The 64,853-nt window shown below is 44.6% G+C and overlaps 1 protein-coding gene across 1 annotated transcript; it reads left to right on the plus strand.

Moving 5' to 3' along the window:
* Positions 1-39,163: 39,163 nt before the first annotated feature.
* LOC135918824 (uncharacterized) lies at positions 39,164-60,327 on the plus strand. The gene is made up of 2 exons (XM_065452516.2): positions 39,164-40,204; positions 60,174-60,327. Exons 1-2 carry the CDS (start codon positions 39,400-39,402, stop codon positions 60,320-60,322), a joined length of 954 nt encoding a protein of 317 aa, XP_065308588.1. The 5' UTR covers positions 39,164-39,399; the 3' UTR covers positions 60,323-60,327.
* Positions 60,328-64,853: the final 4,526 nt, after the last annotated feature.

Consider the following 64,853-nt stretch of genomic DNA (forward strand, 5'->3'; position numbering starts at 1 on the left):
TCTCATTCGTCAGCCTAACGTTCTGTCGCCTCCTGCTACGCTTCCATTCTCTTGGAATCCAGTCCGTAACCCTTAATGACCACTGGTTATCTTCCCTCCTCATTACATGCCCTGCCCATGCCCATGTGTTTTTCTTGATTTCAACTAAGATGTCAATAACTCGTGTTTGTTCCCTCACCCAATCTGCACTCTTCTTATCCCTTAACGTTACACCCATCATTCTTCTTTCCATAGCGTCTTGGGTCGTCTTCAATTTAAGTACAAGCCTTATTGTAAGCCTCCAGGCTTCTGCCACGTAGGTGAGTGCTGGTAGGACACAGCTGTTATACTCTTTTCTCTTGAAGGGTAATAGCAACCTGCAGTTCATGATCTCAGTATGCCTGCCAAACGCACCCCAGCCCATTCTTATTCTTCTGATTATTTCAGTCTCATGATCTGGATCCGCGGTCACTACCTACACTTCGGGAGGGGAGAAAAGGAAAAACAGATAAGGAGAGAAAGAAACATTATGGTTAGTCATTCACTGTCAGTCGCAGAGGAATTTCCACTGTCAAAAGCGTTCAATCCAGCCCCCTTCAAGAAACGTGGAAGGGTTTTTGCGGCCTTTTGAATCAAGAATGCATAAACCACGGTCCAAGGATCTTTTGTACTGAGCGCGGTCTATTGCAGGTAGGGGAGAAGGTTGAAGCTGTCCCCGCGCGTTGAGGCGGTGAGTCTTCACGGCCTCAATGGCCAGGCGGATTGCTCGACGCTGGTCCTCTTCTGCCTCGCTGTGGAGCAAGGCCTCCCAGGCTTCTCTACTGTCAATATTTTCCTTGGCCCCTGGGTAGCCAGTGCATTACCAGATTACATCATCTAGCGTACCTTTCTCCTTACAAATTTTACAGAGGCCTCGTTATAGTCCCTCGTCTGAGTTAAGTAGATCCAATACCATGATTTATAATTGTTTCCCTGGAGGCGCCGCCAAATGCGAGCGTCCTCCACAGAGAGATGCCGATGCGGACGCGGAAATAGCCTTCTTTCGGCTTTGTAATGATTTAAAATTTCCCGGTACGTGATGATGTTATCTTTGATCCCTGGAACTGGCTGCTGTCGAGTTGCCCGCTGGTAGAGTGCTCGGGCGAGCTCGTGAGCCGCTTCACTACCTGGGGCTTCTTCATGTGCCGAAACCAAAATAAAAGTTGTATCTCTCCTAGGAGGATTTTTCAGTAGAATTTGGAGGGCCTCTTCCGAGATTCTCTCTTAGTTAAAATTTCGGATAGTTAATTGGCTATCGCATAATATGATTTCCGCTTTGTACCGCACAAGCGAGCGCTACTGCAACCTCCTCGGCTGTACAGGCGTCCCTCATGCAGGTGGAGCAAGCTACCTTAACGCACCCGTCGCCATCAACCACCTTCGATACCGCAGCTCCGTGTCTGCCGCAAGCGGCGTCCACGTATCCACGTATGCTATTTTATGCACCGGTGTGTTTTTTAATTTATTTACTAGAGCCTTAGCCCTTTGAGCTCTCCTCTCCATGTTGTGGATAGGATACATATTTTTTGGTAGGGGGGCAATTACTAAGCGTTTACGCACGTCTAACGGAATGTCCTTCTTGCTAGTCGGGGCACTTTTCTCGCATTGGGTACGTACCTATTCCATGATTTTTCTCAATGTTTTGGAATGGTTTATTCTTTCCAAATGAGACACCCGCACTGCCTCAGTGAGCTGAACTAGCGTGTTGTGAACCCCAATTTCGAGAAGGTCGGTCGAGGTCGAGTCTGAGAGCCCTAGGGCTCTCTTGACGCTCTTCCTAATGATCGTGTCTATTTTTTTCTTTTTCTTCTTGTTTAAACACAAGATACGGTGTGGCACACGCTATATGTTCCGCCGGGAGACCGCTCATCGCTATATTGAATAGGAACAGTCATTGCACCGAAGCTTTCGCGGTCCCCTTGTTCCCAAGTGTGATGGGAGGGGACTTTGCATCCAGAAATTTTATATTCGCCTCCCTATGTGACAGAAAATATCTGACGCATGCATATGCCATATTACCCACACCTACCACTTCGAAGCCTGCCAAGATAGCCTTGTGACTAACGTTGTCAAAGGCCTTGGAGACGTCGAGGCCTAGGATCGCCCGGGTGTCAGTTGAATCGTATATCGACCGCCTAAAGGAAATAGTTTTGGCTTTCTAAATTTCTTAGATAATTTACTGGAATATGTTTCTGCTAACGAATTTGGAGTTGTCTGCGGAGGAGTCTCTAACATAAATTTTATTGAAAATACTGCTGCCACACTGGATTTTACTAATAGACTAAGCTGTGCGGGATTTGTATACCTATTAGCACACCAACTCGTGTTACATTGTCTTCGTCTACATGTCTTGACATTTTCATCGCGAATATTGACACTGTCGTAGGGCATACTGAAACACTAACATTGGGCGTCAGTGATCATTGTCCTGTGTTTATGACAGATCGTGTCAATGTGAGAAAAAGTTGTTCAGAGTCAAATGTGTTTCCTATAAAAGATGTAACTGATAGAAATATGGATATGGATTTTATGATTATGAGGCACGCCGTAATGGAGGACTCCGGAAATTTCGACCACCTAGGATTCTTTAACGTGCACCTAAATCTAAGCACACGAGTGTTTTAGCATTTCACCCTCATCAAAATGCGGCCGCCGTGGCCAAGATTCGATCCCGCGACCTCGTGCTCAGCAGCCCAACACCATAGCCACTGAGAAACCATGGCGGGTATATGGGTATTTTTAAATGCACAGTTTGCAATTATGACTGGTCGTTCCTATTCGAAATAAGTGATGCTAATGTCGCGTATTCCAAGTTTGTTTCAGCGTTTATACAAATCTACAACACACATTTTCCTTTCAAAAAGAATAATAAAATATTAGGCAGTCCAAAAAGTTAAGAAAACCCTGGATTACATAGGAACATTTTAAAATGATAAAACACAAAGATAAACTGTAGCATAGATTTCTTACAACACGCTCGCCTGAAACGCTGACACAGTTTAAAAAGCAGAGAAGTGCACTAAATACGGAACTTATACGCGCTAAGAATGCTTATCATGAGCATATGTTTGCAAACGCCACTGGTAAACCTTATGAAACCTTGTGGAGCATTATCAATAAGGTTCTTGGCCGCGAAAAGCATTCTACCTCACCAGACAAAATCACATAGAATAGCAATGAAGTTTCAGGTTTAGCGCTGGCAAATCATTTCAATAAGTACTTTGCAAGTACAACCGTGCCACAGCAAACTCCGCCTGATACGGCATCGTTTCTCTCCGTTTCGAACAGCCTTTTTTTAAATCCTACTAGTGAATCTGAGGTATTTAACACTATCCTGAACCTTAAGAGTAGTAATACTCTTGACATTGATGATATCCAAATAAAACCTATAAATTATGTTTTAGAATACATCACTCCCGCTTTAACGTATATTTTAATCTAGCTCTACAGTCTGGGGTGTTTCCAGAATATATGAAAATGAGTAGGGCAACTGTAGTTTTTAAAGGAGGCAACAGAAACGACGTGTGAAATTACAGACCCATCTCAATCATTCTAGTATTTTCCAAATGATTAGAAAAGATTATTTTTTCTCGCTTATCAAACTTTTTCGACAAACAAAACATTCGATCTAGCGCTCTGTTCATCTTTCGTAAAGACAGGTCAACAGAAACTGCTTTGCTCAGACTCAAGGAACATGTACTAAACACATAGAAAGAAATCCCTTCATATTGGCACTATTCTTTGATTTCAGTAAGGCATTCGATTGCATAAATTATAAAATTTTGCTATGGAAATTATCACAGAATGACATTGGTGGTACTCCTTTAGCATTATTTGAGTCTTACTTAACTAATCGAAAGCAATCAATACGTATAAAGCACGAGAAGCCGAGTTTTGTCTCTTTACTAAATGGCGTGCAACAAGGGAGAGTACTAGGTTCTCTGCTTTTTAACTCTACATTAACGACATTACAAATGTTGATACAACTGTAAAATGTATCGTATATGCCGATGACACTAATCTTCTCATTTCTGGTCTGAATTCACAAGAATTATTGGAAAAATGTAACAACCTACTCACTAAGCTATCTAACTGGTCAGTCGCCAATTGCCTAGAAGTAAACCCTAAGAAAACTAAAGTAATGCTTTTTCGCGCAAAAAATAAAGTTATTACTAGCAATCAAACTTTAGTGCGTGCTTAACTGTTAAAGAACTGCAAATTGTGGATGAACATAAAATATTAGGCGTCACTTTTTCTTCGCACCTTACTTGGGATAAACATATTGAAAATACCTGCAGAAAAATGTCTGCTATCACAGGTGTTCTGTCTCGATGTTGGCGTCTTCTTCCAACCAAAGCAAAACTGAACAATTATTATGCCTTATTTTCTTCCCATATAAATTACTGTAGCTTTGTGTGGGAGACTACAGGAAACACAAATATTACGAAAATCCTTTCTTTACAAATGAAAATGATTCGGCACATTGACAACGTGGGTTATCTGGAGACAACGCGGCCAGCGTTCTTAAAGCATAAGATTATAAAAATAGTATATTTCTACACTTTTCATCTTCTAAATTCATTTTATTTCTCAAATACTGCCTCCAAAAATTTCCTAGTGTCTAGTGCATCTTTGGCACCAAAATTCAATCCTTCCAATACACGAAATAGTGATACGTGGCATGTTCCGTGGTTTCGTAGTAAATATAGCCTACGATCATTAAAACATAATCTACCACATATTTTAAATAAATATAAAGGTACATATACTTCTTCATCCAAGCAATTGCGAATGCATTTTGTAAACCTCTAATCAGTGATTGTTTGTCGTTCTTCAGAGACAACTGCATGTGTTACTGATTTTGTAACACATACACATGTATTTCTATCTTCTGGTGCATCGAATGTTTCTTCTTTTTTTAAGTCTCTTTTACCTAGTCTCTGTATCAGAGCGAATTGTGTTAGCTTTGTTAGTATCCCTCACACACATACTTCGATTTTTCTGATGTATCAAATGCTTTTTCTCGTAGTCTCTATGTTATTTTCGGTCTTGTTATTGTGAATTTAAGTAACTAACTTATTCTGAGTGTCTAGCAAAGGTAGCGATTTTGATGCAACCACCATGTATGCCTTGTAACGGACCATCGGCCTAGTCAAGCTGTTTTTCCAACAGCTTTTAGCCTTTGGTATACACCAGAACACTTATAATTCAGCTGGTAATAAAGGCTTGAATGAGTTTGAAGAGGCTGTCCTCTTTGAGGCCGATGCCTTTAAGCGCAAGTCTCCTAAATATCCCCGTGACCTGCGCCATGTGTCCTTCTAACTTCTTGATTTTCGGGAGCTTGTATCCATTTCTCTGGGTATACGTGCCAAGAATTCTGATTTCCTCCACCTTGGGAACCTCATTTTTGTTTACGAAAACATTGATGGGCCTGCTGCTCCCAGCGTGTCCCCTCTGATGTGTTGGCTCAATGATTCATAGCTCTGATTTCTATGGCGAGCACGCCAAGCCTCTGCTGGCAGCATACTCTTCAACCATATTCGCCACTATGTGTAGTTTAAGTTCGATGGCTGGGTGACTCCCACTATTAACCCAGATGCTGATATCATCCGCGGACATGATAAGTTTTATCGATTTAATTTTATGGAGTTCCGCCGGAAGAGCCCTCATCGCTATGTTTAATAGGAAGGGTGATAGTACCGACCCTATTGGGGTTCCCTGTTTCCTAAGTGTGATGGGAGGGGACTTTGCATCCAGAAATGTTTTATTCGCCTCCCTATGTGACAGAAAACCTTTGACGCATGCACATTCCATATGCCCAACACCTACCACTTCGACGCCTGCCAGGATAGCCTTGTGGCTAACGTTGTCAAAGGCCTTGTAGAGGTCGAGGCCTCGGATCGCCCTGGTGTCAGTTGAGTCGTATCTGTATAAGATATCATGCTTAAGTATGAGCATGACAGCTTGTGTACTGAGTCCTGGCCTGAATCGAACCATTTCATGTGGCCAGAGATTGTTTTCCTCCGTGTACGTGGTCAGTCTCCTGGTGAGGGAGGTCGGTCGCATGTTGTTTAAGCCGGGTACTTTGCCTGGCTTTGGAATGAAGACAACGCCCGCCTGTTTCCATGGCTTTTGAAGTTGTCCTTTCTCCCATACCTTGTTCATATATTTCGTTAGTGCGATGATCGACTCATTGTCCAGATTCCTGAGAGCTGTCTGTTATCCCGTCCGGACTTGGGGCCGATACCTTTTTGAGGTTATTAAGCTTTGCTCTAACCTCTGTCACGGTGATGGGGGCATGGAGATATGGTTGAGAGGTCCCTCGTATTCCTTAAACACCTCGCGCTCTCCTTTTCCAAGATGTGTCTCTTGGAGCTCCCTAATGAGCTCGTCATCTGCGACAACGAAGGCATGCCTCGCTCTCACCTGGTTTGTGCTAGCTTGCATTTTTGATTTGCTAGAGTCGATGAGATGTCTGAGTAGGCTCCAGGTTTTTGAGAGATTCATACAGGCTTCCATCTCATCGTACTCGCTGAACTAATTCTGCTCATTGAGCTTAATCGCATATTTTTCGATTTCTTTGTTGAGTCTGGCTAGTTCGCGCCTGATATTCCTGTTCCAGCTTTGTGCCTTGAGGCTTTTTTTCAGGTTACTCTTTCTGCTCCGCATGTTCAGTAGTTTGCTGTCTAGCGCTTGGGTGCATCCTCATCATCTACAGCTGTAGTCGGCTGCCCTATGTGCGTTTTATGGAGGTGTGTCCACTCGTCGATATTGTAGATATCGTCCGGCAGTGAGGCTTCCTTTCCTATCTCTCTGCATTTATCCCACTACATTAATTTCCACTGTTCGATGAGGCAAGTCTTTCCGCCTTTTCCTAGCGTGAGCGAAATAACAGAGTGGTCGCTGCATAGATTTTGTCCTGTGCTTCTCCACGTTACTGTTCCGGCCATATGGCTCATCGTGAGATAGGGTGCAGTGTCCTTGGTTATACAGTTACCTGTGCGCGTAGGGACGCATGGATCAGTATGTAGAGGAAGCCCTAGTGTGTGTATATCCCCCCAGATTCTTCTACCTTTGGGGCATCTGTATGTATATCCCCATTCCTCGTGAGCCGCATTGAAGTCTCCCATAGTGATGAGAGCTCTCCAATCTGCGGCTTTGAGTCCTTTGCGCAGTAAAGTAATGCATTTGATTTTAATCTGCCTGGGTTTGCTGTACACACTCAGCAGGAATATTCTATCTCTATTTTTCTTTCCTGTGATAACCTTAACGAGAACAGCCTCTGCCTCGCACGGGAAGACATCATGGACTGTGGTTGCAACGTTTCGTTTTACGAAGGTGGCGACTCGGCATTTATCCCCCTTGCCACTGTCAAAGCTTTGGTAACCCGATAATCTAACAGGGTCCTTATACATTTCATCCATGACTATGGATATGGGTGCTTCCTGTTGTAGCTCCAGGTATCGCTGCAGCAACGCTGTTTTCCTCTGGTACCCCCTACATTTTCCACTGCCAGAGTGTGGAGGCAATTTTCTTACGCGAACGTTTATCAAGTTGAATCGCTTCTATTGCCCCAATTTTCTCGCACAGTCTAGCTAATGTAGTGCCTAAGGTATCAATTGACGCGCTTAGGAGGTCTATCTCGCACGACTGTTGGTTCACTTGTGCCTGTAATAGTGCAAGTGCTCCTTCATTCTGTAGCTGTCCTGCTTTCATGGTTTCGTTCTTCTTGTCCGTTTTCATCAGTCACGTTTCAATTTTCTTTAGCCAGCTCGCTAGCGGGTCGGTCTCCCCCGCCTTGTGTTTGGAAGGGGGTTGTCTCGTAAAATCAACACTCCTATCCTCTTCCTCTTGTCCAGATGTAGCTGGCACAGGAGCAGGAGGAGTGGCTTGGGGATTGCATTTTTTGGGAGCCTCTGCGGGGACCTTCTCTGTTTTTAGTGCAATAAGCTGATTTTCGGTTTCCTTCAGCAATTGTTCTAATCTCATGTTCGCTTTCTTCTGCTCCTCTATTTCTTTCTTAAGTAAGGTAATCTCATCTTTCTGAGCCTGGGAGCCGTTGCTACCCAAGCTTACGAAGTTGGTATTTTCTTCTTTCGTTTGCCCCCCCCCGGAACCTTGGGGTTTCTGGGTGGCAGGCCGGGTCCCCGGCCCTGGTTAGCAGGTGCTCGGCCATGGTCAACAGGCCCCTTGGCTGGAGTTTGCTGGCGGCCCCCTCCGGACCAAGAACTGCAGGTCCTTCCGGATCTCGAACTAGATCTCGCTCTCGATTGCTGCCCCGCCTGGTCTCAGGTAGCATTCCCTTGCTCTGCCTCGGTGCTCCTCTCTAGGTGCCGAAGTGGTGGCCTGGGGCTTGCCTTGAGTCGGGCATTATGCCTGGAGCTTCTCTTGTTTCATCTTCTTCTCCCATACTTTTTTTTCTTGAAGAGGTACGGCATGCAATATAGCTCCTGGCACTTGTTGTCGCCTAGGAGGTGGGCTTTCTTGTATAGCAAGCATAGAGGCTCGCAGCTGAGATTTGGTTCCGGATTTGAAGCTACGCACCACTGACAGCTGACGTCGACGGGGTTCAGGCAAACGTGCGGTCGAGGTCCAAGTTTTCCGCATGTGACGCGCATTTCATATTTTTTGCTTTTATAGGTATCAGCGTGTGGGGAAGCATCGCAGGTAAACTTCCATCGGCACTTTCCAGTCTTCAAACAGGATAAATACAGGTTTGTATTTCGCCCCAAGTCTTCCGATTCCAATGATCGACGAGTTTTTCTTATGCCTTCTAAGTGCATCGAGGATTTCCTCGTGAGTTGCATCCAGCGGGACGTCATGGATCACTAATTCCCTTCCGTTTACCGACATGGCGATTTACTCCTTCCTCTCCAACCATCGATCCACCGACCTGAAGTGGCGTGATCGCAGCGTACTTGCTTGCTCGTGCCGCGTCTAGCGTAGCTATCACGATCGACTGTTGCATCAGGTTTGGTGATGCTACGTCTTCGTACGCAGCCTCCATGTCGACCCCGGCTGCCTGGGCCAGGTAGACGTGAAGGTGTAGTCTTCCGACTTCCTCCAGGATGCGATTAATACCTCCTTTCGGGCGAGTATTAATTTTCTCAGCACTTCCCAGAACTTCCGCGTGCTGCTTCTCGACCAATCTTGCAGCCAGCTTCTTCCCCAGCCGGGGGCTAGGCCACGTATCACTCCCCGTCGGCTCGCGCACGGCAGATGCGTCGCCGTGCTAGGGGGTGAAACGGCCTTTTCTGCGAATAAACCACGTTCTCCCGCTTGAGAGCTCGTCTCCCGCTTGAGAGATCACTGGGTTAATCCCCGTCGGGATTAACCGAGTGATAAGCACAGGGGCCACACGTTCTAGCTTCGCAGGTTAACCATCTGTACGAAGTGCTTGGACGGTGAACTTTATGAACACATCGTTTATGGTGGGCCGGTGGTGCCATCATCTTCTAGTACGGTCAATGCTCATAAAAAGGAGTACATAAATAATAAGTGCATAAAATACGCGTCGGCTTACAACTATATCTTTTTATTAAAAGCCATCCATAAATACAGGGCGTAATCATGTTTAAGTGTTGCGGATACTTTTTTTTTCAATATTACCTGTCGCACACAGCATATTTTCTTGTTCTTAGGTTCAATAAATTCACAAAGATGGACATTACTAGCATAGGAAATCGAAACACAAATTTAACTAATTTGTAGAAACTCGCCAAGATTTTAATTATTACTTAACGGCACACATTGCAATTTACGATTTGTAGCCACTGAGTTTAAGTGACACCCACTCATATGATTGTCCAAAAGCACACCAGATTCGATATATTGTTTAACAAAGTTTGGACAAAATACATAGCCGCTCCAGCAACTTCCGTGCTGCAATGCGAAAAAATAGCGCTTTGGTAAGTATTTAGGTGTTACATGAATTTTTACGGCGAGCTTGACAGAACATATCTCCTAACTTGTGTAATTCTATAAAGTCATTCCCACTAGGCACACCTTGCAGCCTCACCGGCTACCATTCGCAAATTACTATATGTCCAGTAAAGTAATTAATTGGCAAACAAATTAGTCAATATTTGGTAACGATTTATATACAGTATTTCTATTTATCTTGCAGGTAATGTCCGCTTCTTTGAATAATTCATCTCATGGAATAGAATTACGCTGTCTTGAACGGGCAATTTTTTAAATATTTTCGAAAACCCAAAATATGATGGCCCCTTTATTCCTACAAAAACATTCACAGAAACAAGGAAGATCTGAGTAAAATAGCGTGCGTGTATGAAAGACATGCGCATCACATGATAATTTTTGCACATCCTAGCTAGGCACATTACCTCTATGTCACTCAGGGCCACAGAAGGCCGGCAGACACAACCATCTCCTTTCAGTCTGTTCCCCTACTTTCCGGTCGTTTAAACAAGGAACTAGGCGTAATGCTATATACACTATGAAATAAAAAAAAATGAAGGGCACTGTCATACCTGTACAGTATATTCATTCACTGGAGCAATATTGCACCAGCGGCATCCGGAGTTTTTGACAGTGCAATCAAACTACGGCATCTGAATTATCACCGTGCGCTGTAATGGGACAACTAAATGTCACTGGGAGAGGACTTCGTACAGCACTCAACTAGAACTGGCGCATTCCAAGCGAATGATTTAACAACACAGACACCCTTATTTGGGAGAGAATAATTTACGTGTAGGCGGCGTTGCGGTGCGCAGCAATGACCAGGCTCGCAATGCCTTTGCAGTGGACTAAAGCTGGTAAATCTTTTTTTAGCTCTGCCAAGAACGCGCTTACTACCGCTACTTTACTGGCACTCCCGCAACCAGACACCTCAATGTCCGTCATGGTAGGCGCCTCTGACATAGCTGTTGGCTCTGTGTTTCAACAGTTGGTTGACAAGTGATGACAGCTTATGCCTTTCTTTTCAACGAAGCTGACACCGCAAGAAACCCGCTATAGCACTTTCGGTCGCGAATTACTAGCACTCTACCTCGCAGTCCGCCATTTCCGTCACAATCTCGAAGGGCGTCAGTTCTCTATTCTCATCGACCATAAACCGCTCAATGGCAGTGCCTTCATAGTTGGGGAAGGGGGAACCATGTAGTAGACAGTACTCATAGAGCCCCGCGGTGGAAGAAGGAGAGACTGGACTAGAGCCATCCGGCTTATAGGCTCGACATGAACGCAGTCATCTGTTAATTAAAAGGCAAATCATTGTGGGCCTTCCATTCCTACACCTGCAATATAGGCAGTAGAAATAATGCGACACAACACTTTACCACCGTCGAAACAAGTTATGCATGAGGCGTGTACTGAAGTGGGACTCGTCTTTCGAGCTTCCTCAGAAAGACAGGCTGTCATTTATTCATTTATTTATGGCACCCTCAAAGCCCCAAGGCATTACAGAGGGGAGTGGGAAAACGGGAAGCACAACAATGAAATACGGAAAATAAACAATGTTGCGTGTTAGTAATTCCTCGTTATATAATACTATGCAATATCTTGCCTAAGGTAAGTACGACAGAAAATGGGAACAAAATAGTATCTTAATAATTCCTGTTAGCAAAATGTTCACCAGTGCCATCTTTAGTCGCTTGCAAGTACGGCAAGTAAATGAAGTAACTAGTTAATAATTCCTAATTATACAATGTTAGCTAATGCCTAACAATAGAGTTTGTTGCCGACAATAGATACAATTTCTCAGGGAAGGTGGTTCCACTGCCATGATGATCTGGGAAAAAAGATTGAATGAAAGTTTTAGTGTTGCCTGTTTGAAGTCCGTCCTTATGGCGATGATCGATGCGGCTCGACAGGTAATGAGGTTGAGAAATGAAGTTACTGTGAAGGGAGGAATGGTAACGAAATTTGCGAAACAGTGTCAAACTTGCTATTGTTCTACGAGATGCAAGTGATGGAAGAGATAGATTGCCCTTCATAAGATAGATTGACGCGTAGCATAATTTAACAAACCTAGAATCAATTAGATGTTCACTTTACCATTACGCAATGTACTTTTCGATTACCGAGTTACTAAATTTTGCCTTAATTGATACTTCTCCTCGTTCTTAGCATTACGTGCCATTTATCCTCGTTTGAATTGTTGCATGTTATTTTTAAGATTTCTTCAATTATTTTTCTTCTTTTTAACTCTGTGAATATACTTGTGATATTGTTACCAGATTTTTTTCTCTCTCTTATTGTTTATTTCCGATGTAGAAGTTGTATAATATATGACATGACTCACTGTTTGCCACGATCCTACTATCCCCTTTTCATGTTTTGTTAGGAGGTCCCCCCGACAGTTGTTACTTCGAGACCTCCGAATGTGTACTTATACCCATCTTGTATTTGATTTTGTCAAAAATAATTGTTGATTGATTGATTGATGTTACGCTAGCGGTACGGTTATCATTTATTTTTATCATGTATCATTTATCATTAATTATTTTGGATAAGCTCGAGTGAAGAAATAAGACCTTTATGGTATGGGTCCCACACAGCTGCAGCGTATTCTAATTTAGGACGCATTAATGACTGGTAAAGTAATAATTTTTAATTGCGCTACATCACAACAGCATTTCCTGTAAAAAAAAACGTGATACTCACAAGGTGTGCAACGAATTTGTTCACATAAGAGATTCTATCAGAGGACTTTTGATCTATTAGTTATTTTTTTTATTTGTGATCGTGCAGGACACAGAAACTTCAAAGGCTCTCATTTCAGAGGACCATTGGTCAACGTGGCCTCTCGGCATTTGTGAGAGTCCGTGACGGCAAGCTCAACAAGAACCTTAGACTCATGTCAGACCGCAAGTCGGGAGATCATTTATGTGTTGCATAAAGACCATTTGATTGCTTACTTCACAACACATATCGATGCAGAATACTTGAAACATACAAAAAAGAAATGTTGCGTTGGAAATCATCTCAAGATGACTGTCGACGGTAATACCTTTGGCACTGAAACAATATAGAGACAGAACATATTGCCACCGCCGAAGCAAGCTATGTACGAGGCATGAACTGTGTTGGGACTCGCTCGTCTTTCGAGCTTCCTTCAGAACAATGGCTTTCATCTAGCGCCCAAGCCACAAAGCCTACGCGTGGCCTCTGAAACACATAGGCCACCCTTGGATTTAATATCAAAGCAGTACCGGAACAAAGGCATGAACCAAGGAAAGATGTCAAGAAACATTAAAATTATGTGGTATTACGTGCCCAAACCACTTTCTCATTATGATGCACGCCGTAGTGGAGGGCTCCCGAAATTTCGACCACCTGTGGTTCTTTACTTTGCACCTAAATCTAAGTACACAGGTTTTTGCGCATTTCGCCCCCATCGAAATGCGGCTGCCGTGGCCAGGATTCGATCCCGCGTCTTCGTGCTCAGCAGCCCAACACCATAGCCACGGAGCAACCACGGCGGGTGCCAAGAAACACCGTCACACCGTCGTCACCATGCCTCTGTCATCGTTCCAACATGGTTATTTTATTTCCTCCCTTCTGTGTGCGTCTTGCGACATTGCCGCACCGTCGTGGTCGCACTGTCGTCCTCTTTGTCGTAGTCATACCCCCAATGCGGCCAGTGTCCTGACGTTGTCGTCACACACACGCGCACCACACACAAACGAAACCTCAGCTTCTTTACTCCACGAATCTACGGCTTGACTGAAAGAATCATCCCCGACGGCTTCTGCCAAAGTTCTAGCTGGAGCGGAGAATGATCTACGTTCACCGATCTAGTTGGTTTCATTTTGTCTTATCAGGTACCCTTGCTTGGTATTTGGTGGATCATTGCTAATTGTTTTCGTTTAATGTGTTCCGGTTATCGCACCTTTCACTTGACATTGCACCTGCCGCGGTGGCACAGTGGTTATGGTGTCGCATTGTTAAGCACGAGGTGGCGGAATGAAATCCTTGCGGCCGCGGCGGCATTTCGATCGGGAAGAAATGCAAAAATGCCCATGTTCAGTGCATTGGGGGCACGTTAGAGATTCCCTGGTGGTCAAACTTATTCTGGAGTCCCCCAATACAGCGTGCATCATAAGCAAATCATGGCTTTGGCACGTAAAACCCCATAATATATACTTTCCATTGTGGTATTCTACTGAATATAAATTTTACTCTGGCTGTTATTTTGGCGTGACTTCCTGTTATTGTCTTTATGCTTTATGTTGATTCGCCATTCCATGTTCATAGCAGTCCCTCTCGTCCAGCAATATTGCGGTGTTTTACAGGTGCTTTGCTGTCACTTCTTTGTTGCCTTAACTCTTACGTTTGCGGTAGTGCAGCTGGAGTAAACATAGTTAAAAAGAAAAATAAAGTATACTGCAACCTTTCAAATGCTCATCCTGTCACTGAGAAAGATGAACGACCCTATTTATTTTATGAGTGCCGTGTCAAATCCACAGCACCTGCTGTGCAGGCTGATGTTGTCAAGCGTATGTTACGTACGAGGGCGTTACATGAAGTTTGTTGAGGTTGGAGTGCAGTGTATGAACGCGTGTCCGAAGGACGAAGTGGTGCTCCTTTAGTTGCAAAACTAAGACAAAGTACCAGCGGCCACATGGATTCAGTGGTGCTGAAGCCCATTGAACCTCCAGCGACGTAAGCACCTTTTTGCGGTTACTCTAACATCGCAAACACACATGCGATTGCACTTGTGCTCACATGAATGAGCAATAGCCAACATTCGCAATTCTTAACGTCTTAACGTAGCATCATGTAGGCTAGTTGTACTGGGGCTGAAGTGAGCATGCATTTGGTTCCTAGGTGTTGCTACTCGTTTGTCAGCCACATTCATTATTAGGAGTAATATTGCTCGGGCAGCTGGAACGTGATCTTACGAACAGTTTGAGCGTGAGAACGCTTACGTGAACGTTACCCTATAGTCTCCAGTGTGTCTAAATACACGTTATGTCTGAACAAAATTAAAGTAGTCTTGAAGCCATATGAGCATATGTATACAGTTTGGTCATGTTCGGATATACTGTGTCGACACGTGTAAACTTTCATTGTAGGGTTAGAATGCTTGCTTGGCTGCGTAATATGTGAGTGCTATATAGGGTAAGGAAGGCAAAAGATGTCCTCAATCTCATGTAGATTTTTACGGTGTGAAACTTTATAGGATCGAGCAACATAAAGGCCGTTTTATTGGAACAATTCTTATTCCGATGATATTGTCGAGTTGTGGTGACAGTGAAGAAGTAGTTAGTGCCAACCTAGGAAATGTCTGCTGCTCTGGCGTCGATTTTTGCACATTAGTGGGCTATTTTTGCAAGCGAGTTAAATATATCCGACAGTTTCCATAGCGACGAGACTATTTCATTCAGTACTACAACTGCCTGGTACATTGTGCATATTTTTTCACTCCACAACCTGGCGATCATGCGTCCCTTTAAAGGTAGCATGAAGGGATATTATCTGGACACGATCGCGACACAATTTCTCATGATGTGTCCACATCTACAGAGGTTATATATCATACATATTAGTCGAGCGATATGATTGTGACATCCATTAGCCTTTGAAAAGAGAAACACTTGGAGAAATTTAAGTACAAGCGATGCTCTTTCCATGGTGTCGCCGGAATGGGCTGGCTGACAACGTTGAAGGGTAAAAAATTTATACATCAAGCCGGAATAATCCCAGCATTTTATCATCATTAGCCTACTCATGCTAACTCTATTACCAAGGCCTGCAGTGTACATAAAGTGGCTGATAATAAAGACGAAGGGCTCATTTAGCAATTTCCCACTACGTAGTTTTGAGATAGCTGACAGCACTTTGCGCCTTCAAATTTCTTACTGTTATCATGCCATCTAGTTTTCTGCCGTCCTCGACTGTGATTCCTTCTTCTCGGCATCCATTATGTACCTCAGTCCTATTTCTTTCACCTAATGTCAGCTAGAATATCGGCTATCCTCGTTTGCTTTCCCATCTACACTCGCCTCTTTCTGTCTCTTAAAGTTGCGCCAGTGTATTTTCTTTCATAGATTGTTGCGAAGTTTTTATCTTATTGGCTTGACGCTTAAGGCTGTACCGTACATAAATTGATACGGGTATATTTTAATGGCTGCACACTTTTGTTTCATATAGAGGGATAATTTCCCGGTTATGACATGTTAATGCCTGCCGTATGCTCTCCAACCCATTTCCATTATAATTTTCTGCCATGACCCTAGTCTCCTGTGACTAACTAATCTAGATCAGAGCACTTTAGTACAGACACTAGTCTACTGTAAATCACGTACTTCTTTTGTGTTTCCACCCCTTCGGCCTCTACATACTAGGTTTCAAACCTGCTCTGACAATTCATCGGCCAAGGCCCTCAATATTTCATTGCAAATGCTCTCCTTAATTTCTCAACAGAACAATGCTATCTGAAAATGACAGTTCCCTAAGATGCTCCCTATTTATACTGACTCGCAACTTTGCCCAGTCTAATAGAACGAATAATTCTATTGCAGTGACTAGGGGGCTATAACGTAAACCTATTCCAAACTTTTCTATTCCAATTCTGCAATAAGCCCTCCAAGATTGGTCAAAAACGTTTTTGGACCACCCCCATTTCGCCTGTCTGTAGTGCGACATCACGAAAACCGAGATAGCTCCCCATTTGACATGACCTGCACCCACTGATTGTGCATGATTCTACTGAAGAAAAGAAAATTATTTCTGAGTCGACGCCTTTTCACCATTAGGCATCTGCTATTGGTCAAAAGCTTTCAGGCTGCGCTCACTTCACCTGTTTCTCACTCGATGTCAGAAAACCGCGAAAACATTTTGCCTCAAATTGATGTGTACGCGTTAAAGATGCATCAATATACCGAACAAAACTGGATTTTTTTAATGGCCGGAGACTTCCCCATTCCGAAAGCAATAGAAGATGGCTGCCGCTGATCACTCAGGCACTGGCCACTCCCACCTTCCGGACATCATGCATTTTTACACTCATAACAAACCCTCTGCGAGCGGCGCTTTTCACCGTCTGTTACACGCCGCCGTCACATTAGACAAGCCACGGCAAGCTAAGGGAAAGCGAACCATATGCAGACGCCGGCATTACCCTCATCATCCTGTAATCTATTTTTAGTGCACTCGCTCGACCCATCGAATCCCTTTGAACTTGAGCATAGGCAGGTTGCGAACGTAGTTCCCGCGCCTACTAGGGCGCCCCTCGCGGCGGCGAGCGCAGAACCGGCAGGATACGACTGGCCCGCTTGCGTTCGGAAAGCCTGTATGCGCACCGTTTCGCGCGTAACTGTTGCCTTTTCTGAGCAATGCCGAAGTGCAACCCGAGCTGTTGAGTAGTGGGCTGCAACAGCACGTACACCAACTCACGAGGAACAAAGTTTTACAGGTTTCCAAGGCGATTGTATGAAGCAGAACGGCGTCAACACTGGATAGCGCTCGTCTGACGGCATAAGCTGTTTTATGTTCCGGCGTTATGCCAAGTGCGTTATAACGCTGAATTCTTTGTTTTTACAGCAATGATGGCAGCAACGGGATACCTACAGTCAGTAGCGTAGCTAGGTCGTCTGGCACCCGGGGCCCATAGGTCTTCTATCCCCCCCCCTACCCCGGGTTTATTGGAGGTAGGCGAGGATATCAATAATTTCTGTGTGTCTCCAGACTTATACATCACCCCCCCCCCCCCCCCCACTGGCCTCTTGCACCCGGAGTCCACGCCCCCCCCCCCCCACCCTTGCTACGCCACTGCCTGCAGTGCGTACCAGGATATGCATCAAACAAAGTAGTTTATTCCTACACTGTACCGCAGTAAAGCCGTGGAACTCTTTCCCAATCCTCTCCCATTCGAACAGCGCTAGGGCTTGCAGAGGGATTTGAGGAGAGGTTGCAGCCAGCTGAGCTGGCATACACTCTTCTGCGCCCATGGCAGCATATCAACGAAGGTGCAGATGAGATCACCAAAATTTTTGACAACGTGGTTTATTGGAACCTCCTTTGCACGCACTGAAAAATCGCAACATTAAAGTATCGCACTTCCAGTAACTTGGGCGAAAATATTTTCCCAGCGTAGTCTAACACAACTGGTAAGTTCATCCCCCTTTTTTTGTGTGTGTTTGCGGAGAGCAACGTTAGAATACCTCTGGTAGGTCTTACGAGTCGTTCATACGCCCCGCGTTCTTGGATGAGATGTTTTGGATTCGTATTTGCCGTCATGTATGTACAGGGAAACTACCGCGGCGCCCTTGCACTTCCCTGCGATGCCAGCACGGCAATCGCAACTCCCCGCTAGGATTTGACTGCTGTCGCCGATCTTCAAGAATCAATTTCGCCTACAATTTCATGCGTCCACACCGTAGATAACGAAGTAAATTACGCTGAGCTTCACGCATCTCGCTGGTGCATTATTTTTCGTTTGCGGAATAAACCTAGCAGTCACTTCCGATCAGTGCGAGTTCAACACTTCCCTCACGTCGTAGACGTGCCCCACTTCAAATAGACGACTTCCTTTCCCTAAATTCTTTTCACGAAAAAAGCTATGAAGATCTTGTAATTCCCAGAAACCCGGTTAAAATTAATATCGGCACGCTGTTTCGCGCCATCGCTATCGTTTGACAGGACGCCAAACACGCAGTGCGGGCTGCTGACGCCGTGAGTAATCCTACCACATTCGCGCAACTATTCGTCAGATGGCGCTAGGGGTCGGAAAGACGGGGCGCCGCCTAGCTCTTGCAACCTGCCCATGCTTCTCACGCCTTGTCAGCCAATCAGATAAGAAAAACCCCTCAATGTAGGCAATGATATCCGCTTTGAAGGAAAAGAAAAGTGGCTTCCCATAAACAAGGAGCGTGTTTGGTTGGGCTGTTCAAGCAACGCTGCGGGTCACCTCCCAATGCTTGCGTCGGCGGTTACGTATAATCGACGTCAGGACCAAGTCTCAAAATACACCACGCCGATTCTGGTGTTTTTTTATCGTTTACACCAGAGCGGGTTTTTAGACAAGGGTTTTCTGTGCCTGGTGTGCCCGTCATGATGTATACGGTGACCCGGTCGGGTGTGTCTGCTGTACCTGACCTGGTCCTCTTGGTGCGTTCGACGTGGTTGGTGTGCTTGTATGGTGCTTTCTGTATCCTGGTGTGATCTCATTGGGACTATGCTGGTACCTTCTGATGTGTTTGGAAAATTTTAGCACGTAATAAATACCCATATATAATCAATTGTATTATTATATATAGATATACCAGGAGTTTCATGTCGCAGGTTGCACACTTACAATGGTAAAGAATTAGTTTACATTTACTCTGTAGACAACGATTTGTTGTAATATCAGAGGCAAACGAGCAGTGGAAATATTTGGTTATTTGGTACATTAACGGTAGACTGAGTTCGCTTTAAAAACATGAGCATAAAGTAACTTAAGTGCACCAAGTTTTCTTGCACGCACTCTGCTGCCCTAGCAACTAAGCAGTTTGTCAAGGCAAAGTTCTATATATGAGCCGCGTAGCTTTTTATTTCTAACTAAATTCAATCTCAGCTTGACGCCCAAAAAGAAAGAGAATAAACGTTATACAAAAGAGCCCACGAGTGTAGAATGCTTGTCCGCTCTGCAGGGGGTGGTGCCCTCAGTTCAGCGGCCTTAGCTGCCATTTTCACTCGGTTTACCATGCTGAGCTGGTCCGTCGAGGCAGAGCTGGACAGTGCTGCCTCCCATTGCCGCATGGCAATGAAACTAGGAACCCACACCAGTTCATAGCATGTTGCACTCTCTGACGCTTCCCAGTGACACAGCTAAGCCTGAAAAAGACATTTTTAGTCGTCACAACAAATTCTTGATGACAGCAATAAAAATTTGTTTCCATGTAGTAAGCTTACCCGATTACCAATTTTACGTCATTAAGTACTAGTAACAAAACAGTCTGTCTAACTTTGTTATGAATGTAACTGGAAAGAGCAGGTACGTCCAGTGGCATAAGTGAAGGCGCTACACAGAAAATTAAATGGCGTACCTTTGTCCTAAGGTAATTTTTAAAGCGAATACGAGCAACACATAAGCCGTTTCAGTGAGCTCAAGTAGAGGATTTCAGCTTTGTGGAGTGCAGACAAAAGTAAAGGTTGTGCCAGTCAACCAGAAGAGATCTCCTATCACCCGCCTCTGATCACCCTCTAAGCAATTGGTGAAAGCCAAAATACTGCATGTCTCTTTATAACTCCTGGCTTTTGCTATGAGGCTAACATTACATAAAACATGAATGCGAAAGTACCCAGATTTTAGCATGCTATATGAGAAAGCAGTGGAGTAGTATTATATACTTTCTGGATGTGACTTGAATGGCAAGAATGTTCTAGGTGAAAATATTTCGACTTTGTCAACTTTGACTGAGAAGTAACTGAGAAAGTTTGTGCGCTTTCATGTTTAACTTTGGAGTGCGAGACAAAAGGCAGAAGGGAGACCACAAGACAAAAAAGCTATCAATTGCACACTTATATTGCTGGATAGATTAAAGAAAATATTTACACTGCATGTGCAGTTGTACTGCACAGTTCTTTCAGAAAGAAAGCACAAGTACAAAAGAATAACAGCATTTGCATAAATATAGTATAACTAGGCGTGGGGTGATTGCCATTCCATGTCAACTACAGAGTATTCCTTATTGTGATGCAACCATAATGTGGTGCTCCTCATTGATTTTGCTCTTCAGTCGGTTGCCGCAGGTAAACAAACCAGATGAATCATCTAAATCTGGTGTTCAGCATCAGACATGTCAATGCTTCATCAAGAGGGACTAGTAAACTTCTCTCTTGAGTGAATTAGGGTGCTCTCCTGAGTGCATATTGAGGCACCAGTCAGTGTGACCCGTGTGCATTCGACCAAATATACAAATGATCCAAGGAATGGACTACACTACACCGGACGCACGCCAGACAAAATTGTTGGATTCTATAGCTAAGCGAGCCTCCCTTGCCTGTATGCTTTCTCAATTCACTTGTGGACTGTTATGCACAGATATTTTCAGCAAAAAAATAATTTAGGCAGCATACGCACGAGTCCACTAAGGAATTGAAAAAGGTGAGCCGACAAGCAGGGTTTGCTTGTTTACAGATATCAGCACATTTATCTTGTGTTTGTCAGAGGCAGTGTGCTGTCTAGAGGCAACTAGAGGCAACTAAATATGTGCCAATGAAATCACTATATTTCATTAAACAGACCAGTATGCTCACCTGACTTGGTCATATGTTGCCGTAATAAGGCTTCATGCTGCATAAAGATTTCTTTGTCTGTTTTCACGCATGGTCAAAAATTTACAAGAGAAATCAGTGACCACATGATGAATACCACATAAATGAGATGTGTGAAGTAGCCCTAATCATTAGTGCATGAAGAAAGGCATCTTTTCGAGATGACGACAGAAATTAGTCTGTGCCTTTTAATTTTTTTTTACAGAAATACCGCTTATCGTCACTTTATGCCTTTCTATTAGAACTCACACCTCCCCTGAAACAACGTGTGTGCTATATAAGAACACATCCAGTGCTACTAATATTTTTAATCTTTCCTTCAAAAAAGTCAGTTCTTAGCAGTGGTCACGTTGTATGGTTTTCATTCCCTTCCTTCGTGAATTTTGTCGTGAAAAGTTATATGATCTGACCGGCAAACTGAAATGGACACTATAAGTTTCACCTAGCGGACATGGCTGGTCTTCAGAAGATGCACTAATACGGTGATAGGTATTTGTTGGCATATTGTAGTAATAATAGGTATAAGCTAGCTTCGGCATTGTTGCAATACTCCAGGTCTCAGATGACTACAATGCTTAAGCACCACGGAAGTGTAAGTGCAGAACAGCAAAAACAAGGAGGCATACTAACCATAAATTTGACTTGAGCAGTCACGAAATAGGCTGTTTCATATAGCTAAAACACTTGCTAATATGTTGAAAATGGCTGCAGATACGTGCATTTGCCACTCAACACCAGAAGAGTTGCAGTGCATATAATGCTTGTTCTAGGCACAAGCATTTTTGTCCAAAACACCTTTAGGATTACATATACTGCTTCCAATTTATACACCCAGTTATCGAAGTCTCAAAAAAAATTATTATAAATTGGACTTGCTGGTTGAACACATGCTGACCTCAACAGCGCCAAGCAGAATGAATAGAATGCTCACGGTGCTGAGCACATACATAGGATGATACAGAACACATGAAATAGGGACCCGACACATAAAAATAATTCTTGGCAGCTGTAGAATTAGGGCCAGTGTTTAAGCAGCATGTTCTACGAGGTGCTGTCGAAATCAAATTCATTTGGTGAGCCACACTGCGATAACCAGCGAATGACATTGCAAGACCAAGCACACGATTAATAATTATGGACAAAAGTGGGTACTTCTCTAATGATAGATCTACCAGTTAACTATGTCGTTAGTGATTTAATTTCTTGAGGTGAAAAATAATGTATCTGGACAGACTCGCAATTGCGGCAATGCTTACTTGCATAAATGAAGATAGCTTGCAAAGAAAGTAAACAGAGGAAATGTGAGCCTACTAGAAAACACTCCACTACTGTAGTAACTGCAGCACAGTGAATACGAGCCTTCTTGTAATATTTGAAGGAATGTATGCCCACCAAAACGTGTGTTTGCCAGTGGCAGTTATTATGTGAATACATAAATAAATGTGAGTATCAGAGGTAATAAACCATGGTAAGCACGCTGTGAGCTTAGACCTGTGACATATTTGGGCCACTAAATAATAAATTTCTACGCGAGCATGCAGTAAAAACAGAAAAAAATCCTCAAAGCTACAGCATACAAAACAGCTTCAAAAGAACAAAACCTTTATAAAGTGATCTTTATAGTGTACAAAGCAAAAATATGACATAATTTGCAGCCAAGCATGTGATGCAAGGAAATATAGTAAACATCAGGACATGTTAGATCTATTTTTATGCAGAACACCAGAATGTTGACATAACGTCTAACATAAATAAGCAGCAAGTTTAAAAAGTTGCGCATATATTTAGCCTAAATAGTAAGGTGTGTCAAGAAATATGGCAATAATCTTATCCCCGAATGATACCAAGACCCTACATTTTGGAACACGCACACGTGCACTTACATACATGTACACTTCCCACATACCTGACCCCACCATCTAGATTATGCGCCGTGCAGTTGCATTTCTGGGGGCTCCTCCGTTATGTGGACACTGTTGTGGTTCACCGCCTCGCCAACACAAAAGAAGTACTATGTGAACTTATAGCAGTGGCTCATAACGCTGTCACATTATGAACACATGGAAGGAAGACCTAAAAATAGTCACGAAAACATAATTTACATTAGTGCTTTGTGGCAAAAACCACAAGGTCGAAGTCACTGATAAATGCCATGATAATAGAAACCCTTCTTCATATAAAATTTTAGCATACACGCAGCAACAGCACATTACAAAGAAATGTTTGTTAACGTAACAATTCATTTTTTTTCAAGACAGTCTCATCAACTTTCCCCTGTCGGTTCAGTTACATCAAATTCTTGTCAATACACCTTATCTTAAAAAAGTAAGCCGTACTAGTAGCAATCTGTGAGTGCTCACATTTTTTCGCCTAAAACTGCTCGTAAACCAAAAACCTTTTAGGCAGAGATCATTTGTAATGTCGAAGCTTTCATAAGCGAGGAAACGTCATTGCACTAATAATCGGTGAAAAGGCAGATGAGTCGTTGTTATGCAACTTCACTAGAAAAGCGAGAGTTCGCCACCGGCCCACACAGGCGCACATTACGAACACGATTACTTCCGAACGTAATTTTTCTTGCGAAAAGACAGCGCTTTACAAAATTTTCAATTTCGCACGGAGGCAATAAACTTGCGCAACAGTATTCTGGCAACAAGCGCTGACCAAGCACTGGTTTCACTGTTTACGTGGAAAATCTGTTTCCTACGTTCGCAAAACACTCATGCAGACACGAGAAACACGCACAACACGCGTGTGGTTAGCAAGCACGATTGCTTACCTTCTCATTGTACGACATGCTCAAGAAGCACCCTCCAAGTAGCTGGTGCTGCGTTATTACTCCAAGCGAACATGCCGTTGCGCGGTGGAGGACCTGAGGCGCGCTGATAATGCACATTTCTTTGAGACGTCCACCCGACTGTCCACGACAAATAGAGACAAATGTCCTATGTATGAAGATCGTTAGTCTACATTTGACTGGCGCCCACGCATACGGCGAGTTTCCAGAGACACAAGCTATCTTATGGCACTTCTGTGCACGTGAACTAAGTCAGATTTCATTATAACCAACACAATATCATGTGATTACGCAAGCACACTGCAGCAGCAGGCACAACCAACCGGCACGTTGAAAATAGTAAACAGGATAGATGAAAGACTGCTATGAGCGTCTCCGTTGAAGTGGTCGGATCGGTGGGCGGCGCAGCCATCTGGTCGCACGAGGCGTGCGTAGACGCTTGCGGTTTTTGTGGCCACGTGATGCCTAAAATATTAACTAGTACACTCTTGTTTTTTTGTCGTGTTGAGCACAACTACGGACACTGTTGAGATACAAAATTGACCATCAAACTTTCTCTGTTGTCTGCTATAGCAGAGCAGAGAAAGAAATTCTATGAGGTATTGCTGATTTTTAATTCCGTCTCCCGAATGCAGCCTGCAAAAATGCGGCCTTGGAAATCCTGTTATGTTGTTATTAGGAAGCCGTCGTCGGGCCATGATTTCAACGATTTCACTTCCGTTGAGAGGGAACGCTTGCTTTGATACCCCTCGGTGACGTTTTGGGCTTCTGCATGTGGTACCTGCGCCATAACTCCGTTTCAAATCACTTGCTGCACCTGTTGTGAGCAGTGTTCGATGTCCCTGTGCGCGGTTAAGCTGTTTCAGTCGGAAAACATCACAGCTACGAGGGTTCATCGCTCGTGTGACGCAGGTTAAACCCGTGTCGGCCACATTTGTTTCCCTGTCGGTGTGTTGAATGGGCGTGGGTTGCGCTCGTGTCGTATGAACCTTGTGTATTTATCGTGGGGCCCACGAATCTCTGCCGTGTGCATGTGTGCCATCTGTTGTGTGCCACAAATGTGCGGCGGCGTACGATGTGTTTGCAGTCAAGTGCTGCAGCGCATTCCAGCGAGTAGACGCAGCCAGTTACATGCAGTTTTGTTTCTTCATTATCTTTGTGATATACCTGCTTCTGCAGTAGAAACAACAATGCGTGTCCGTGACGTTGCATTGAGGATGTGTAGTTTTCTTTCTTATTTGGCTTCTACAATGAGTCTACTTTTAAAGATGTTCTTGCTTGATAGTAAAAACATCTGTAATGTAGTTGAATTAACCGGGTTCTTGATAACCTGAGAATTGCAATGAGTGGTAGTTTTACAAGGTCTTAGCAATCGAGCTCTACACACCGAGCTATAAAGTAAAATCTGTAAACTTGTTCCAGTATGTGAATCTTACTATGATGTGTCAGTATCCCAGCATGTTCTAAGTGCTGAGGGCCTTGCAGTATGGTAACGGAAAACGTAGTTGTCTACTCAACTGAATTACTGCATTATATTTATTCACATAATTTGTCCCAAATACCCTATTTTCATGGGTGCACTGCTGGTTTTTGGAGTTGAGAGACACTTTGCGATACCATTAAACAGTATGCGTTTCAGCGTTTCGGTAGGAAGCGAGGAGTATTTTACATATTCTGCCATGCATAGCTACTTCATACAAGTATTTATATGAATACACAACATCTGATTCTTTCATTGCATGTACTTTGTAAGTCATTAAACAAAACAATTATTTAAGCCTGTGATGAAGGAATATGAGTCCACACAATCTTGTTAGTTTGGTAATTGGCTATGCCACGAAATTATTGTATATTTGGATTGTGTATATGCATTTGTCGAAACAATGGTGGAGAACGCGGCATGAGTAGCAATCTGCTCGCTAGCAAATCACTTCCGTTGTCACACCACTGCCAAAATGAAAGATTTACTGAGCGAACACCTGTGGTTTTCTGAGTTACACATTTGCCAAGCCATCTGTAAGCATGGTGTCTGTGTTCTATAAACATCAAGCCTTTCTCTCTTCACTTTGCAGAATTGTTACCTTGTTCTTACATAAAGTTTAATGTAATGTAACGTAAGTAAAAGCAAGCATTATGTAGCATGAATCTTAGGTATGAGTACCGGCACATCACTGGAAAGTGATTTAATGAAAGCTGGAAACAGAAAATTCTATTCATCATAACCGCTTCGTATTGTACCTTTTTACACAGTGTAGAATCGGTACGCATTCATTAGCCATTACACTAATATATTTTACAGCTACTTGTTTTCCAAAGCTTCATATGAGCCAACCACGTGGAAGGGGAACACTTTGGTAAAGCAAGCATGATATGCATAGCGCTGTTTTTCGGCCATTATTTAGTTACTGTCCGTGGAACTCCTGTATGGGCCAGAACCACGCAGGAGCCACAGTGGTCAAAGAAATCTCCGATCTTGTCGTAAAGGTTGAATTGTAGGGGATCTAAGCAATAAAATTTAATCGTAAATTGACACACCCTAGAAATATATACGTCACATATATATGTACAGACACACACACGCACAATGTATCACCGTTTTACAAAGCAGCTTTGTCATGTATGCTGATATTTATCAAACAAATGCATAACTTGGTGGCCATTGAAACTTTTGTGTTCATGTATAGAATGCTGTAATCCAGCCTATGTTTTCTGTCATAAGTTGGAGGCAAGACTCCCATTACAATGGTATCCATTGTAATGGTTCCCATGTTTGAAATCTTCAGCTTGCCAATTCCTCTATTACTTACACCACATTGAGTCATTGAAGTCTTTCCGTGCTGTGATTACCTCTATGCATTATCCTTTGCCCAGCAGCTTCATCACAACTGGTGGAGTTACGTGTAATTTACACTATCCTTGTCTCCTTGTTACATATTTACGTCTCCTCGTTACCACACGGAGACACTAATATGGTGTTTGTGTCCAAACCATAGAACCGTGGAATGCTTTACCCGGTAATGTTCGTTCTTTATCACCAGAATAACTATTCAAATTTGTATACATCTACCACTGAACGTGCACTGCATCTTGCTATCGTTTTGTTTTCGCTTTTTTTTAAATTTTTTTTGCTAACTTTATGTTCTGTACCCCCTGTTCCTGCAATGGCCATTCGAGGCGGCAGTATGTTGAAATAATTAAGATAAATAAATTTCAATCTGATAGCTGTGCTATCTTGGAAAGACCCAATTTAGAATTTAGGCAACCTTAATTGTACACAAACGAGAAAAAACTATAAACTGAGGCAGGTGCGCAAAAGCTAAATTTACATGACAGCCTACTAGCATGTAGGCCAGACCGCGTCCACCCTAGAGTGATGTGCTAACCTAGTAACACTAGACTGCACTGTGGTGGGCACACCGGAACACTCTAATGTGAATACCACAACACACCCAGCCACTCTGGTGTGCACACCAGGTAACATCAGAACACGCCAAACTGGTCTGGTGTATTTTTCAACTGGGGAAGTTGGAGCAAAAACAAATTGAAATATTTTTACGTTATAGGGTCCTAGCAGTGAATAGTCCACACCTCCATGGCTGATTGTTCCTTGATGGGTAGTTTTCCATTTTAATTGTGAACAGTGAAAGCCTCTGTGGCTTTTCTGTAGATATTTCCCAAGATATTCATGTATACTTCCTGTACTCCTTAACTACGCGATGCCTCAATCATTGCTGGTGTTTCTGTTGAACAGAACCCCTTTTCGGACTCTATGAAAGTAACGTATACCCGTAAGTTTTCATCCTAAGATTTCTACTTTACCCGATTGGTTACGTGAGCTTTATTCCTTCTTCATATAACTTCCTGTGGGCACCTTGATTTTGACAATATACTGCCTGCTCTCTGCATAAGGGTCGGTAACGCAGGCCCGTGTTAAGTAGTCCGTTGTATGATCATTTTTAATAATGCTGTTTTTATAAACCGTATAATTGTGCATCTGTGTAGCATTTCTCTGTGAGGAAAGGCGTAGCCTCCATTTTCCACCTTGCCTTGAGATAACACGCTATTACGCACCCTAGTTTCAAACTCATTTGCAGTATATAAACAGCAACAATAAATGCTAAAAGAAGGCAAAGATAGGTAAATTATATATGCTCATTTGCAGGAGCGGTAAATCATGAGGCAAAGAAGAACGCAACGGCACGGAATAACGACCAGGTTTTATTGGAAGGAACATATGTACTAAAATACGATGCGTAAACAGTTAAACTCCGTTCACTGTGACGGCAAAAAGTCGGCGCATAGAGCAACTCGGGATTATATATGAGCCGGTTCCTCAGGCGGTGCAGAGATCAATAAAGGCGCGAAACTTTAGAAGCGTACGCCATAAATAGGAGGCGCCCTTGCTTGCGCAAAGACGACACGGCTAAGTTTATTTGACAAAGAGCTCAACTATCCGAACAGTTTATTCGTCTGGTCGACAAACATGGCTGTGCGCATGGGTTGTTCGATCATTGGCCATTTTGCATAGCAGTGAAGAAATTTCAACTATTTGCGCATCATCTTTTAGTACACATATGTTCTTTCAAAAAAAAAATTGCAGTTAGTCTGCGTCCTTACGTTGTATTCCGTTGTGCCGTGGTTTGGCGCTCCTTTAAGGAAGTTTTAACAGGTGCGAATACGGAAACTTTTCTACCATTATGCATTTTTGGACAATCCAAGTACCTTGCAGAAGCTTAAGCTAGCGTGAAACGCCAAAATATTTCCTGCCTGCTTGCTCTTTTGTGTATAAGCAGAATGGGAGAGTTTCCTCAGCCTTAAGACGCAACGCGTACTTATCATGCGCAGCTCTAGATTAATATGAACACATACGTAAACACGCAGAAGGGAACTCAGAGCTAAACAAAATGCTAGGTACATCTCAGAGGTGTCTGAAGGGACGTCTGAAGACTAAGGAATGTCTGAACGTTAATTGCTTAGTGGAGCACTCAGGAATAAGAGCACTTCCACCCAGGCGGTCATTTCAGTGAAGACAACACACATCTAATTTTCTAATATGAACAGCCGACAATAGTACCGGTACATACGAGGGTCGTTCGATAAGTATAGTGAAATACAAAAGACGACACAGCAATTCTATTTCTTTTTCTACGTGGCGCGCGAGAAGCACCATTCACATGACAGCAGAACTCGTTTACGCCGGAACCGAGAGTTAGTAAGCTTCTAACAGCCATTTCCCCCGAGCTGTGTGGTGATTCGCGCTCAAAAATAAAAAAGGGGTTAATTTCGAGCAGCGATCAAAAATGTTTATTTTAAACCCTGCACGGCTGCTCAAATCAAAGCCCAGTTGACCGAAGTTCATGGAGACTCTGTACCATCGCTTCATACCATTTACTACTGGATAAATGAATTTAATCATTTCCGAACATCGACGCAAGATGAAGCACGTCTTGGGTGTCGATTGGAGGTCACCACGCCAGAAATGGTGTCGACAATTCATTGAATTGTTATAAAAGACCGTCGAGCGAAGGTACGTCATTGAAGGTACGTCGGTAAAGGCATCTCGGCAGAGAGAGAGAGTTCACAATATTTTTTTATGAGAAATTGCAGATGAAGATGGTCTGCGCACGTCCAGTGCCGCGACTGCTGACGATCGACCAAAGGTGCATGAGGGCAGACATTTCAAGGCAGTGTTTATCGGTGTTTGCTCGCAATCTGCAGGACTTCTGGGGTCGATCTGTGACAGTTGACGAGACGTGGGTGCATTATTACACTCCAGACTCTGTACAGCAGTGAAAGCAATGAACTGGAATTCATGAATCTGCTCCAAAAAAGATAAGAACTGTTTGTTCAGCCGGACTATTCCTACAGTGCAATTGTATTCTGGGATTGACGTGTAATAATCATTGTAGAGTACTTACACAATAGCAAAAATGCAACTGCACCATATTGCACAACCGTCCTAGATCATCTGAAAAATTCATTAGGAACTAAACGATCTGGGCAAGCGCGGAAATAAAAGCTCCTATTTCACCAAGAAAATGCTCCGCCCCACGTACCACTTGTTGCAATTGCCAACTTGCACGATTAGTCTTCGAGGCTGTGCCTCACCTAGCCTATTTTCCGGATTTCGCCCCATGTGACTTTTTCCTCTTTCCAAACCAGAAGAATTGGCTGGGTGGAAAAAAATTTTGTTCAGACGAAGAGGTTATCTTTTCGTAGTAGCCTCATCGTAGTAGTGTTGAAGTAGCCATCCCTCGAAGAGGGATGGCTACTTCAAGAGGCTGGAGCCATCCTTCTTTTTTTCTGAGGGGATCAAAAAATTGGAGCATCCCGGGAAGGAGTGTGTGGAGCTGGAAAGCAACTATGTTGAAAAATAAAATATTGCTTCTGCAAACATGGTATCTTTAATTGCCTTTTACCACATTGACCAAACGACCCTCGAATGTGCTCGGCAGAGTCTATTCTCTACTGAATGACGAAAACAAACAACAAACGCTGCCTGCATATCCTCAACGCAAAAAAATACAGACCTTCAAGCGCACCTCCCCGTAATAAATTGGTTAGTCTTCAAAAAGCTTTATTCTATTCGCTTACCTTTTCAATCATCGTCTATGATATCTGCAAATTCTTTTTCAATGAAGAAACCTAAGCCAGGGCCAGCCTCACGAGTGACTTGTCATTAGTTCTTTTATGAAGAACGGCTCTTTACCCAGTGGCAAATCGGACATTTTAGGCAGCAACGTCGAAACATGTTACCAACGTGTTATCAGTAGTAAGTAAAAGCTCGTTAATTCGAACCGCATGGGGAAGCCGCTTCAGTTCGAATTAACGAAAGTTCGAACTAACGAAAGTGAAGGAGAGCAACAGTACACTGCGATTTGGAAGCAGTAGGGCATGTCAGAAATTTCGCGTGTCAAAAAGTGATGGCGTGTGCCAAGTCGAAGCTCTGGGTGTGACTGTGCCACACCACCGATGTCCACCAAAACGAACGTTAGCCGAGGCTTAACACCATCACAATGAATCGCGACGGCCGATACCTCCCAAGCTGAAAACAGAGGTGCACAACCGATGAAGACTGCCGAGACAAAGACGCTGAACATGTGAAGGTGGCGAAGGCCCTGATTCGTTGGTTCTTAATTGCAAGCGCAGCTGCGACGTACTTGGTTCGCTGTGTTTTGGTGCTTGCCGTGCCATCTCCGCACAACATTAGCAGCTGTACAAGATTTGCAAAGCCTCCGAGATTCGCAACGGGCAAGAAGTCTGGGAGGTTACGTAGAACGGAGAGGCGGCAGCCGCCGCTGCCTTCTGGCTGACCCCACGTCGGTTAGATTTCTTTTCCGATTTTGCCTTCTCTCGCCGTTCTCTCCGTTTCGGAGGAATACAGCCTTGTGTGTAGGCAGTAGGCGCGTTTCTCTGGCCGTGTGCCAGGTGAGCGTAGTTCGAATTATCCGTGAGGGAACCTTCTCGCGTTCGAATTAACGGACTTTTTTATACATAGACTTCTGTGGAGCTCGGCCGGAACAAATCGTACAGTTCGAATTATCCATCAATTCGAATTATTGAAGTTCGAATTAACGAGCTTTCACTGTATATAAAAGGTAGATAAATATACCCTGTTCCGAAAGGTGTGAGTGGAAAGCAAAGCCCCTTTTCCAGATCCATGCTCTGAACACATGTCACTCATGCATATGCAAAACCAACCGCCATAATTTTCTCCCGTATCAATCTCACCGAATTCAAATGCACACTATGGTTTGAGCAGTAAGCATTTTATCAAAAACCATTATATTACCTGCACTGTACTGGCAATTTGTTATGAATAACCCATTATGTGGGACGCTAAAGAACAACATGTTTCTATGCTGCGTTCGTTGCTGGATAGTAGAAATAGAGATCGTAAAAAAAACTTGCCTCATTAAATGTAAAGCTGTCGTGTACCTTCATTCAGTCTGCCTGGCAAGGGGTTGATTCCATTAGAAATTAAGTGGGTTGTTTCTAATTTTACTGCAGCAAATGGAAGATTCCGCAGAACGCCAACATTCTTGAAGCGACCCTCAGTACACCAGCGTGTCCGCCTCAACCCCGAAAAATCCGTCGTCAAGGACATGCGAAGCTTGACAGAAACTGGGGCCACGCTGTAATAGCTTGTGCCGCCACTTTCTTCTTGTCTGCTATTCACTCGACCTCAGGATTTTTCTACGTTGCATTTATGAGGGAATTTGGCGTCGACCGCCAGCATGCGTCATGGCCTACAAGTGTTTACCTGGCGATGGACGACGTTTCAGGTAAGCCAAACAAAGCTCACCGAATCACTTCCATCCCGAATAAGAGGAGCTTAATAGTGTTATGTGGATTTAGATTCTGTTATAATGTTTTAAATCGCAGCCTTCCTGGCCTCATCCTTCGACTGTTTCGCTGCTGCTGCTGCTGCTTGTCTTGCAAGCCGCGTCGGGGTGCGGTTAAGAACATGTGGAATGTGCACGGCAGGAGCACGGATGACGTTTCCAACGAATTTGCGAGCGTCTCAACAATTCCCTTTGGAAGTCCTTGCCCATGCCACAACGCTCTCTGGAACCCCATGATCGTCGACACAATGACACTTGGAAGGCTGAAAATAGGCATGAGCTCCCCGCAAATGCATTGCCCAAGCAGCAGCACTTAGCTTTTTAACCACGTGACGTAGACAGAGGAAACAGAAGCAGAGTTAAGCAACGCAATGATGAAACGGGTCAATAACAACTATTCGCTCGTGCTGGGTACCATAAATGGAAGGATCGGGAAAGACGAGAAAGGCACTCTCAGAAAGCACGCTTCGTTTCTGGTCCATTCAATGGTCAGAAAGCACGCTTCGTTTCGGGTCCAAGAGGATCTACCACTAGAAATAAAGACAGTTGCAGACAAGCTGTAAAAATATAATATTAATAATTATACAGAGTATGGCGTGGTGTGTCGTTTATGCTATTTCTGAAAAATAATCACCAAGCAAGTTTGCCACGCCGACAACTGACGCACAAGGCATGTAGGTATGAAGCCGCATTAAAAAACACGGTGTCACGACCACAATACGCAAGTGGTGGTCCAACAAACCAAGACTTTAGCCATTACGGCCCAACCCAACAACAGTTGGTGACATCGGCATCGTGGTTGATATATATATATATATATATATATATATATATATATATATATATATATATATATATATATATATATATATATATATATATATATATATAGCTAAAGCTTAGCACCATCTCACGACTGTTGCAGGATGTCAAAATCATGGGCGAACATCGTCAATGAACTGAAACGGCACAGAAAGCTATGAATACCTCGACTCCCATATGCGCGGCATCTGTATATTTTTTTCTAGTCACAGTAGCGTGCAATATGACTTGCAACACCCTTGTTCCTGGTCCAAGGGGCTCGAGGACTGCACGGCGGCTCTCGCATGTGAAATAGCGGTTTCATAAATACCACTAATTGAAGCTGTGTTTAAGTCTGGAACTTACCCGTGTCTGCGCATCCGTACAGTCTTGGAGCCGCTTCGACCATGGGGGCCGGTGTTGCAGGTCATATTACACGTGACTGTAAATTTCGCAGCAATTCTTCTTTTTCAAAATTTCTTGGTTTTTCAGGAATCGTTGTAGCCTGCCTCCAGAAATACTACTGTGTTTCAACTATCAGTCTCATTGGAACCGCCCTCTTTTGCGTCGGCATCCTCACCTCCCAGTTTGCACCTAACATTGCATGGATGACGGTGACCTTCGGCATAATTCAAGGTAAACAGCTGTGTGCTGAAGCTCGCTAGTAGCAATAAGTTATAGATTAACGTCCGGATATGCAGAGATCTTGAGTTAGTCTTGTCTATATCACTATATTTATGTATTTGCTTTGATCTATGCATATACAAGGTGTCCACCGCAACTTTAACCAATAATTTAAGCATGAAACAGGCGTCGGAAGTGAGTTCAACTGAACGTATACTATTCGCAATAGCCTATAGTGACTCAGACATATTTTTGTCTTCCCCATAACTCACTAATTATTTAGGTTACTTACCCAACTTTTAATTATTGGCTCAGATCCTCAACTATAGTACGCAGATCTGTAGAGCACCTTCAGAAACCACCGATCGAGTTCCCTTTACGATATGTCTCACGCAGCCCTTTTTCTGGGTTGCAAAAAAACCCCGCGAAATATGAAAAACCGAAGAATATTCGACATCTGGGCGAGTTGGTACTGGTTGAACACCTTCAAAGGGCGATGCAAGACGAAGACAGAAGCCAGGAACACACCCGACAGCGCTGAACTCGCAACTAACTTTATACGAAGGCATACACCAACTTATGTACTACAACCCATAGCCATACCCGCCATGGTTGCTCAGTGGCTATGGTGTTGGGCTGCTGAGCACAAGGTCGCAGGATCGAATCCCGGCCACTGCACCCGCATTTCGATGAGGGCGAAATGCGAAGACACCCGTGTACTTAGATTTAGGTGCACATTGAAGAATGCCAGGTGGTTGAAATTTGCGCAGTCCTCCACTACGGTGTGCCTTATAATCAGAAAGTGGTTTGGGCGCCTAAAACCTCACAATTTATTTTTTTTACCCATAGCCACGTGCCCTACTATTGATGGCGTCATTATCAGTAAGCAAGCAAAACAATGCAAAATGCTGTAATCTAATGCTACACTATGAGCCGGTTTAGAAATTGAAATTCCTTTTCATATACATTTAAAGATGGCATGTTTACAAAACGCGATTCTTTTTTCTGATATAGTAGGCCTCAATTATCTCTCTCGTAGTCTGATCTCTATGCGCGGAAAGTATTGGGGTTTACCCATGCTCATAGCATAGCCGCGCGATATGTGAGCATACATTAGCCGTTAGCGAGCGCCTATCCTCCGACAATATAATGTTCAGGCATTAACCTGTTTGGCCGATATGGACGTGACCGCAGGAACATGGAAGCTCGTAAACAACTCCAATTCTACAGTGCACAGGTGGGCACTTGTGCTTAACAGTGCAGCCTTTCCCAGCATGAGTGGAGGCAGCCTGGACGAACTTCCTATAAATCTTACCGCAAATTTTGATCATCTTGTTATGGGCAGAAAAATAACCTTTACATCAAACCTGCCTGCCACATTCCCGAGGCTGCGCGATAGTTTATGTTTATATGGAATTACAACTAGTCTTTTCTTCTTGCCAGCAGGCTCTGTATTTTTCATTTTTGTGGGTGCACCTAATTTTACAAGCTTAACAAGCTTCTGTACGTTCATGCGGATAGCATCCTCCCGAGAAACCTGCCGCTCTCAAACGCATCAGTCGTTTTAAGAAACTGTTAGAAGTGTGGTGAAAACACGATTTCGAAAGTGCGGAAAATAGAACTGAAAAAAGCAATGCCATATTTTACCTCAATCTAATGTGCGGAGTGAAAATTCAAAATTGCTTTCTTGACTTTGGCAATACGTTCAGCACACATGCCTATTAGTTAGCTTAAGCCTCGCTTCTAAAAATTGCAGCTCGTTCTTACCTAGTACTTCATGTGTGAAATATATCCCTGAGCCAGATTTGTAGAATACTTGAAGTACATCATGAACCGCTTGTTGGAAATTAGTACTCTTCACAGAGATCGGAAAATCATCAACATATCTTAGTATTTTGATTGTTCGGTCATCCAGGTTACCTTTTTTTATTTCTATTAACACTACATAGGGAAATGTGAGTTAGTACCGGAGCAATTTTGGAGGCAATGGAAATGCTAGATTTGGAGCCAATGTAAATGCCAGAATAAAACTAAGTGATGTTGTAGAATATGCTGTGAGTAGAAGCCTTCACATTTTGACCTCTGATAAGAAAGGTTTTTTGTTGTGGTACCAGAGAGTATCTTCTGCAAGTAATCGTTAGATGCAATAATGAAGAATTTCAGAGCAGAGATCGGAAGCCTGCTAAAGGAGCGCGCACTGTCGATGCTCTACAGCCACAATCTTGAGCAGCTATCTCCATCATTAATAAAGGAAAAAGGCCTAATTTGGATATTTTCTTCGCAGCAACGATCCACAAGCCTGTATTCCATTTCGAGCAATAGTCACAGAAAAGAATACGTGGCAGCAGGTTGTGTTGGGTTACTAACAAAGGCATTTGCAATCATTGCCGATCAGAGATCATTTTATGCTAAAAGCTCCGATGATCTCATAAGCTTCTTTCAATCTAATCCTGCTCAATGCAATATTTTTAACATCGATGTTCAAGGCCTGTACTATAACATTCCACATCACAATCTAATGATAAGTATTAAACTGTGTATCACCGAGGACAATGATGAGCTCAAATTTGTAGCACCTGTGGTATATCTGTTAGCAGTTTTCTCGAGATTCTCTCTTTTTATTTAGCTTGCTCTGTTGTAGAAGGGAAAGGAAATTTAAAGCGGCAAAAATCTGGCACAAGCATTGGCTCCAATGTTACTCTGGTACTAACCAACATTTTTCTTGGTAGGGTTGATATTAATATAAAGAAGTAACCTTGATGACGCAACAATCAAAGTGCTAAGATATGTTGATGATTTTCTGATCTTTGTCAAGAATACTAATTTGCAACAAACAGTTCATGATGTACTTCAAGTATTTCACAAATCTCGCTCAAGCTATAGATTTCACACCGGAAGTGCCAGGTAAGAACGAGCTGCAATTTTTCTAAACGAGGCTTAAGCTAACTGATAGGCATCTGTGCTGGATGTATTGCCCAATGTCTGAAAAAACAATCTTAAATTTTCACTCCACACATTCGAAGATGCTAGAAAATGGCATTGCTCTTTCGATTGTATTTTCTGCACTTTCGAAATCAAGTTTTCACCTCACTTCGAAAAGTTTATTTAAACAACTGGAGCGTTTGAGAGCGGCAGGTTTTCGGGACGATGCTATCCGCATTACCATACAGAAGCTTGTTAAGCGTGTAAAATTAGGAGCACCCTCAAGAACGCATAATCCACAGCCTGCCGACAAGAAGAAGAAATATACTAGTTGTAATTCCATATGTACATAAACTATCACACAGCCTCTGGAATGTGGCAGGCAGGTTTGATGTAAAGGTTGTTTTTTCTGCCCTTAACAACATGATCAAAATTTTGCGTAAGGTTGATAGGTAGTTGGCCCAGGCTGCCTCCACTCATGCTGCGAAAGGCTGCACCGTTAAGCACACGTCCCCGCCTGTGCACTGTAGAATGGAAATTGTTTACGAGCTTCCATTTTCATGCGGTCACGTTTATATCGGCCAAACAGGTCGATGCTTGAACATTAGGTTATATGAGCATAGGCGCTCGCTAACGGATACTGCTACTCACATGTCGCGCAGCATCCTCTGAGAATGGGTGCACTCCAATGTATGAAGACACCACAATAGTTGGCGCGCATAGAAATAAGACTACGAGGGAGATTATTGAGGCCTAGTATATCAATAAAAAAGGATCGCGTTGTGAAAGCATGCCATCTTTACATGTGGATGAGAATTCATTTGAATTTTAAACCACCTCATAGTGTAGCCTTAGATTACAGCATTTTGCGTTTTTGCTTGCGCACTGATAATGACGCCATCGATGGGAGAGCACGTGGCTATAGGTTGTAGTACATACGTTTTTGTATGCCTTCGAATAAAGTTAGTTGTGAGTACAGTGTTGTACGGTGTGCTCGCACCTTCTGTCTTCAACATGAAAAAAGCCACGTGACGGAGTGCTTGCGTGGTGGTATTGTGCCGCTCTCAAACGTGCGTGCGGTGAACAAGGTCGGTTGCCGTTAGATGACGGCGAAAATGCATGCCTCTGGCCGACCGCTGGCGATGAGATAAAAACGCCCTGCTGCTTCTTCATCCCCATTTACAATGCTGCCGACCTTTTTCACCGAACGAACGCTTGAGAGCTGCACAATACCACTGCGGAAACCTCACGTGGCTTTTTTTATATTTCGCGGGCTTTCGTTGTAACCCCGAAAAAGGACAAAGTGAGACATCTCGTAAAGGAAAGAACTCGATCGGTGGTTTCTGAAGGCGCTGCAGCAATTTGGTTATCATACTTAGGGTCCTCAGACGATAATTAGCAAGCTGAGTAATTAAACTCAATTGGCCAGGTATGTGTGCGTGTGCGTTCTGTGTGCGCACAGAACGCACACACACACGCACACGCACACGCACAATAGTGTGCGTTCTGTTCAATTGGCTTCCGATGCGCCTTTTATTTGTACATTCTTGGCTCAAGTTATGTGAGACACCCTATATAAGTGACCCTGTTATAAAACATGGTGGCTTGATTTTTTTTATTAATTTAATAATTGCGTTGATGTTTTGACAATGGTGTTATATTTGAGCGAGATGTTATTCCTTGCAAAATAATTTAAAGAGTGGTGCTGATATTGAGAGCTTTTCAACCAGAAATACTTATGCCACAAACGCACTGAAACACCAGATATGTTCAATAAAAACAATTTAGCGAAAGAATAGGCATGCTTGGGGTAAATCAATTTTGCAACATAAAGGTATTTTGAGTCGTAGTCCATATCTTGCTAATGAAAAACATCAAGGCACGTAAAAGCTTTGCTGTATATTTCATATATATTATAGCAATTCTGCGAGGCAAATTTCGACAATCTTGCCGTGTTTTTGTAAATTAGCATTAACTACAGTGTTTCAAATGATATTTTGTAAGTTAGAGGTAGTATTTTCACCCTAGTAGTGCTCAGCTACTGAGAGTCATCAGCCGCTGTGGTTTTTAAATTTTCTTGACGCATTATTAGGTACTTATAAATCGCGCTTGCGTTCCGATGCTCCTGTTAGGGCGTCTATGTCGTATTCATTATACACATTTTTATCTCTTGCAGGCTGTGGTACTGGAATTGTTTCAGTCGGTGTCACAGTCATACTCATGATGTACTTCGACAGGTACCGTGGTGTGGCCACTGGCATTCGTTACGCCGGATATTCCCTCTCATCACTGCTGTACCCTCCGATACTCGCACAATTGGAGGTGCAGTTTACCTTGCGGCAAACGCTTCTAATATTCGCCGGAATCGGCCTCCACCTCGTGCCGCTTGTTCTCGTGCTCAAGGAACCACGTTGGCTGCGTCATACTCAAGATGGAGAGTCCACGTCAAGCGAGTCCACCTGCCGCAACACTGAACCAAAGGGTTGCAAAACAATTCCTACCGAAGAAAACAACGAGAGGAATGGGGCGTTTACGCACGTGCTCTCACGAAACGATTCTGACGCTAAACAAAGAAACGTTTTCATTCTGCCATGCCCAGCTTTAGACAAACGGTGGAATGTAGGGGAGGTGAACTCCGAGGCAGTGAAACGAAACACAGAAATGCCAAGTTGGTCGCAAAGGGAAGACGAAGTCGCCGGTAAGAATATCAGAGCACTTGGGACAACGGATGTGAAATCGTCATGCACGGGGCATTACAGAAAGAAAAGCAGGGCCCTGAGCATAGCGGACGTTGAAGACGGTGTGCGTCAGATTGCAATGGCTGGTCTGGGTGGTTTCCAGAGGAGAGACGTGTTTTCCGCGCCAACAGGGCGGGATCCAAACGACGTGCCAGATGACTTTATAAATGAGAACGCAGCCCAAATCAACAGCAGTAAAAATAAAGGTGGGGAGAAGCGCGAGAACGACTCCACGCTTACAAAAGAGGGTTTCGAGACGCGATCTTTCTCAACGTTATGCCTCAAGCCAGCGTTCTGGGCCGTTGTGCTCGGGGGTGCGTTAATCGACTACACCGACTGTGCTTTCATGGCGACGATCGTTGACTCGGCGCTTGACCGCGGAGCAACGCGCTTTCAGAGTGACATGTCCATCGCTTGCTCGGCACCGTCGCAGCTTCTGGGCCGAACCGCGCTGCCTCTCATCGCCGACCTGGGTTTGGCCGACCGTACAACGCTAGCCTGCTCCTGCTACTTTCTCTTCGCCGCCAGTGCTGCCATCTTGGCCGCGACGCGAACATTCGCGCTCTACGCGACGACATCGGCTGTTGCGTGCATCTTCATGGGCTGCATGACGACGATGAAGCACGTGGTCGTTGCGGAATTCTTCGGCGTCGAAGTGGTGCCGACGGCTTGGGCTGCGAATGGGGCACTCGTGCTGCCCTTGCTGCTGGGCAACCCTTCCATATTGGGTAAATACCTTATGTACCATATATAAATTTTCACAGTATGTATGTGCTGCTTCATTGTGGGCTTATTTGTTTTTTTGTTGCTTTACTTGACACAGTAAGTTGAATGAGCACGGGCTCGTTGATGTCAGCTGATTTATATGGTTGATCGATATATAGTTGACCTAAATATGTCAATTGATCATACAAGATGTTTCAGCGAAAACTTTCAATGTTTTTCACATTGCCTGTGGCAGATAGCACAATTCTAGTCTATGAAGTGCTCTACTTGAACAGGCGGACATGACTGCACAAAATAAATAAAATGCCTAATCGACTAATGAACAAAAAATAAATAATAAATGTTTAACTAATGGCCTTATGACACATATTGCAATTTACAAATTATTGCCCGTGATACTGCGAGACATATCCATCTGAAAAGAATTGTGCGGATGACAACATCTACGAGGCATGCGCCGTCAAACTTGCAGTAAAAATGCACTGTCGTTTCATTTGTTTACTTAGGGAGCCCCACACCAGGCCCCATAGTAAATTTTGGTTGTACGCTGGAAGTTGTTGCGTGTACTCTAGGAAGCGTTCTGCCGCGAAAAATGTTTTCAAATTGGCTCATTAATAGCCGAGATAGAAATGTTTCAGTGCCACTGCATAGCGGGCTTGCAGTGCACTGGGCTTGCAGTCCAGAGCTTGTAGTGCCACTGCACTGCAAGCTCCACTGCATAGCGAGGCACTCTCTCCCCTCGCCCGGTCTAGCCTCCGCAAGTGAAATTCCTTGCCTGCGTTCCCCCATACCAAACCTTGAGGATCGCGTGACGCATACGTCATGGGGGGGCCCGCATTCATTTTTCGAATTCTAGTTTCTTTCTTTCTTTTTTTTGTTTTTGCGGCGCTGCGCACTGCATCTCACGGGTTTAACGGCGAGCTGCTGTGGTTGTCTCGTTTCAGGCAATGCACGATTTTGTGCGCTGTCTACAAAGACACATGACTAGTGGTATAATTCAGTGCTACACGAATACTGAGGCCGAAAAAGCGAATCGCAGAGCATGATCACGCCCTGCAACACGGTAGAAAATGGCACAGTTTTGGTACCTGCGCACGTGATTGCGCGACGGTGAGAACAAGAAGACGAAGTGGAAGTACATCTCTCTGGCTAAAACAAAAAGCACGCAGACATTCCCTTTGTGGATTTTATCATTACTCTAAGCTTCCATTCATCAATTCAAGCAACACATCGCAGAAATAGCAGACGCTGCCTTGAATTATTCTCGAATTCACGTGTCACTACGAGCGATGTCACAATGTACGTAGGCGCAGGGACACGAGTACGTCACTGTCCGGCTTGGAGTGTGGTCGCCGTGAGGGAAAGGGGAAACGGCGTTCGGATTGAAATTTCAGGCTTTTCCGTGGTGTGTACTGATGCAATTCTTTGCACACACGATCGTTAGATCGCATTGTATACTTGTACGGTTGTCAGATCAAGATGACCAGACCTCGCTTCAATGCATAAAACGTCGTTTTATGCATTGAAGCCTAGATAACTCGAACTATCGCTGCAAAATTTGAAAATGGTTATCTCGAAACTGGTGTCAACTTGTTAATTGGTTCCAAGTGTATGTGCCTTGAGAACTGCCCGGCTATAATTTGTAAATTAAAATATGTGCCACAAGGTAGCTAGTCCAAATATTTGAGTAGTGATTTTTATTAACTAGTCAATTATGCATATCAACTTTTTCGCAAATGTTGGGCGCGTCTTCGGGTAGACGAGCTCATGGACTAGAATTATGCTTTCTGCGAAAAAAATTGAAGGTGTTCGCCAAAACACCCAGTTTATGCACCTATATGTTCTCTATCGCATGTGAGCCGCTTGAGCTAACGCGACTGCAAATATAGGTACAATGTGACACAGATTTAACAGTCATTGCGCATGTATTTTTTTGCGATAGCAATTATATGTGCCCTGCAGGCGCATTTCTGCCGTCGCCATTGGCGTCACCGTCGCCGTTGAGTTCCGTATGAGTTAAGGCATGTGAGGGTGATCCGGCAAACGCAGTTCAGTCTAGCGTGCGCGAGGGAGGAACGTGGCCGTGATGCGTGCCCTCTCCTGTAGGCAGCGGGGTGAAGCGAAAAAGGAGGGGAGTACTTCTCACGGTGTAATAATCATAATATTCTTACACCGGCTGCAACGGTGCCATGTTGTCCTACTCGCCCGCCGCTCCGTGCAGAGTGGAGACAACCGCGCCGTCTACCACGGCGTTGCTCACGTGAATCGCGGACGCCGTAGTAGATGCTTTGGCAGACGTCGTAAGGACACGTTGCCGGCGCACGTTAGTCTTCAAAGCGATCTGCGACGTGGCTAAAGCGTGCGCCGGCGAGGCGTCATCTTCAAAGGGATCTGCGATGTTCGCAGAGAGCACGTAGTTCCGGTAGCTTGGTATGCGCGGTGCTATCGATGTTTCATTCGTGCTGAAGCGAGACATGCATGAAGGTCACTTCGCTTGCTGCTGCCGCGATTTCTCACTCCAGAATTTTCATAGCGTGTTTCCGAGCTCACCGAGCGAGATGTGCTCATGTTTACCTGTGTGCGCGTGACACCTTGCTGGTTAGCTTAGTGAAAATACGTTGACGGGCTAGTTGGTTTGAATCCATGATAGAATGTGTAAGCGCGACTGAACAAGGACGTAGATAGAAGCGGACACACAAAGATAGCGCTGTCTCTGTGTGTCTGTTTTGTTCTACGTCCTCGTTGTGTCACGCTTAGCACTATATCATTGTTAATTTAGTTAGCAGGCGAATGTTTACAAGTTTACACGGCTGACAAAGCTACTATTCTTACTTCGTACAGCTATCGACTAAGTTGCTATCGCAATCGGTGCATCGCCTTTCGGGAGAAACTACGAAGTTTTTATATATCACTACTATAGATTTAAAAACAATGCTATTAAGAACCCATAACAATCATCATCAGCCTGTGTACGCCCACTGCAGGGCAAAGGCCTCTCCCATACTTCTCCAACTACCCAGGTCATGTGGAAATTGTGGCCATGTTGTCCCTGCAAACTTCTTCATCTGATCCGCCCACCTAACTTTCTGCTGCCCCCTGCTACGCTTCCCTTCTCTCGGCATCCAGTTCCTAACCCTTAATGACCATCGGTTACCTTCCCTCCTCATCGCATGCCCTGCCCATGCCCATTTCTTTTTCTTGATTTCAACAAAGATGTCATTAACTCGCGTTTGTTCCCTCACTCAATCTGCTCTTTTCTTATCCCTTGATGTTACAGCCATCATTCTTCTTTCCATAGCTCGTTGCGTCGTCCTCTATTTAAGTGGAACCCTTTTCGTAAGCCTCCAGGTTTCTGCCCCGTAGGTGACTACTGGTAAGACATAGCTGTTATACACTTTTCTCTTGAAGGATAATGGCAACTTGGTGTTCATAATCGGAGAATGCCTGCCAAACACACTCCAGCGCATTCTTCTTCTGATTATTTCAGTTTCATGATCCGGATCCGCGGTCCCCACCTGCCCTAAGTAGATGTATTCATCTATCCCTTCCAGTGCCTTCCTACCTATCGTAAACTGCTATTCTCTTCCTAGAGTGTTGAACATTGCTTTAGGTTTCTACAGATTAATTTTTAGACGCACCATTCTGGTTTGCCTGTCTAGGTCTGTGAGCAGGCATTCCAATTGGTCTGCTGAGTTAATGAGTAAGGCAATATCATCAGCGAATCGCAAGTTACTAAGGTATTCTCCATTAACTCTTATCCCCAATTCTTCCCAATCCAGGTCTCTGAATACCACCATTAAACACGCTGTGAATAGCATTGTAGAGATCGTATCTCCCTGCCTGACGCCTTTGTTTATTGGGACTTTGTTGCTTTCTTTATGGAGTACTACGGTGGCTGTAGAGCCGCTATAGATATCTTTCAGCATTTTTACATACGGCTCGTCTACACTCTGATTCCGCAATTCCTCCATTCCGTAATGCTTGATTGCATTACGGAATGGAGGCATGATTAATGCCTGATTGCATGATTCACGACTAATGCCTGATTCCGTAATGCCTCCACTGAATCAAAAGCTTTCTCATAATCAATGAAAGATAGATATAAGGGTTGTTTGTATTCCGCACATTGCTCTATCACATGATTAATAGTGTGAATATGGTCTATTGTTGGGTAGCCTTTACGAAATCCTGCCTAGTCCATTGGTTCAGAGAAGCCTAAGTAGTTCCTGGTTCTATTTGCGATTGCTTTGTAGGCAACGGACAGTAAGCTGATAGGTTTATAATTTTTCAAGTCTTTGGCGTCCTTTTTTTTATGGACTATAGGATTATGTTGACGTTCTTCTAAGATTCCGATACGCTCGAGGTCATGAGGCATTGCGTATACAGAGTGGCCAGGTTTTTCTAGAACAATCTGCCCACCATCCTTCAACAAATCTGCTGTTACCTGATCCTCCCCTGCTGCCCTACCCCTCTGCATAGCTCCCAAGGCTACCTTTACTTCTTCTCGCGTTACTTGTGGGATGTCAAATTCTTCTAGAAAATTCTTCTAGACTATGAAGGTATTCATTATCGGTATATTATTCTCTTCTGCAAACTCTACTAATAGCTCTCCCCTGCTATTCCTAGAGCCTATGCCATATTCCCCCACTGACTTGTCTCAAGCCTGCTTCTTCCCTATCTTGGCATTGAAGTCGCCCATCAGTATAGTGTATTTTGTTTTGACTTTACCCATCGCCGATTCCCCGCCTTCATAGAAGCTTTCGCCTTCCTGGTCATCATGACTGGATATAAGGGCGCAGACCGGTACGATCTTCAATTTGTACCTCTTATTTTACCTTTTACAAGACCTCTTGTAAGACCTGTCACCCTCTCGTTAATGCTATAGAATTCCTTTATGTTACCAGCTATATCCTTATTAATCAGGAATCCGACTCCTGGTTCTCGTCTCTCCGCTACGCCGCGGTAGCACATGACGTGCCCGCTTTTTAGCACTGTATATGCTTTTTTTTCCTCCTAACCTCACTGCGCCCTATTATATCCCATCTAATGGCCACTAATTCCTCCATTAGCACTGCTGGACTCGCCTCACTAGATAACGTTCTAGCGTGAAGCATTGCCAGGTTCAGATTCCTCTGGCTGCCTGTTCGAACCCAAAGATTCTTAGCACCCTCTGCTGCGTCACAGGTCTGACCGCCACCGTGGTCAGTTGCTCCGCAGCTGCTGGGGACGGAGGGCCGGGGTTTGATTGTCGTATTCATATAAGAAGTTGTGGACAAGTACTGCAGCAGGGTGGACAATCCCGCTCTGATGAAGGAGTGCATTATCGGTTCTGGTCACCGGGATCAGGCTGCACTCCAGGCCCGTTTGTGCAATTTTATCAACACACGGATTTTTTTAAATCTTTTGTTTTAATCCGGTGGAAAATTGGGTGGCATCGGGGTTCGAGCCACGGTCCTCTTGCATGTGAGGCGGATACTCTACCTCTGCCAGTGCTGCACCCCAATAATGATACTTGCACGATATTTTACAAAACACACCACGACATTACTGAATGACAGCTTTTCGGCGGCCAAAGGCACGAACACAGTCACAAAACGTACACTGTCCAATCCAACTAACAAATGTACAACCACCTTGCACTCAACGCCAATTAGGATCCGTGTGAATATTTGGCAGGTGCTGCTGCATTAGACAAATAAAGCGGTCTTCTCTTGAATAACTCTTTAAGAGACTACAATAGGGACATATTAATTCTATGATCGGTGAATAGAGCGGAGAGGTCAATGTAGACGGCAGTAAAAACGCACGCTCTTACAAAGTCAATGTCAGCAAGCCCTCACGTGTAGGTCTATGATAAGTGTTAGCCGGGTTACTATACACGCGACAGAATGCAAGGGCACACGCGACAAGACAGGTTCCAGCAGAAGTGCGACCGCATGCTCACCGGTAACATTCCAGCATAAGTGGATACTGCCGTGCTCTGCCGCATTTAAAAATAGAGCAACAAAGAGCGCACGGCCATGCTAACCGCGCCGATCGCAACGGAACTATCTGCAGGCGTCTCGCAGCACTCGGGCATGATTTCATGTCCTCAGAGGGAGCGCTTCCAGGTTGCCGTGTACATGACCATGCCATTAGTGTGGTTCCGGCCACCTGTCTCACGAAGGCTTACGTATGATTGTTGGTCTATGCAAACAGGAAATTATCAGAGCAAGTAGTGATGTTCTTTGTTGTTTCTCTGCGTGCCGAGCTTGCGTACGCTGAGCGCGCACTGATGCAGCACCCCCAAATACGCGCGTGGAACTGCGGTGCCCCACTTCCCCCAGCCGCTGCGCTCGCCACCTCTCTGATTCTCCGTTCTTATGAGGCGACGGTGGAAGTAGTGCCATTATTCACCTATTCTGCGTCTCTCTTTTTTTGTGCGTTGGCGTTTGCGGCCAATAAGCTTGCTGAAGACTAAAGACTGCCACAATATTTCCGTAGAATACTGTAAAAAAAGAACTGCCAATACTGCCAAGTTTCATTGTTTCCTGATATGGTTGTAATTAACAAAAAATTGAACTCATCAGATACGTTCATTTGTCTCGTTCATATATTAGTAAAGAATTGAAGATTGCATGTACAGTCCAGTAGGATTTCGTACGGAAAGTCTCGGATTGCCAGAGCTATCACGGGACGAAAGCGCCAGCAGTACCTTGGCCCTCTGGTTGACTCGCAGCGTCCTGGAGAAATCGGACCGGCGCGCAGTACCTCGCAGCATGCATCACTCGATTTTTCGTCACTGGAGGAGTCTTTCTTTTACATGTTGAGACCTAATGGTTCAAAGGAAAAGAAACATCCCGTCAAATAATATCACGGAACTAGGACTGCTAGTTACCTAAGAAATGAATTTCACGTCATATTTTTGACAGGGCGCTTCAATACCCTAGGTGGAGAATACAATGGCAGGATCAAGAAAAAATTATTTCAGTAATAGAAAATCAGGCTCGGTCAGCCCGTATCGGGAGTATCGCATCAGTGAACCCATACGGCCCTGCTATACGTGCTGCAAATAGCGTGTGGGCTCTAAAACACAAAACTGCCGCAACCAGCTGCATTTATTCACGCATAACAAAGCTTACAAGTATAACTTGTGTTACAGCTTTTGGGTGTCTTACGGTCTAATTTTGCAGTCATGCTCTCTCCCCATTTGTTTGGCAAAGGGGTTTCAGGCCATTGGTTAAGAAAACCGCCTCCCTACTGGTGGCGCCCGAGACTTTCCTGCGCTGCTCGAGCGCAACGCTCTCGTAGATGATTGGGGCTTCTGCACTTGCCTCAACCAACTGCACTTGCGCTCCCAGGGGAGGCGGACACGTTGCCCCGTGGCCTAAGGCGTTCGACAATTCTCTCTCTTGCTGCCTGATTCTCGACCGTACGCGTCGAATGGCTAAATTTAGCTCTAATTGCATTATCACTGTCATCTGTGTACGCGAGGGACGGAAAATCAAGTAGTGGCTCCTTTCCTTTACAGAATGATGTTAAGGCAGGGAGGCAAGGGGTACACTTGCAAACATGCAGACATTACTATATGAAGTTTTCGTTACATCAGGTTTTAGCAAGCGACTCTCTCTCTGCCTAGCTTTATGAACGTTTCACGTCTAAAATAAATTAATAAAGGTAGTGGTAGGTTAAAAGAATAAGCCACGCGTTTTAGGCGCAGAGCTTATTATTAAGCTATCCACCTAATACTAAACTCTACATTAACGTCTCCTAGAGCTAAACAAGTTCACTAAATCGGCGGTATTATTTCTGTCGTTTTTGTGAACTTGTTTAGCTCTAGGTGACGTTCCTGGGTTTCTACTTACAGATCTCTATTAGTCAAGCCTCGGTATTGTCCCTGCGTGCAATCGGTGTCTACTATGAAACGCTGGGTGCACGTATAGTAAATGGCGTCAGTATGTCCTCGATGTTATCTTGCACGAGGAGTCGTCCAATACAAGCTCGGGGATCGTACCATCATGGTCTTTTTCTCTGCTGCTCTCTTTTGTTTGTGGAGTTGCCAACGTGCATCAAAGGCTGGCCTCAGGACGAAAGAAGTGCTAGATTTGTTAACTAGAACTTGGCAACCCTTTCACAAACCATAAGGTAGAAGATGAGCGTTACTAGGGATGTAGTCTTTCATGTACTTGCGCTGTTTTTGTAGCTGGGTGTAAAGGATGGAGGCTGTTGGTTCCAAGGTGGTGAAATGGCAGATCCTTTCGCCATTCTATTACTTGCCTGTTTTATGTCGCTTAATGAGGCCGCGAGGAGTAGATAGTGCATGCATATCACACTGTATGCTTATTCGTTACGAGTGATCTGAGACTGACCGGAAATCTACTTAATTGTGATTATGATCTTCTAGTTGCTGTAGAGACAGATGGTCTCAGTTTACATTCTTCAGTGGCCGGGCAATTGCCCAGCGGGATTGACTTGTTTGAGTGTGCGAATCGCCTGCCGGGCGTCGGTAAAAATTTCCATTCGGCGATTCGATGTCGGTCTGTCGAGGACATCCGGCGATATTATAAGATCACCAGGAGCTCGATAGCTGTGACATGCGGAAATGCTTCTTAAAATCCTAGAACTTGGGTTTTCGTCTAAAGACCGTGGAGTCGATGCACCGCTACTACAGAGCACGCGTGAGCAACGCCCAAGAAGAAAGGAGCATTTGTGTAAAAGCGCGTTGCGCTATGTCTGTTGTCGGCCTTCTAGGTGCCCTTTGGCGTAGTACTTTATGCCTAGGCGTCTCCATGCGTTTCGTTATCGTTTTTGGTGATTGATATTATTTGTCTGCCCATGCTGCAATAGTATTGACACTAGGCGTGAGCTCAGGACCGGAAGTGGTACTGGTGCCTTCCAGCAAGGCTGTTTCTTGGAAGCTGCTTTTGCTGAGAACGACACGTCTAAAATAAATAATAAAGGGAGTGGTATGGTAAAAAAATTCACCGTTTGTTTTAGATTTTACAGCTGTCGCCATAGACCACACTTTCACATAACGCTGCAGTTTCTACGTGGATGTATGCCTAGTCAGACCATTAACAATGCGAAAACCTTCATTGTGGAACAGTTCGAGTTGTCAGATTGCTCCATGTCATAGGCGTCAGCAGAGTATGTTGCCCAGGAAATTATTGCAGCTCGTGCATGACGACGCGCAGTCAAGATTACTGCGCCTCCGAAGAGCCAGCATATACGGAACATAACGTGTGATCTTACTCCATGTCCTTGTTAACTCCTTAATTCAGGTGCTCGCTGACAGATAGCGAGCTGTAACATGCCAATGTAATTCTCTTCAGGTAGTATAATGGCCATACCATCAAAGGCAAGGTCGCATCTTCAATGCCCTAAATAGGAAGTAATGCGTCTTAGTTGGACAGGGTTACACGTCAGTTGGTATGAAAAAAATATGTTTCATGTAGGCCCCTGCAGACTGTATGGGGGCAGTTTTTTCACTAAAAACCAACTGCAATACAATATACGACGTCAAAAAAGCCATGCTTCGCGTAATCTAGATTTGGTCGTGGTGGTGGTGAATTATAGCAACAGGCGGGTTTCACCTGGCAATCAAGGCCGGTAATTGCTCCGTCCGGGCGTCCCTTACAATATACCGCTGAAGGGTTTCACCATATGTCCATCAAACCAGACTCTTTGAAGAATTCCATGAGGAGACGTGAAGTTTCTTTGTGGGCTATAACTGAACCCTCGGGAAATATAAGGTGTTGCAGGCACGCATGCGGAAGATCATTTTTTTTTTGCAGATTCTTCAAGCGAGCGTCGCTTTCATCGTGAAATTTCTGGCAGGACCACAAAAACTGCTCAATGTCTCCTGTCTTGTTGCATTCCGTACAGTTCAGAAGAATTGATTCGCCCCGTCTTAAATATCCAGGCCCATGCATTAGCAGTTCGTGTCCTTATTCGATATAGAAGTGAGCCTTCCTTTCGGTGAAAACTCTTGGTTACGCAGGGCGTATGCGGTGGAACCCAAAGCGACCCAAAGTGATTTCGAATGTCAGATTTGTGAACTTGATTACTCTTTGGAGTCTAGACTTTGGGAGAATGCTAGAGCGCTGCATAAGCAAGAGCACCAGCTTTTTCGTTGCCAGAAATACGAATGTTGGAGGGAATCAACTGAAGCTATACTCTGAAGCCTGTGTTGTTGAGTTCTTTCACGATGGCTAGTGATTTGCGTAGAAACTTGAGGGATGGCCGCCCACGGTATAGTTTTTGTAACGCGGCCTTTGAGTCCATAAGGACAACCACATTCTGCAGAGACAAAGTCTTTAGTTTGCGCAGAGCAGAAGCTATTGCTACGCCTTCCACGAATGTCGACGAGGCTATATTCCAGACGGCCAGGCCACGTATATCTCACAGAGGGAATATAGAATGCAGCTGCGCAGCAGTCTTCGTCTGCTTCGACAGAGCCATCTGTGTATACTTCTAGGTGATTCGGGTAAGTCGTCTTCAAATGTTCCAGGAATTGTGACTTGGCTTCTGCAGATGGAATGCAACTCTTTGACTGCAGTCGTGGCACACTTAAGTTGCTTGTCCTCAAATGTCTAGGGTGGTTCTATCCTTTCCCTCTTTCCCGAGCAGCGCAATCCTAAGACGCGAAGCGTGTTCAGTGCTGCATAAAATGGGAGCGTCGCCTGTTACCTGCAAGTCGTAACAGGGCTTTGCCGGGCGTAGATTAACTCAATCGTAGCAGCTGCATCATGAAAGCTTGGGAAGCCTGAAGTCGAAGAGGGCATGAGCCCGCCTCGTACAGCACTTTCTTGTTTGATGCTAGCTGAGGTACTCCAAGGCAAAGTCGAATACCTTTTCTATGGATGACTTCTAAGCGCTCGTATTGGCTATCTAAGGGTGACATCAGAGGTACCTGATGCAGGATCCGACTGGTAACCAATGCTGTATGTAGCCATACCATTGAGGTCGGGTGGTTGCCCCAGCGTATGCCCGCGACTCGGTTGAGCACATGTAGCCTGGGTGACGATGACGCTACAACGTGGTAAACACCGCGGTGCCAGTGTAGCCCGTGGTCGAAGCTAACGCCAAGAAATAGGACGTTGGTGACTTGTCGAATCTGGTATCCGTCCAAATTCAGCATCACGCGTGTAGATTTTCTTTTCACTCCAGGAAATAGTACGAATGCTGATTTCTCTGCTGATAGTGATAATCTGATCGTTGCCAAGTGGCCCTGAATGGAATTTACTGCTCCCTGAGCTATTCGTGCGAGGCGGCGATGCTGCTGGTAGCCGGATACCCATATGCACATGTCATCGGCATATATATATGCACTGGTGTTCGATGGTTTAGTACTCTGGGGAGGCTACTCATAGCAATGTTAAATGATAAGAGAGGTAAAATTTTCCCCTGTTGCACGCCGCGAAATATACGTATTTCAACGCTCAAAGTGTCACCAAGACGAAGTCTGATGCGACGATCATTGAGAAACGTATGTATGAAATGCAAGAAATGACCCGTGACGCCTGTAGCTTGTAACTGGCTGATGATGGCTGTTTCAAACATGTAGTCGTAAGCCTTGGAAACATCCCTGAAAACAGAAAGAGTCGACTGGCTATCCGCTCTTGAATGTTCTATGTGGCTTAGCTGTCCAGCACAATGTCTGGAGCGGTTAGACGCTGCCGAAACCCAGTCATGCACGATGGTAGTTTTCGACCCTGCTCGACATACCAAGTGAGCCTTGTGCACGCCATCTTCTCCATTAGCTTCGCTGCACAGAAGGTCAGCGATACCGGTCTGTATGAGTCCAGAGCTGCAAGGTTCTTTCCAGGCTTCAGAACCGGTACCACTTATGCTACCTTCCATAGATGGGGGATATCCCCGCTGGCCCACACTTGGTTAAAAATGCCAGCGAATCACGTCGTCTTTCGACCGGTAGGTTAATCAGCATCTTATTACTGATAAGGTCAGGTCCCACCACACAGCGACGTCGGAGGCTGATCATCGATAGTTCCAACTCTATGAGTGGGAAAGCAGAATTCATTAGAGACGACGGTAGCGGTGGAGGCGGGTTCCTTGTGCCGGCTGACCTGCCGGAAGAGTATATTTCAGCAAAGGCATTCGTAATACAAGCCAGCTTCTTGCCTAACTTCATTGCTAGGGCTTTAAATGGCTTATTTCGTCGAAAGTTTCCAGCGAGATTATTACCAACCCACCATATGTCCTTCGAACTGGCGTGAAGACTGATAGGCTTGCACAAAACGTTCACGCTTAGGCTTGCACAAAACAAATCTCTTCTTAGGTTTCCATTGCATTCATTGGTGGGTCGCCCTTCGTCCTCATCAACCTCCCTTCCGCTCGCCTAGGGGCAGCGCATAGATTTTTGAGCTTTAGATCCGGAGTGGGGAAGTGGTCAGGCAGCTTCATCTCAGTGGTAGCTAATCTCTTGCTACGTAGCATGTCCGCGAACAGGTCTCCAGATGATTCGCTTAGGCCGTCCCTGTACGTATCCCAATGTGTCACATGACAGGATCATCGGCCGTTGGTTCTATATCCAGCTATGTTAACGAAGACAGGGAAATGATCGCTGCCCATTCTATCTTTCCTCGTCCTTGCGATGCGAGGATGTCCGCTGAGTGTAATGTCAAGTCAATGACACTGTAAGAGGCCAGTGGTCGAAAAAACGTTGGTTACTTGTCATTTGCCATGCAGAGTCCCTCTGTGTCTAAAGCACTAACAATTTACTTCCCACGTGCATCAATCGCCTTGTCACACCAGAGTAGAGCGCTAAAGTCCCCACATATAATCCTGTAAGCTGGGCAGCGGCTGCAGAGATCTCTTTTAATTTCTCCCATCGAGACCTTCAGGCGAGAGCTCGCATGTACAGAGGCCACGCTGAGGCTTCGGTTTCGCAGCTGCGCTTGTAAAGCAGTGACTTCCTAAGCACTGCTGCAAAGGTCTTGAACTGGTAGAAGCTAATGTGGTATTTCACGTCTTACATATAGCATGGCGCTTCTCTTCGGAAATGTTGGAGTACTTTGGTTTTCCTGTGCGACATAACCAGTAATTGATCTGGAACTTGGAGGATCAGCATCGGACAGGGCAAATATTGACACAGGCATGTTGCTTAAGGAAAGCGACAGTTCAGGTACGGAAGACCCGCACAGTTCTATTGCATAATAAGTGGCATCTGGGGGCGAGATGGTGAACCTTGTGTCCTGACGGCATTCATATTGCTAGGTGCTTTAAGAAGAGGTTTATACTAGCTAATTACCATCGTACAGCAAGCGTAACACAAACTAAGACTACTCTGAACCTACCTTCGCTATTAACCCGCAGGAAACAATCACGTCTATGCTTATTTCATAAGATTACATAGTACAGAGTACTATACAGAGTAGCATGCCAGCGGTTATATACGCGCCGGCAAAATTCTCTGTTCTTCTAATAAAGAGCCCTCTCTCTCTCTCTCATAAGATTTACTACCAGAACGCTGCGATTCGGTCAGCGTGGATTAACCCAGCACCATTCATCTTCTCACGTAGAGATCATACGCATAAGGTACATGTTCCTCGCTCTAACCCACTAACACATTCGCAATCATTTTTACCCAAAACGTGCAACGAATGGAACGGTCTGCCAGCATCTATTGTTAATATAAGTAATCCTGTTCAATTTAGAAATGCTTTAGGTAACTACGTGAAAATCATGAAACTTGCGTTCAATATGTCATGTGACTTGTTATTGTATGAGTGCTATTTTTTCAAATTAACTATGTATGTATTTACCTATCATTCCCAACCTGTATATTGAAGGGTATGATGAGTTTTCTATGGTGAACTACGACTACTATTTTTGTATAAATTATTGAGCTAGTATAATTTTCTATTTTTACTTATACTGTGCCTTTCCTGTATATAATTTTTTTACTTCCTTTATGAAGCCTCTCCCCTCTGTTATGTATATTTACTCTGAGGGTACTGTAAATAAATAAATAAATAAATAAATAAATAAAGAGGCAGAGCTTAGAATCCCTGACTCGAGAGCCAATACTACTTCGAGCATGTCCTTCATCAAGCTCGCCGGTATTTTCTCTATGCGTGATCGCAAGGCCTTGAAGAGAGCACGTAGCACCTGCTCACAGTCTTCCTGTGGTGTTTTTTCATCGCAACGCGATTGGGGTCGCTGCAGTGCAGACACATAACTTCGCTGCTCCGGTTGTTCAGCAGCCTTCTCGTCTACGGGGCCTCTGTTCATTTATTTGACTCCTTTAGCCGGTCCCCTGCGCGATGGCATCACTTCGTTCTGCATTCCTGGAGAAGTCTTCAGGCTTGGAAAATCAGTTTCAGCCTTTAAGCTACATTTGAATTTGACTCTCTGTGACTCTACGTCTTTTATTTCGTCATATTTTTCTCATCCTTTCCTGTAGGCCCCTAGATAAACGTTTTCTTTCGCTTTATTGCCGCTCCCCGCGAAGGACACTTGCTATAACTAGCTGGACGACCACCACTACAGTTTGCACAAAGAAAGTTCTCGTTGCACTCGCATGTTTTGAAATCATGCGGTCCTCCATATCTCTTACACCGCTGCTCACCACGGCAGTACTTGGCCACATGTCCATAGCGCTGACACTTGAAGCACCGAGGTGGTGTCTCTACGTAGTCAATGATCTCGTGTCTTGTGAAGCCCAAGTTGATCTTCTCTGGACGGTTTGTGTTTGGAGTGAATGTAAGAACCACGGTGCTGGTTGGCCTGGACTCCCAATCGGATTAGGAAGTTTGGACGCGTCGCCTGACTCTCCTTGCATGGTAAACACCTCGTGGCTTTAGGCATTCCAACAGTTCCTCGTCAGTGTACCACTTCGGTACTCCTCTAATAATACACGTGTTTTACAGGTACGAATTGGGCACTCGTGTTGAGATTGCAGTCCCTGAGATTCACTTGCAACTGAGAAGCGAGATCACATGCTCGTCTGTCTGTACATCTATAAGCAGCTCTCCTTGAGCAGTAAATCGGCTCCTAACTGGCGATGCGCCAAGATTTTTCTCAATTTCCGTAGACAGGAAAATGGGATTCACGTTTTTCAGGTCGGCTCCTTCAGTGGCAGGGGTAATAATCACTGGGACTCCGACGGCACTCTCCGTGCCATGGCACACAAGCCTGAAGCCTTCATCGTCCAGATCTGTGATGTCAGTTATGTCCCAATCATCAATAAGCGTATACTCGTCGTGTCTTTCTGCAGCCTTATATCGCTTACATTCACAGTTGCTCTCAGGGTCAGTCGGTTGCCTCTGGCCGGGTGTCAGGTAAGGCGCAGTCATGAGCGAGCTCTCGCCGCTACCAGATAGGGCTCTTCTGCAGGCTCCTATCAAAGCGACGGGAGGCGAAGGCCCCCTGGCCTCCTGTAGGGAAAGTATCTTGGCGAGTCATCCGATGTCTTCGACAATTCTATCTGAGAAAACGTCGAAAAAGCACAAAAACACTATCGAAAGCGAGACAGCAGTGCGACTGTGTCTCACCAACCTTCTTCTTCTACCACGTAATCTAGACATACAGTAGTCTCTGTGCAGAATATTACGTGGCAATACATGTACGAGAGGAATGGTCACTAAATGCTCAAAAAAATAGAGGTTATTCACACCGAAACTGCGAAATAGTTCACCGACGCTGCCTAACGCGAAATTTCAGCGCAACTTTGTACGTGTTTTGATTTCATAATATAGTGATTGGCGCGGACAAACTGTTTCGTGTGGCGCGTTGCAAACGGAGGGAAGTGTGGACCGACTGCCTCTTTAATCGGAAGATCTCGAGAGGCAGTGCGTGGATGACGCGTGGGCGCGATTCACAGCAGCCTCCGCAGACAGACTTCCGTCCATGCACTGCTTTGTTTCCGTATATGGTATCGGTGGGGTAATCGGTGCTCAGACGACGCGTGCTACCCTGGCACCATCTCGAAGCCATCGTCACCGCAGAGCCCGTCTTGCACTGCACCGCGGTTTTATTTTCACGCTTTCGCCATGCAGTCCTCCTCCGCTTTTCGCCTCATGGTTTCGCTCTACCCTCCTCCTCCGATTTCCTCTTTGCGATCTATTCGCTATCGCCGACGTTTGTGCGCCATTGCGCCCCGCGTTTCCTCTTACATCTTTTGCGGTGCTAATTCGCTTGGTCACGAGGAACGCTGACGCCCAGGCTCGCCGCTGGAAGGGGCGCCTGAGAGCTGCGCTCTTGAAAAACGGCGCTATTATCGCTCATCGGAAGTGACGCGCGACTAAGACTAAACCGTTGCGGTATATTGGCGGACAGCTCCCACATGTTTGCTAGCCGTATCATTTTTATACTGCTGGCGGCTTCCTGCCTTATGCAAAAGCCGTTGTCGACCACGATGTTCTGTCAATGCGAATAAGTTTTCTCGCAGTTAAGCTGGTTTTCTGCATGTGGCTGTCTACTGGAAATGAGCAGAGCATCGCTGCGTTGCGTCTCCGCTCAGAGACGAGGAGCGCATTCAGGTGACCATGCTAAGGGACCTCAGGCAACCTTATCTACAGGCAACATCTGCCATCTGTAGTAAACAAGGAAGCAAGAAGTGCCGCGCAAAGTTCATGTAAAATTTCGCCCTTTACAATCTCGAGACATCGTTTTCCGCGGAGTCTGCACCATGACCGCCGCATCGAAACGCAACATGTGGTCCTGCTGAAAGCGGTTCTAGCGCTGGGTAGCAAAGGCATTCGTTCGTTTACTTAGACGCATCCCCTATAGGCGGTTTCACTCGCGCGGTAACAGCAGCAAGAGAACGGCCCCAAGGAGCTACTGGTCACGGGCCTCCTCAGTCTTCTGCACCGGAACACAAAGCGTCTTTTTCACTTCTTCCGTTCGTCGGAAAGTCTATATTTAAGTTTTGAGAGACAAGACATGCGCATTACGCCTTGATATATTATTACATGAAATCGCTCGTATAACTTGCGCTAATCTTGACTAGTAAAATTCTTATGTACAGAGGAAAAGTTTGAAAATCTGCAGGCTTAGATATTAACGCATTGTTCCTACTCTAAATAGCGACCAATGCTTTTCTTGCTCTCTAGATTTAGCGGGCTAGGTCGGTAAACAAAACCGGAAGTCGTCCGGGGCGTATGTTTGCAAAGAGTGAAAGGGCCTATAGAGGCGCACCAAATGTCTTGAATATGCTCCACACACCGAAGATAATCGCTCAGAAATGGACGCCTTGGGTCACTCTGGCCCCACCACCTCGGCACGCGTCGACAAAGTGTGCCGCATTGATTGTCGTGATTCTTCGCATTACGTAGATGTGAACTACGTTTGTTTCTGCCATTTTTTGCTTTGTTTAATCATTTTACTCGCGACCAATGAAAAGTAGCAGTGCGAACAGACTCTCTATTAGATGTGCTCTGGGAAGTCAGTACCAGTGCATTTGTTTACAATTTTAGTGACCTGATATGTGGAATGATTGGCATCGAGGTAAGAACAATACAGTTTCACCGAACCGAGCGCAATTGTACTAATCCGCAGAGCGCGCTTGGCAAACATCTTGCATGAGTAACTGACTGTGCTCGCGACATGCACCCTGGACAACGCGCAGGTTCATCAAGTGCAGTTTACATGCTTCGTGCGCGATTGTTGGCCCGTGTCTCACTTGAGTGCTGCAGCGCGGTGCACACTTGAGCGCCGCAAGCTTAAACGAGAAAGATGTTTTCAGCCTTCCTCTCAGGCGTCGTTGCGTCTGCCCATCCATCGCTCATGTCCGAATGCGTGTCCGAGCAGGCTTTTGCCGTTCAACGCCAAGCGCTCAACAACAAGAAAGCACGCCCATCAAGCAGCAAATGTTGAGCGTCGGGGCCCTTACGCGCCAATCATTGGCGCTTATCATTCATTGGCGTTTACGCGTCAATGATAGATGAGCAGTCGCCACCGGTTCTGGGACTTTCGCCAAATCCGCAATGCTACCAAGCATTGTTAGATGGTCGCATTCACTCCTTAGGTTCAATTTAAATTGTGCTCAAAAAAATTACACAATTACCAATCCAGCGGCTTTGCCATGATTGCTGTGATAGTACATATTATACATATAGAGCCATTCTAGCCCTAGTGAAATTTCGTTGCAGTTGGTTTTTAAAGGTTCTGCGTCGGTGATCCATATACTGATCTCACCTGCATGAATCGTAAAATGCAATTTGTCGACGCTGCTGCATTCGTGGGTAAACTTGGTCATGATCGCGTTGAATTGTGTTGGTTCTATGATAGCTCGTTTTTGTAGTTCAAAGTTATTCGTGTAAGTCTTTGTACGTATCTTTTGAGGAGTACGCGGTTGAAATGTGTGGACTTTCAGGAATGCATACAGTCAGTTGAGAGGCCTCCCTATGCTGCATGCCACGCAGTGGAAATCCCGATCACCGCTCAAAAGATTATTGCGTCGAAGGACCTTGCAAGGTCTAAGACAGAAAGTCTGAGGGGGTCTAGTTGTAAGCCTCGTCGTGTCTTGCTCATTCTTCGGCGTAACAAGTGCAAGCTGCCTGGTGTACGCGCAAGACAGCGACTGTGAGGACCAAGGAGCAGAAGTGCGCTGGCTACCCGCCCGTGTTTGACGTAGTGGGGCGTCGCTCGTCAGGGACTCAGCTACGCGTGCACTACAGGCTCTAAAGTTCTAGTTTCGCGCTCTTTGGAAGCCCGATTTCGACGTGCCGAAATTCCCTGTGTAATGATGTTTTTCCGGATAGAAAGTGCGATATAGCTTGCACATAAATTCGCTTCAATTTCCCGATTGCAACGAGACCGATGAAATTAAAACATAAAGTTAATTTTTGTATATGTCTTAATTAGAAACTAATTTCCTCCTATGCTTGGTGTTGGGATCCGTTTCTGGGTTCGTGGTTCGGAGCCGGGCGTCACTCAGAGGGTCACTTGCCTAAGCCCCCGATGCGCCTAAACGCGGTAGCTGGCCTTCGCTATATTAGGGCATCGTGCTAAGCTGGCTTCGCGGAACTACGCCGTCGTCCGCATTTATCGCAGAGAGTTACCTCTTGGTTAGGAGATGAGGTCGGTAGAGTGAAGGAAACAAGACACGCGTTTATTTTACGTATTTACACAACTCGCTCCATATATGGGTGCACACTCCATGTCGAGCACATTTCACGTCTGATCCCTCATGCATGAGCACACAAGTTTGCACAAACAGCCGTTTTCCCCAGGAAAACAGACGAGGGAATCTGATGACTGAGTCTCGGGCAATCACAATGGCCGAACTGTTCGCAAAATCCCGCTCTTTGTCACACCACCTTGCTGTACTTCACTGATGATGTCTAACCTTCGAAGCATGAACGAGCAAACTGGCAACAGGTGTTCACGCTCTTTCCACGAAAAATGTTAACGTTGGTTCATTGCTAACCGTAACGGTCAGCTTGTCAGGGTCATGAGATCGGCCTCCGTGGTCGTTAGCGCTTCTACGAAAGGCGGCTGTTGTAACCACGAAGTGAGCTTCCTTGTTTGTGCGTCATAGTTGGTGTCGGGCTAAGTCGCCGTCTCGGTGGGCGCTGATGAAGAGGCTGCTCGCAGGGAGAACCTAAAGAATGCGCATTACCGTTTTCGGACGCAACACCGAAGATAAGGTGTGATCGGTGGCATGGTCACCAGCGATAAGAGGCCGTCACCGAAAGAACTGTCCTTTTATATCAAAGCAGCTGTTTTTAACCATTACTTGAAATCATCATAGAAACACCTGGTATGAGCAGCTCGTAACGCCACATGACTGTTTGATACTGCATTATATATTGCTATCACCATTCCCGCGATGGCAAGTGTACGCCAGTAATGTAATGATGCAATCGACCAACCGATCACGCGATAATTTGCTGTGTGAACATACAAGCCATTGGAATGCTACTGACGCCTATCAGTGGTAGTGTATGTTAAGGAAGAAATTACGTGCACGAGGACGTTTTGATGAATAAATCATCTGTGTTTTCATGAATTACTCATTCTGTGCAGGGCTATTCCGGGACAGGCAAGGCTCCTACGACCAATTTTATTATTCGCTCTCGGGACTTCATGTAGTCGTCGGTGTTGTATACCTGTTCCTACTGTTTTCTTCAAAAAGAAGCATGAAATCCTGGACTCCAACGAAACGGAGGAAATAGAAATGCATTATATTAGCTTGTGCCATTAAATGAGTGACTGCTTGAGATGATTGGTGAAACATTCCTCAAATAAAAAAAAAGTATTTGCGCGCGTGGTCCTGTCGCCTTCTTCCTTCCACACTTTGCGCACTCAAAATATTTTTCCTTGTTTGCACGCACCGGCGCGCCTCATAATTAGATCGTGGTTATGGCGCATAAAACCCCATAATTTAGTTTACCCTAATTTGGATATGTGCCGCTCTTTGTGGAACTTCTCAACTTGGGGTTACTCAATGTGTGCCACTGATTGTGCGACAAGCGAGAAAAGAATTTTCAGCGTTCGTGGGCACCGGCGCACCGAGCTTCTCGTCTCGGATGCCACACGCGGATTTCTCGGCAGTGCCACTGGATGGCGCAACGTGTCCAGAAAGAAGTGCGAGACATAAGCCTGCTGATTGCACGACGCGTTTCTTGACATTCGCACTCACCGTAGTGCCATGCTTTTCGGATGCTACACCGTACTTCGTGGCCGTGGCGCTAGGAGGCCCCAAGTGCTCTTAGAGTAGCTAGAAAGAGGAGTCCCGCTGAAGTGCACGCCTCATTCATAACTAGTTTCGACGGTCGCAATACGTTGTGTCGAGGTAAGTAGGCTGTTGGATCAATAAATTGTTTCATTGATAACGCACTGCCCTCGACAATCATCGCAGAAGTGGTTCCGCAATTAATTATTTAAATTATTTATTTATTTATTTATTTATTTATTCATAATATCCTGCTAGCCTTCAAAGTCTTTATGCAGGGGTGGGTATACTATATTCATCAACACATAATCTTAATCATTGACAAAATACATATTTTGTTCCTTAAGGGACTTGCGCACAAAGGTACACAAGTACTGATTTCGCGTCCCACAGCCATGACGTGTGGTATACGTCATGTCAGAGAGCAAACGAAGTTAAGCTTATGCTTACAAGAATGGAGACTCAACCTTACTAGCAAATTCACCTGCCGACAGGTACGCCTTAGTGCTGTTACGAAGGCAGCGTAGGACGATTCCCTAATCTCTGCTGGGGACCTGTTCCACTCTGGCTGCTTTCGCGGAAAGAACACTTCAGGGATATCGCAGAAAGTAAATGTCCCATAGCTTTTTGTAATGGTAAGATCGGGTGGCTTTTTTTTTTTTACAAACACAATAGAACGGTTTTTTTTTGTAAGGTAACACGCCAGAATTATATTTTTAATCGAAGAATCACTTAAACTGAAATTTATTTATTCAGCAAGGTGCCACCGCCACTTGAAATTTTACATCTTTCATACGATGACCTCAATCACACAAATACAACCATGAATTTCTCCGGTGAGTATCACATCTTTTTGTGCACACATCTGATTCCTCCAAATGCGGGTTCTGTTTTACCCATCTATATAATATTGCCAAATCACTGTTAATAAAGAGTGGTTCTTCTGTCAACCATCTGGTCGCGCCAACGGGTCCATTAACCTGAGCATTCTTTTTTTATGTGAAAGCTTCTCAACATGTTGTAAGTTTAAACGAAGTATCTTGAAGCATCGCAGTCCTTTTTTACCAAATCATTAGAAATAACAAGCCCTCAGTCTATGAAGATGGTGTAAACCCTTAAAAACCGAAAATTCTGAAAGTCTCACAAACACGGTCCTTTAAGCATAAAAAATTAAGGAAGGTTTAAACGAGTGCCACTATAATTTTTCTCTGAACTTTGCTCTATATCAACGCAATGTTTTGTGAACATTGGAAAACATAGGCAGCATGATTTTTTTTTCCAAGCTGACATGATCAGTTCCAAAACCCCTTCCCAGAGATTGTTATGGTTTAGTGAAACATATTAGTTTGATCTTTTGATGTGCTCAGTGAGTGTACCTGACCGCTTAAAACACGCGAGCTAGTTCTTGTAACGTCAGCACAAAGTAAAACTGTAACGATTCGTTTCGATATCTGGTTTGTTAACAAGCATGGTGTTACCATGGCAGAAGAACGAGAGGTGTTCACACTTATTCCGAGACGTGTAAATCTATGACATACAACATTAGGCTTTTTTCTGAACGCTTAATTAGTGGATAACGAATATTTGCAAGTCTCTATGTATTTCAAACACGTCAATTTGGTATCTCTAATAACTGTAGGAAATAGCTCAGACGCTGTTTTCCCCGAGGAAGCAGGTGATACCTTTAAGTTGGTAAATAAGTTTGGTCGTCTATTTGTAAGCCATATCATATTAAACTTTAGGTATAAATTCATGTTTTATCTACTGCAGATTGGTTCATAGGCGCTTGTGCATAGTAGAGTGCTTATATTTTTTGTAACTATGACTTTTGATAAACAAATTTGGTTGACTCAATTATCTATGATACCAATAGTCAAGTTATTGAAAGATTATTTATATTTTGCTCAAAAAACACATGCAATTTTTTTCACAAATCATGCCAGTTTGGCGTTGGCGCGGGCAGCTCTAATAAAGTTGTCCAGCTTTCCGAAATTGTATACATTACCACTCTGCTGATTTAATATGTGTGGTTTGCTCGATTTCTTGGATTTCCCAAAGGCATTTGACATCATTACTCATCTCGTCCTGTCTGACAGGCTCGAAGAGTATGGTATTGATGGTGCAGCCTGATGTTATTTAAATGGTCCAGCCTGATGTTATTGAAACTCTCCTTAATCAACAGAAGCACACGGTCAACTTACCAAGCTTTTTCTCCGGTACAAAACAATTATTCAAGCAGTGCCTCAAGGGGCGCTGCCTGGTCCGCTACATTTTAACTTCACATCGATGATCTTCCTGACAGTATGAATATAGCTCGTTGCGTTTCATATCCCGACGAAGCGACTATTTCTTTTCCTGATACGTGTATTACCGATGTTAGAAATAAATTGAACGGTATTCTTGTAGCACGTAGAAGTGGCTTCACTAAATTATTATGCGAAGCATATTACGAGAACTCAACCCAGCTCCTCAGGCGCGGCGGTGTCGCCTTCAATACCACGTGACACCGTGACGTCACGACAGAGGAGAAACGGGGCTCCAACTCGCGCCGTCGCTCGCGGCGTCGAGGCGGTATATAAGCAACTGCGCTTGCCTCTGCTAGACACTCACGAGGTGAGATGCCTCCTGGAGACAGAGCTGCTCGTTGGAATGAGAAGCAAAGGTTGTGGCGTGCTACAGAGACTGATTTTCTAGGTGGCTTTGGCTCAACTCTTGCAAGATGGGCTGGGTAAGTATCGAGCCAGGGTCTCCGGAGTGTGAGACGGAGACGCTACCACTGAGCCACGAGTACGATGCTTCAAAGCGGTACAAAAGCGCCTCTAGTGAATGCGGTGTTGCCTTAGAAACGAGCTGTTTCTAAGGCTCAGGCGTGCGTCGCTTGCTCAGGCGCACATTTCGTTGCCGCGCCGAGCGCTGCGTTGCTCGACGCTCACCGCGTCCAATGCGGGGCGCGTAGTCGCTGCGCCGTAGCCCATTGTCTTACACCCCTTGGCGGGTCGACGGGAACGCTGTCGCGTTCCACTCTTGAAGGCGAAGCAGAGTAACGCATGAGTTGTTTCTTCGTCTAGCCGAACCAAATATAGCCAAGCAACAGCAGTTCACCAGGCTAAACAGTGGTTCAACAACTAAAATAAAGGCTAGTATGCTTCGCATCTTGGGCTTAACCTTAGCTAAGCCACAGCCATTTTTTACTTAATCATCCAAATATTCCTTAATTTCTAGTTTTCTAATCACGTCAATGTAAGGTAATCTCATTGGGTAGCATCAGAATTGACAAGCATTTGATTAGTATCTGTATTCCTCTATCACTCTTTCGAGTTCACCTCGACGGTAATGTGAAGGTCGCTAACCATATTGCTCACATTGAAAAGATGCAGCATTCGGCATTCGTGCGATGTTTACAGCATGGTCATATTTATGCGGTCACATTTGCATTGTCTTTACTTTGCTTTCATACGTAGCCGAACCAGTTAGGGCATTATATTATGGGAAAATACTTATCAGTTTCATCTTTCATGTCTTCACCATTTAGAAAACAGGGCTCTTCGGATTGTTGAACATTGTCATCGCGGCAGAAGTGTGACTGGCCTGCTTCATTGGAGCAATATTTTTCCAGCTGGTAATAATTTTATTTTAGCCTAGTTTGGTTATTCCATCTATAGATATAATAAATTTTCAAGAAAATTCACTGATTCTAAGCGTTTATTAATTGCTTTCTGTGCCCGGTTTTCTGCTAACTATACTTTTTCTCAAAGGTTTCTGTTAATTACTATAAATGACCATCCGCCTGTGTAATGACAAAGTGGAATCATTTTGCCATGTATTTAAAATACAAAGTTTTTTACGTTTGTTCATTTATTCATTAAAAGCAATTTTGGCAAATTTGCTGTTCTGGTGCATCTTCAGTTTAAAAACTGGAATTGTGTATATCACAATATACTGATTGTTCTAGTTATACTTCTTTCTCATTCAGAATATATATACATATTGTTACAAGCGTGGAGGTCTCTTATGATTTCGGTATGTGCCGC

The sequence above is a fragment of the Dermacentor albipictus genome, chromosome 2 (assembly GCF_038994185.2).
Source record: "Dermacentor albipictus isolate Rhodes 1998 colony chromosome 2, USDA_Dalb.pri_finalv2, whole genome shotgun sequence".
Lineage (NCBI taxonomy): Eukaryota > Metazoa > Arthropoda > Arachnida > Ixodida > Ixodidae > Dermacentor > Dermacentor albipictus.

Coding starts and splice junctions, on each gene's coding strand:
- LOC135918824 (XM_065452516.2), top strand. CDS start 39,400: ATGCCAAGTTGGTCGCAAAGGGAAGACGAAGTCGCCGGTAAGAATATC. Junction 40,205..60,173: donor GGGCAACCCTTCCATATTGG/GTAAATACCTTA, acceptor CATTCTGTGCAG/GGCTATTCCGGGACAGGCAA.